At 40.2% G+C, this 72,089-nt stretch overlaps 1 protein-coding gene and 1 long non-coding RNA gene across 2 annotated transcripts; both read left to right on the top strand.

The window, feature by feature from the left end:
* The first annotated feature begins 10,007 nt into the window (after positions 1–10,007).
* On the top strand, positions 10,008–24,120 carry LOC126108245 (uncharacterized). Its single transcript, XM_049913474.1, has 2 exons — positions 10,008–10,011; positions 22,904–24,120. Exons 1-2 carry the CDS (start codon positions 10,008–10,010, stop codon positions 24,118–24,120), a joined length of 1,221 nt encoding a protein of 406 aa, XP_049769431.1.
* Positions 24,121–25,801: 1,681 nt separating this feature from the next.
* Positions 25,802–26,262, top strand: LOC126108440 (uncharacterized). Its single transcript, XR_007523521.1, has 3 exons — positions 25,802–25,859; positions 25,973–26,071; positions 26,191–26,262. It is a non-coding gene; the product is annotated as an uncharacterized LOC126108440 (long non-coding RNA).
* The last annotated feature ends 45,827 nt before the right edge of the window (positions 26,263–72,089 follow it).

The raw sequence follows: 72,089 nt of genomic DNA on the forward strand, positions 1-72,089 counted from the left end.
TAGCCAATTTTAAATTTAGTTATTTTGAGGTTCTTATCATGCCTTTCAGATCTAGCGGCCGCTTTCTCTTTCATTCTTTTCCTAACCAGTTCTTTTTTCTCATGCAAGTTAATTCCTACAACAGGTGGGAATTGCAAGATGTCATCAATAATACTTTTGCTTTTATGGTTCAACAGAATTTCTACAGGGGAAGAACCTGTGGTTACATGGTAGAGGGTGTTCCTGGTCTTTTGAAAGTCAGTCACAAATATGCCCCAAACCTTATGATTATGGTGGCAATATGTTCCACCCAACCTTCCTAATTTACGCATATACCTTTTGACAGGGTTATTTGCAGTGTGGTAGGCTGAAATATATCCAACTTGTATACCATATTGTCTCATACCTTCCTTCCACATTTTAGAAATAAACTATGGTCTGTTATCAGATAAGACAGCCTTAGGTGTACCAAAGGTGTTAAAATACTTAGTCATTTTATTAAAGACTGCTTCAGCAGTGGCTTTTCTGACAGGATATAGCTTAATAAATTTAGAGAAAACTTCTAAAGATACCACAATGTAAGACCAATTTCCTGACTTTTAGGGAGAGGACCATAGAATTTACTGATACCAATTCTAAAGTGTCTTCTGGTACTGTGTTTTGCGTATAACGCTGATTGGTTCGGTTAGCCACTTTTGCACTCTGACACACATCACAAGATTTAATTCTATCAGTAATTTTCTAGGCAGCACCTACATTAATCATAATTACATCAGTCAATTTATCAATATACTTTTAAGGACCACAGTGCCCTAAGGCAAGATGGAAATAATAACTTCAGTCTCAAATTGCATAGGCCAACACACTTTCCATTCCGCAATACTTGTAGTCTTTCTCCTGTACAAAACTCCATTAAAGATCTTATAAAATTTACTAATTTTTGGGAAGTTGGAGTTACTAAAATTAGTTTTTACTGGCTTCCAGACTTCACCGTCATTCTGATAAAACCTCATACCCTTACAAATCTGTTCTATTCTTTTCCTACATAGAACCTCGTTGATATACTTCAAATGAAACTTGCTATCTTCATTACATCCTGTCAGTAAGTTGTCCATACCTCTGGCAATAGAAATAAAGCATCAGTCACATGATTGTCACTGCCTTTAAATGTACAACGTTTCATAATGAAACTGTTATAGATACAGGGCACATCGACTCAATCTTCCGGAAATCAGGTGATAGTCTTTCAAAAAGGTTAAGGCTCAATGGTCTGTATGGATAATAGTTTTGTGCCTCCATAAATAATTCCTAAATTTCTTTAATCCCCAAATAATGGCTAAAGCTTCTTTTTCTGAAATAGTGTAATTCTTCTCAAATTTGGTCAGAGTCTTAATAGCAAAAGCTGTAGTCCCATGTTCTGCTCCCCCAGATTCTGTGTTTTCTTGAAATATTTCAATACCAATACTGTATGCACTACGGTCTCTGATCATGCGGAATGGATCACTTAAAATAGGGTGATGTAAAATATTTTCCCTCTCCAGTTTTCAAGTTCTCGAAATCTCTTTGACATTCAGGTGTCCAAATATATGCACTATATTTCTTCAACAAACTGTTCAAATGTCGTCTATTGAAAGCTTCCCCCTTTGCAAATTTGCGATAAATCCACAAATACTAAGAAATGCCTTCAACTGTTTCGTGTTCTTAGGTGGAGGGTACTTTTCAATTGCTTTTCTGGGTCCTTGCCAATCCCAGCTGTAGTTATGTGTCCTAGAAACTTAATTTCTTGATTTACAAATTCATACTTCTTCAATTTCAAAGTCTTTCCCCCTACTGGAAGAACAATGAGAGTTATATTCAACAGTTCACAATGTTCCTCCCAACTATCACTGGCAATCAACAAGTCATCTACATAAACAGTTAATGTTTAAACCGAAAGATACAACTTGATATTGATAACATTTTTGTGCAAAGAAGAATGCAGTATATTTCCTGGAATCTTTATGTAATGGGATTTGCCAATATCCTGCACTGAGGTCGAGACTGGTTAAGTACTTTCCATTATCGAATTTTTGTAATAGATCTTCCAAATTTATTTATTTATTTATTCCATGTGATCTGATGGTACACAGTGTGTGGCAGATGTCGGAAAATATCAGTTAACATTGTTAACATATATTAACATATAGTATCATAATGTATTATATTGTAAATATTGGTTAAGTTTACTTCACTCCAACTGCTCAATGTTTTCAATTTAACACAAATAGCAAGATTACTGATCTAAGTATTCATTTATAGAATAAAACAGTGACAACAAATGTGACTTCATGGCTTTGCTAAATTTTATGTTGTCTTCGATGGACTTAATACTAGTGGGAAGATTGTTGAACAGTTGGAGGCCCATGTGGAAAGCTCCCTTTTTACACAGTTGAGTGTTTGTAGGTAAAACAAGCAGATTTGTGTTTTTCCTGGTGTTGTGTTTATGTACCTCATTTTTTTGTACGACTCTGGAGTCAATTGGCACTATGTGGTTTCTGAAAAAATTTTAGAATCTCGAGAGTGTATAGGCAAGGCAGTGTAAGGATTTCCAGCATTCTGAAGATGGGTTTGCAGGAGTCTCTGGGTTTGCTCCCAGTAATAATCCTCATTGCTCTCTCCTGGATTTTGAATGTGCTGATAGCAATTGGATAATTTCCCCAGAATACCACATCATATTTTAGGTGGGCTTGTATGTAAGTGTAGAACACACTGGTTAATGTTTTCAGGCTAGCACATGATTTCAGTACACTCAATGCATAACAGACAGTACTAACTCTGGCATGTGCCTTTCCTGTGTGTGTATTCCATTCCAGGTTATCTTGAAACCACAGACCTAGGAATTTGAATACAGTGTCAGTATCGGCTGGTTATTTACAGTGACAAGTGGCTGAGAGGAATTTGCATTTTCTGTTGTGTGAAAGTTCGTGGAAGCTGTCTTTTTGGTGTTGATAGTTAATCTGTTGATTTTAGCCCAGTTGCTGAGTTGTTCAGTGGCCAAGTTCACAGCTTTTTGTACAGCCTCTGTATTTTCCCCTTTGAGGAGTACAGTTGACTCATCAGTAAATATTATTGTTTTGTGTGCATCTACTTTCAGGCTCTAGTCATTAATATACAGGAGGAAAAGTAGAGGGCCCAATATTGAGACCTGTGGCACCCCTTGCTTTACAGTTTTATTTCTTGATAGGATTTCAGTTATTGAGTTGGTTTGTCTATTAGTGTAGTTCATGCTGACTCTCTGCATCCGATTGGTTAGGAATGAAGCAATCCAACTGTTTGCAGATCCTCTGATACCATAGTGTTCTATTTTTTCCAGCAATATTTTGTGATCAACAGTGTCAAAAGCCGTTGACAGATACAGAAATATGCCTGTTTTGGGTTATTTTTAATCTAACAGATCTAATAGCGTATTTATGCAATCATATTTATATTTGGTTAGGAATGAAGCAATCCAACTGTTTGCAGATCCTTTGATACCATAGTGTTCTATTTTTTCCAGCAATATTTTGTGATCAACAGTGTCAAAGGCCTTTGACAGATACAGAAATATGCCTGTTTTGGGTTATTTTTAATCTATCAGATCTAATAGCGTATTTATGCAATCATATACTGCAGTTTCAGTAGATTTGTTGCTTCTGAACCGTTGTTGAGCTAAACTTAGTAATTTTTTTTTTTTGCAATGAAGTCCATCAGTTTTGTGTACATTATTTTTTCAAAAACTTTAGAAATGCAGGATGAGACTGAGATAGGCCTGTAGTTATTCATATCTTTATTATCACCTTTTTTGAAGACAGGAAATACTTTAGAAAGTTTCAGAGCTTCAGGGAAAGTACCTGCCTGGAAAGAACAGTCACAGAGGTGAGTTAATGGTTCAGCAATTGTGTGTACACAATTTTTGATTACAGCTGCTGCAATACCATCAATTACAGCTGAATATGAATTTTTTAACTCTCTGAGGGCTTTTGCAACGTCATTTTCAGGGACTTTGGCAATGAAAATTGACTCTGCACATGTGTGGTATTTTTGCTTTGCTAGTTGGTAGTTTGTGTTAGGATTATTTTTGAACTATTTTTTGGCTGTGTCCGTGAATAAATTGTTGAAAGAGTTCACCACAACTTCGGAATTAGATATAGATTCATTGTTGAGTTTGATTTCTATGTTCATGTCTGCAGCTTTCATTTCCCCTCTTTCCCTTTTAAGGATGTTCCACATTGACAAATCCAGCAATAAACTTAAGGCAATGTACTCATCATTTTGCATCCTTTTTGCTTGTCTTATCACTCTTCTTAGGATACATGTGTAGTTTTTATAGTATTCTGTTAGTTGGGGGGAGACACTGCTTTGTTTACATAGCATGTGGAGTATTCTTTTATGTTTGCAAGAGATTTTTATAGCTGGTGTCATCCAAGTCTTGTTTCCCTTTTTATTATTTATTCTTACTGGTTTCTGTGGAAAAGCCTCTTAAAAGTGGTGGAACATTTTGTCAAGAAATACGTTGAATTTCATGTTCACATCATTGGCTGCGTACATCTCTATCTACTTTTCTTTGCTAAGGAGGGAATTTAGCTTGTTAAAATTATCTTGAGTGAAAAACCTTCATAAAACTTTAAGTGGGACTGGATTTGAGGTATCTTTGTTAACATCAACCTTTAGAATGACAGCTTGGTGTTCGTTCGCTGAATCCTGCGTTGTATACTTCTAGAGTTGGGTTAAGTTTATTTCTATTTGCAAAAAATTGATCTAGAGCTATCTTGGATGCGTGTGTTATTCTAGTGCGTTCGTTTACAAGGCCATGCAGATTATAAGTTTTTGTAAAGTTAATCAATGTCTCCCTGTTTGTGTTGTGGGTGAGAAAGTCTATATTAAAGTCACTACATATAATTACATCTCTCCTGACGATTTTGTTCAATGTTCGTGCATCAATGACAACTCTTATGCCTCCGTCTTTCTTGTTTACTATAATAAGCAGACTATTGTACTCACTGTTGCTTCTCTCTATTACACTTCATGCTAACATTTTATCAATTTCAGCTTGTAACTGCTTCTTTCTTAGCTATTGGCACTGGATAGGGTCTTACGAAGAATGGTTCATGTTCAATGGCCTCTATATGGTATTCAAAGTTCCCTACAACACCTGGTTTATCAGAAAACACTTACCTATTATTATTCAAAACAGTAAATAAATCCCCTATTTCTTCACGCATAAGTTCTTGGATAGTGTCAACAATTTCCCTAAAACTGTAAGTTTTAGATTCATTCATTACTAAATTTTTCACATGGTAGATTTCATATAGTTGAGACAAACCATCATTTTCAGATTCTATTTCTAGCAATATAGATTCTACACTAACCCCACGCACATTGTCGTCGTCTTCTAATTTGATTTCTATTGCATTAGTCTCCCTATTAATTTTAAAAATTCCATTGCCACAATCTAAAAACGACTTTTTCCTTGTCCAGCCAATCAATATCCAAAATCATCTCAGCACTTAATTCAGGGACCACTAAAAAGTCATGTTCAAATCTTTGTCTTTGATCATTTATTTATTCATGTTCCATAGATCTGCACAAAAGAATTGCATGGATATGGAATGAGTGAGAATATAAATTAACACAGTAGCCTACTTGTATATGCTAACAAATGTAAATTGCAATTGGTGTATAAGAAACAAAGTATGTTAACAGTTACAGGCGTAAGCATTTTCTATAGTAAAACAGAGGTATAAAACCATAAAATAATAAATAACAATTTTCCTTATTACAAGTATACATTATCAGGAATTTGATAGTGCCTATTGCCTGAACTCGAATTCCCATACTGGTGTAAGATGTATTAAGTTACGAAGTGGCAATAGCAAATACTACAAGTTAAGTATTACATCTAAGTTACAATGTTACATTAAAGAATTGATTAAGAGATTGAAACGCTTTTTCCAGAAGATATTCCTTCAATCTGCCCTTAAATTTTGGCATTTCACTGGAGAGATTTTTTTATTTCAGACAGGAGTGCATAAACACTTTTATGCTTGAGTAGTATACTCTCTTTTATATCTAACTCGAGTTTTTTGTGTCAACATGAAAGTCATGTTTTGTTCTTGTGTCATAGTCATGATAATAAGTATTGATTTTGTACATGTGTAAGTTCTTAGCTGAAAAGCACATAAGATATAGGATATATTGTGAGGTCATTGTTAATATTATGTGTGTTTTATAAAGATTTCTGCATGAATGGTTTCTGTTAACTCCACTTATAATTCGAATTGCTCTTTTCTGAGTTACAAATACTTTATTTGTCACTGGTTGGTTACCTGAGAATATTAAGCCATAAGATAACAATAAATGGAAATAACCAAAATAAGCAGCCTTAACAGCATCACTATTAGCAGTTGTTGCTATAATAGTAGAGCATAAGCTGCTGAACTAAGTCTTTTTCTGAAGTCCAAAATATGACAAGACCAATTTAATTTATTGTCAATGTGGAGGCCTATAAATTTTGTTGAATAAACTTGATGTATATCTTTATCATTACAGCTTAGACTTATGTCATCCTGAGCTTTGTGAGACCCATGGAAATGTATGAACTGTTTTTTTTAGATTTAAAGTTAGGCCATTGCATCTGAACCACTTATGGAGGTCATGGGACACAAAGTTGGCAGTTGATGCAGTATCATTTTCAGGTTTTTTTTCAATTACAAGGAATGTGTAATCTGCGAAAATAGTAAATTTGGTGGTAGGCTTAGAACAGTGAGGAAGGTCATTAATAAAAATTAGAAAGAGTAGAGGGCCAAGCACCGACCCTTGCAACACGCCTTCACTGTTTCCCAGCCAGATGAAGCTATTGAGCCATCTTCATGATTAAGCAATAGCATCTGCTTTGTGTCAGTCAGATATGATCTGAGCCACATTCCCACTGTGTCAGTTAAACCATAATAGGCTGCTTTTGAAAGGAGGATTTCATGGCTCACACAGTCAAATGCTTTGGTTAAGTCGCAAAAAAACCCAACTGAAGCCAGTTTATTGTTCAGAGCTTCTAGAACATTATTAGTAAAGGATAATATGGCATCATCAGTTGATAGGCCTCATTGGACACCAAATTGGCATTGAATAAGAGCCTTGTGGAAATTCAGGTGTTCTACAAATCTGTATGCATCAGTTTCACGAGAACTTTGGAGAAGCATGTTAAAAGGGATATAGGGCGGTAGTTAGAAGCATCTGCTTTTTCCCCCTTCTTGAACAGTGGTTTCACATCCCTGATAGAAATCAGGGACAATACCATGTTAAAGGGATTCATTAAATATATGGCACAGTTTACACAAATGGCATTATGACAATGTTTAAGTACCTTAGTGGTGATATTATCAAAGCCAGATGACATTTTGGTTTTCATTTTAGTGATGATCCTTTTCACTTCACTGACTGTAACTGGGGCTATGAGAATTTGATTAATTTTGCACATACCAGATTCTTTCAGAAGGTCTGTAGCCTTGTTGACTGAACCCCTACAGCCAGTTTTCTCAGAGGTTCTTAGAAAGCGCTCATTTAAGACTATTGCAACTGCATTCGTTTCTTTAATTAAATTAGCACACTGTCTTGTTTATATGCTGTATACACTCTCCACTTTTTTCGCAACTCCCTTTTCGTGAAATCCCAGATGGTTTTTATTTTGTTGTTAGTTATCTATTTCACTCTCAATATGTAAGGTTTTGGAGCACTTTATAATTGTTTTTAGGATTTTACAATATAATTTGTAGTATTCTTTTATTGCAGGACCTTCAGAACATCTTTATCACATATATAACAATTTTTTTGTATTACATGAAATTTTTATCCCTTTTGTAATCCAGGGTTTGATTTTTCAATTCTGGGGGTTAATTTTAATAGTTTTCTTGTGAAATACTGCTTCAAAGAGGGACAATAAATCATCTGTGAATAGGTTGAATTTAATATTAACATTTCTTTCTTTGTATATTGGGCTCCAGTCAGTCTGCTGCAAGAGCTGATTGAGATTTTCTAGTGTCCACATTGATTGTTTTGAAGGACCTAAAAATTGGTTAATATTTTTTAATGCCAGAACAACTCATTAAGAGCTAGCGACTGCCCATCATGGTCTGACAGACCATTAAGAATTTGACATACAGTACTAAGACTGCTACTAAACTTATCAATAAAGATGTTGTCAATAAGGCTGGTATCTGTCACTCAGGTAGGAAATTGAACTATTGGAGTTAAATTAAAAGTTTCCAATAAATGTTTCAATTCTCTTCTACTGGTGTTGCCTGTACAGAAGCTTACATTCAAGTCACCCATAATGACTAACAGCTTAGCCTTTGAATATATTTTTACCAAAACTGATTCAAGCTGTTTTAAGAAAATGCAGGTTTCCCCTGTAGGAGCCCTATAAATTGATACCACTATAATAGACTTATTATCAGCAAAAATTTCAGATCCACATGCTTCAAAATTAAAATCTTCACAATACATACTTAAGTCGAGTGGTTTATGTCATATACCCTATTTGACATAAATTACAGATCCACCATTCTCTCTGATCTACAGTAACTATCAGCTAAAATATAACCTTCCAGATGGGGCATCAGCATGGCAGACCTTAGACGGTGTTCTCTAAAGCACAATATATGAAGTTGGTTTTCATTTAACATGAGACCCTAAAGCTCAAATGTTCCTCTAAGGCTCATGATATGTTGGTGGAATATACAGAATTTATCTTTCAATACAGATTTAAAGTTGCAGTTTATGGGTGTTAAATTAGAAACTCTCAATGCATCAGGATTGATACTTGATTTACAGACCAGTTCCTTGTTAAGGGGCTTGCTTGTGCACACATTACTTACGATTTGACTTGTGCTTTCCTCTGTTTCTTGATGCAGCACAGATCCTATAAAAAATAGTCTTTGTGAACAGCTGGTCTTCTACTTCTATGGCTTTTTCTTGGATATGTGGAAGCAGACATTTCAGTGGATAGTAGAAGCTTTGAAAAAAGTGACTCATTGTTCATCTCTTCGTTTTCTGCTCCTTCAGCTGATGCTGGAGATGGGACCTTGGAGACTGTGGCTGTGGCCTGTTGAGATGTTGATGGTGGGACACAGGAGTCTTCTATTGGTGCTGCTATTGCTTTAGTTTTTTCTTCTACTGAAGTTGTGGAGGCTGATGCTTCTGTCATTGGTGATGCTGGCGTAACAAGTGACTCTGGTAATAGTAATTGTGATGTTTGTTGGGGTGATAATAATGCTTGTTCTGTAATTGCTTTTGTTTCTAGAGAGGGTAATGTTGGTGTTGATGACATCTGAGTTTTATCAGTAGATAGTGTCGGTTCTGCTGCTACAGTTGGTAAGGTTTGATGAGCCGTTGTTTGTGGCTGGCAAGATAAACGTGGTTCTCCTACTATCAGCACATTATTAATATTACTTCTGTGAGCTGCAACCAACAATTCCATAGTTTTATAACTGAGAAGTTTGTTGCCCTTACCGTTAAGGTACAGTCCATGTCTGGTAAAGCATTTTCTCTCCAGATAGTTGAGAGGCAAGAACTGGGTGTTTTGATGCATTGTACAGAGCTTCTCAAACCGGGTGTTGGCTTCATTGATTTCTTTACTAACACACGAGTCATTTGTAAGGTCGTGTCTGGGGGGGGGGGGGGTATTCCAATGATGATGAGCTTGTTTTTTGTATTAGAACAGAACGAGACAATTCATTCTTGTAGACATCATTGGCACCTCCCATTATTACTGTAAACTCATTAGCATTTCGTGAAGTTCCAGCTTTTATATAATTTGTAACTTCGCCCATAGGTGCTCCAGGTTTAACATAGCTACAAGAATGAATATTTACATTAAAAGTTTGCTTTCCTATCATTCTTGTCACTTCTGTTGACTCACTTGTGTTTGTAGTTCATTTGCACACTTATCTTCTGCACTACGTCACTGCGAATGTTAATTGGTGTATTGGTAAGTTGAAACACTGTTTCATTTTGAAATGGGTGAGTGAACTTTTTAGACCTAAAATGATCGTCATAATAACTTACTGGTAAAGCTTGCAAAATATTTACACAGTTTGAAGATTCAAAATAAAGCAAGTTCTTTTGCAGCTTAATTATGACGTCACACAGAGTGTTGATTATTTTTTCTTTTGTAGCTGTTTCACAACGGATTTCTTCAATATTTCGCTGCAAGTGCGCACGTTTTGCAAGTTGACATGAGTTCCTTGTACTTACATGTGTTTTATCTGGTAATTCATCTTGACTTCCAGTGTTTTTTATTAAAATATGGCACGACACACCCAGATTATCATAAAGAGCATTATATTTCTCACACAGGGAACACTTAAATACGCGTTTTTTTCGTTAAAAGCGGAGCTTACAAATTGTATACCTTCAATGGCCGCAATCTTTAACAACTCAGATTCATTCAATATTTGTTTTCGAATGGGTTTACTGGATTTGCCAGTAGCTCCTATAATCTTTACTCCACTCGCACACATAATTACTACATCTGGCTTACGTGAAATATGTTCAAAAAATGATTTAGGATCCTGTATCTAAAAGTACTTTTAACTCAATATCATAAACATATATGGGAATGATGGTTTGTTTAACAACTTTAGGTTCTTTCTCCTCCTGTTATTCCCACAACGGATCCTGTTCCAGAATTATTTCTTCCCACGAGATGTTACCTACTGATTTCTGTTTTATATCAGATGGGTTTTTAGGTTTCTTGACCTCTGTCTCTAGATATCTTTAGCAGTTCCTGTTCTTTTATATTTTTCTTATGTGGTTCTACCAGTTTCTGTAATTCAAATTCTTCCATAACATTAAGTAAAGCTTACCCAGTATAGCATCAACAGGTGGTTCTTTTGGTTTTGTTTCAGTTTCGCATTTGGCTTTTGTTCTGAAAAAATGTCATTAATTCTTTTGTAGCCCCTTTCTGCAAATGTATATTTACAATCACTAGATTCGAGCAGGAATGCAAATTTTAGACAGCGGGCAATCCATCATTAGATGTTTTAGCCACTTGGTTTTTCCGATTATTTTCTGCACACTGCATATAGTTTAAACATTCGGGCATTTCTGTGGTATCACTTTGAGCAACATCAGCTTTGATTTCATACTTCATATAATCGTGATTCACTTCGATAATCTTCATTACACTTTCCTCCTCACTGTTATTTGAAAGGGACTGTGCAAAATCCCTATCTGATTTTACTGTATATGCCTCACAAAAAACCTTTTCCTCAATAATTATTTCATTTGCACTATTATAACGTCATATTTATTATTATCCTTCCTTCCATCATTTTCCTCTATTATTTTTGCACACGTAATTTGTGTGGCGTATCCTATTTTCCTTTCATTTCTACTCGTCACTATCTCCCCTACCTTTACTTCTTATTTCTTATATACATTACTGGAAGTACAAATATTTTATTTTCTGATCGTATTTTCCTGTTCCCTTGTTTCCTTCAATAATGTCTTTTCGGTCAATCCTAATATCGGATTGAATTTATTATATGACATATTAGCTTCATTCTCAGTTTCACATTCATGTATTATTGAAACCGGTCAATGGAAATGTCCGACTCCACCTCTTCCGTCTCTCTCTCTACGGTAGCCATCTTTTTCTCATGCTGGCCATTTAACCACTTCACCAAGCGCCCTGTACAGTACCGCCTTGGATACAAGCGGCAGCCACTTTAATTACTGTCAGCTTCCGATCGATACACATCACTATGTATCACTCCATGCACGTCTTCCAACACCACATTCTTAATCTTTCTGCCCCATAGATTGTATGCCTCCCACTCGTATTTCTTATCTGACATCTTTGCTTTGGGCTTAAAACAGCCCTCCGTGTGAGTCTGGCCCTTAACACACGCGGTTTTAGTTTTTCAATTCGTCTCTATTTTTTAATTCCGTGGCACGAACCCTCTGCCGCACGGCATAAAATTTCCTCTTCGTCTTCCACGATCTCTTTGTAGTATGTTTATGCGAAATCTGTCATTTTCTGTCCATTCCTTCTGGTCATTATTTTCTGGCGATCGTTTGTTATTACTGTATCAGGACAAGACACGCGATTTCCTTACCAATGGTCTTCGTCTTCGACCCTCATCCAAAAATGCTGAAAAACTCCCATGATTACTGCCGACATATCGTTTCGAATCTCCCGATAATTTATTCCAAAGTTCCCAAATGACTTGAGTTTCAGTCCGTGTAGCTTTCAGATGTATCAGTTTTCTACACAATGACTCACAAAACTCTTTCATGTTTGCCTACCTCTGATGTCATACGACCTGGCCATTATGAATTCACGTCATAAATGGTCTTGTTTTTGTTCTGAGCAGTATTCGTCGATAAATTTCCTTTTGAAATTTTCAAAAGCCATCTGGTTTCTATCCAAATTCAGTCCCCACCTTTTTGCATCACCTGCCAATGAATGCACTGATCATTATGTTAATATTTTCCTGGTCAGACAAGTATTCAGGAAAGTTTACGAAATCCAAATAGGTGCCATCTGTTATGCTCAAACTTTTCTTCCCTCTCTATCATTTTACTATAAGCTACTCTTTCAGTAAATTGGGTGGGCTTCGCCTGCATTTTTCTTTCCGAGTCCTACATTGTGCCTGGGAGTTGAGAAGTGTTATGTTCACACTTATTTTCGCAAGTAACAATTTGGTTGGCCAGTTCCCTGCCTGTTTCTGTTACAGGTTGTTTAATCTCTGAGAATTCGGTGTTGCATTCCGTTTGTATTTCGGGTTTAATACCGAATACTTTTCTGTCCACTTTAGTAATGACTAAAGGTTCTATTTGATTTGAATTGTTGTTACTTCTGTGTCAAATCTTTCGTTGATGTTATCGATTTGTCCTTGTACATTGGCAATATTACCATTAATGACATTAATTTCATTTTTGGGGTTTCTAATTTCATTACTCACAACGCCTACTTTTGCATCTACTTTCTCGATTTGTTTACTGAGTCTGGTCCCTTGCATTTCAATATCGCTACTTAGAACATTCACTTGTTGGCTTTGTGCTGTGATCTGTTGGTTTTCCTCCGCAATTTGATTATTGATATTTCGGCCTTGTTCTGAAATTTGTGCAGATTGCATTTTGAACATATCTGTCATATCTGTTTTTTTCCGTTATTGTTATTTAAACACCTTTACATAAGGTGGGCTGGCAGCAGCATACTACGCTGCTCTTCACCCACAGGTCTGACAATGAAAATAGAAAGAAGACACATAAGATACTGAACAAAGTGGCGAGCAAAAAACGGTAGACACAGAAACATATAACACTAAGCCATTCATACTAGACGAAAAAAACACTAAAAAAAACTGTCGGCACTGCGCACCAACACTGACGATGTTGACGGTACAAGTGAACAAAGGAGCGTGACGATGAAGAACACAAAACCACAAATACGATGGCACACACACGAGAAAGTGATGGCGCTTATCTTTGGCGCGTGAATGTCCACTTAACGTGTGCAAGTCCGGGGACCTGCCGAGAGGGGAAGAAGGGGGGGAGAGGGGAGAACAGAGATGCAAATGGCAGAGGAGATGGTAGGAGGAATGGAGGTATGGGGGTAGGGGAAGCCTGGGGGAGGAGTGGGGAGAAAGGGAGGAGGGAGGGAAGGGGGAGAGAAGGGAGAGAGGGTGCCCATAGGAACAAACACAGGAAGAGGGAGGGAGGATCAAAGTTGGTAGGTGGGGTAGATGGAGGGGAGGAGGGCATCACCAGGGATGGGGAGCTGGCGGAAGCCACCTTGGGAGAGGGTATTAAGAGATGGAGAGCAGGTGGGACGTGGAAATATAGGCGCGGTAGCGGACGGGGTTGCGAGAGGATGTGAGAGACAAGCGGGTGAGGGGGATCTAGTTTACAGGAAGTGTATAGGATCCGTATCCGTTTGAGGAAGAGGAGGATCTGGGGGAACGGAATAAGATCGTACAGGATCCATGTGTGGGAGGGGAGACGGATACGATAGGAGAGGCGGAGAGCATGGCATTAAAGGATTTGAAGGGATTTGTAAGAGGTAGGGGGAGGGGGCGGAGATCCAGGCAGGATGGGCGTAGCAGAGGATAGGGTGGATGAGGGATTTATAGGTGTGGAGGATGGTGGAGGAGTCTAGACCCCATGTACGGTCAGAAAGCAGCTTGAGGAGACAGAACTGGGAGCGTGCCTTGGCTTGGATTGTCCGGAGATGGGGGGTGCAGGAGAGGTGACGGTCGAGAGTGACACCAAGGTACCTGAGGGTGGAGGTGAGCGCGATAGGACGGCCATAGACGGTGAGATAGAAATCAAGGAGGCGGAAGGAAGGGGTGGTTTTGCCTACAATGGTCGCCTCGGTTTTGGAAGGATTGACCTTCAGCAACCACTGGTTGCACCAAGATATTGTATGTGCGTTATTGCGCAGGCACCTCTTGCAGCGGAAGGATTGAGGAGGGGAATGGGAGGGGTCGACTTTGTAGTGTTGGTTGAAGAGGAGGGCACCCTCCTTCAGGAGACGGTCAATGGAGGGGGCGTCCTCTGAGAAAACCCGCATGAGGCGGGTGGGGTCGGCTGAGTTAAAAATGTGGCGGACTGCCCGTACTTCCAACGAGGGATGCGCCTCCAGCTCCGCCAACACCTCCTCCTCCGTGATCGTCGGAATAAGCCGAGTGATCACGGTGGTGAGGGTCAGCGGGCGACGTGGGGGTTGGGGTTGGTGGAAGGGAGATGGGGAAGGTGCAGGGGTGAGGGAGGCATTGGGGCCAAAGTGGGTGATGGGGATACGGGAAAGGATGTCAGTGTGACAGGTAGGGCTGGGGGAGGAGATGAGGATGGAGTTGCGGCGAGGAGTGAGGAGGGAGATGGTGGCTCCGGGAAAGTGTCGAGGAGGGACGGATCAGGACGGGGGGATAGAATGACGGGTGGACGGGGGGGGGGGAGATTGGGCACACCACATGATGGTGGTGGAGGCGGCGGATGGGGATGTGTAGACTGTGGCGGTAGTGGTGGCAGTGGTAGTGGTGGTGGGAGGCGACATGACGAGAGGGAAAAAGGCACAGGACAGGACATAAATGACAGAAGAGAACAAGGGACTTGCAAGGCGGACGAAAAACAGAGGAAGGCAGACGACGACCGATGAAAAGCAAGGCAGGAACGCTGTTGGGAATGCTGGCTGGCTGGCAGGAACGCTGGCTGACTGGCAGGAACGCCACTACCGCTGCCGCTGCCGCTGCTGGCTGGCTGGCAGGCTGGCTGGCTGGCTGGCACCTGCAAAACCCTAACACTTCGATTAATGATGAATGCCACTATCGAAGGGCGGTATTCATAACGAATTATCGCCGGAGATGGTCATATCTGGAGCCTTTTCGCTTTTTTGTTCTGCTGCTTTTTCGTGTTCAAATTCTACTTCCTCTTTGACTTTGGCTGAGTCAAACATGTCTTTTGACTAATTCGCGTAACCACTGTCTTCGACAACATTGTCTGTTTTGTCAAAGCTTGAATCTGTACGTTAACATTTGAGTGAAATTCTATGAACTTCAGTACGTCCCTAGTGGCCTCTTTTGGTGCGATACTTGAACTACTGTCAGCTGCTTTTTTTTTACTGCGATTTCACTTGTCTGGATTCATTTCTAGTTTCTTATCCATTTTAGTTCCTATTAAGTTTCAATACCTTTCAGTTTTAATCTTAGCTAACTTTTTACGATTCTTTCTTGCAAATTGGTTGCAAGTTCATGCGGCTGGACGTTTCATGCTCACTTTACTTTTGCAAAACACTTAATACTTATATTTTTCCAGTCTGTAGCTGTAAACTCCGCCCTTCTGTACCTTTTGTATACGGCGGACATGCCGCTGCCGTCAGCCCCCGTCCACCTTCTCCAGTTTGCCGATGGCACCGCCTTCCTTCCCCACGCCCCCACCCTGCAGCGTTCCCAACACCTTCTCCAATCCCATCTTGACCGGTTCACTGCTTGGTGCAACCAGTGGTTGCTCAAGGTGAATCCCTCCAAAACCCAGGCGATCATTGTAGACAAAACCACCCCTTCCTTCCGCCTCCTTGGTTTCTATCTCACCATCTATAGCCGTCCTATCGCCCTCACCCCCACCCTTAAGTACCTTGGCGTCACCCTCGACCGTCGCCTCTCCTGGACCCCCCATCTCCGGACAATCCAAGCCAAGGCACGCTCCGTCTCCTCAAACTCCTTTCTGGCCGTCCGTGGTGTCTGGAACCCTCCACCATACTCCACACCTATAAATCCCTCATCCGCCCTATCCTCTGTTATGCCCATCCTGTCTGGATCAACGCGCCCCCTACCTTTTACAAATCCCTTCAGATCCTTGAACGCCAAGCTCTCTGCCTCACCTTTCGCATCCGTCTCTCCTCCCCCACGTGGATCCTGTACGACCTCATTCCGTTTCCCCGCCTCCTCCTTTTCCTTGAACAGATACGGATCCTGTACATCTCTCGAAAACTCGATCCTCTTCACTCGCTTGTCTCCCCCATCCTCTCCCACCCCCGCCTGCTGCCACGCATGTATTCCCACGTCCCACCCGGTCTCCATCTCTCCAGCCTCCTTAACCTCTCCCAAGGTGGCTTCCGCCAGCTCCCTCTCCCTGATGATGCCCTCCTCCCCTCCATCTACCCCTCCTACCAACTTTGATCCTCCCTCCCTCCCTCTTCCTGTGTTTGCTCCTTTGGGCACCCTCCCTCCCTTCTCTCACATGTCTCCCTCTTTCCTCCCTCGTACATTTCTCCCCACTCCTCCCCCGGGCTTCCCCTCCCCTGTCCCTCTACTCCTCCTCCCATCTCCTCAGCCATTGGCATCTTTGTTCTCCCCTTCCCCCCCCTCACCCTTCTTCCCCTCTTGGCAGGTCCTCGGACTCGCACACACTACGTGGACATTCGCGCGCCGGTGATCGCCATCAGTGTCTCGTGTGTGCCGTCGTGTTTAGTGTTCAGTGTTCACCGTCTCACTCCATCGTTCACCTGTGCCATCGACATCTTCAATGTTTGTGCGTCGTGTCAACAGTTTGTAGTATGGATTATCGTCGCATGTGAAAGGCTCCGTGTTTGTCTTTATGTGTCTACTGTTTTATTACCCACCGTTATGTGTTTTCTTTCTGTTGTTTATTTGTCTATTCTATGGCTGAAGAGCGGCGTGACATGCTGCTGACATCCTGTCTGTTTGTACGGGTTTAAAAATAACAATAAAGAATAAAAAAGTTGCTGTGAAATGAACAAATGTCCTGTTACGTATAACATTAAACTGCTTCCGTAGTATGTGCTATAAATTACCAAATTTGGTTTACCACGTACTACGTCAAAACTAGTGATGGGCTAAACTGCGATTTTCCGTTATCAGTTATTTCTGTGACTGTTACTTTTCAGTATCTGTTATTCTTAACTGTGATTTGTCGCAGTTAAGGAATCCAGGTCGTGTATCCCTCCGCCTTCTACCACTGGTATTTCTGCGATTTCTGCTACTTCCGCGATTTCTGCTACTTCTGAGATTTCTGTGACTCCTGCGATTTCTGCGACTTACCACCGTATGAAAAAGTTACATTTGTCCATACAGAAAATTGAATCTCAACAAAACTGTCATTAGTAAGCATGTTTTACGTTTGTTCTTCCGTTGGCTTTAATTTTGTATTAAAGAAACAATTGTGAAAATATTAGTAGTGTAATTAATATGTAAGTAGTCATACAGTACCGTAATCGTTCGTGTTTAGAAAATGAATTCTAACATATTATTATGTTCACAGGTACCCGAACTAAATTTCAGTCACTCAGTAAAGTGGTAACTCAAAATATCATTCTCAACAGATCTGGAGAAATTGACACTGCGTCTTTAGACTGTTTCGTCAGATGAGAGGTTAGTTTCTAAGTGTTTTGATGAACTTAATTACTTACATGACATCGTTCTTGCGAATGTGAAATATACCCCATTGAGTGGCTTTCATTACAGCAAATATTAGCAATCTTCTTTGTCAGTTATATTGCTTGTAATTAGTGACAGGAAAAATATTTAATAATCCTTGTGATTTTGCAGAAGCCATTCCAACACTGATTACTGGCTGCTGTATGTATCTATCCACATCAAGGCTGTTGAGAGAGACTCGTGAAGATTCAAGACAGCTCTTATTGGATTTGCAGTTTAAAAGTGCCATAATTATGAAATAAGTGTGTAGATGAGTGATTAAACTATGTTTAATTGAAGTTGTTGTGCGATTTTAAAAGAATAATAAATGTTAAATACAGTGAGTGAATAATGAAAATCTCATTTTCCACATGTTAAGCCATCGTATACCCATAAATTTTCCGCCACTTATTTGCTGGTAAACACTTCTTGGAGAGTGACATGCCGCCCCCTCCCCCCCCCCCCCCCAGCCCCCTCTATCCCGACAATTTTGGTGTGACACTGACCTGTAACATAGCCCGAGGTCTAGAATACGCATGTTGATATGATAGTGGGAAGTACAGATCTTCCAGTTAAATCAGGAATAGTTTAAGTGCATCACTTGAAAGTAACACAGGAATAGCTTACTTATGTAGGTGGTAGTAGTGTCGGCAAAAAGTTCTTGTGTGTGAAGTTGCCATGTAGAACGCCAGGTGTAAAACTTTTCTCCAGAGTCTTGAACTGTGTCGAAACAAAAGTGAGGCATTCATATGACTCAATACTACTGTTTTCATTTCATTACACTTACACAGATGTCTGAGTCTGCTGTGTTAACACTGCAAAGTCCTGTAGGCATGTGGAGTATTAACCAGAACTGTCGTATTGGAAGCAGAATCAAACACATTTGTTACGTTACTTGATATTTTCAGGAGAAAGAGGCAATGTTGCTTCTTATTAATATAATACATTCAGAGTCACAGCTGTGTTTGACCAATCATAACGGATGCTGAATGTGCATGTCGTCATATAATATGAGGGGATTATTTCAATAGTGGTACAAGTCCATTACCTTTTTTTTCTCTATTGTTATTTAACACCTTACATAAGGTGGGCTGGCAGCAGCACAGTACGCTGCTCTTCAGCCACAGGTTTTACAAAAGAAAAACAATGGAGAAACAGAATATACAGAACATAGTGATGGACTAAAAACAGTAGACATAGTAACGAAAAACACAAAGCCGTTCACACGCGAAGACAACCAAGGAAACTGTTAGCACTGAACATGGGCACTGATGATGGATACGACACGTGAACGATGGAGTGTGTGCGGCGAAAAACACTGAGGCACAAACACGACGGCACACACACTAAAACGACGGTGATGATCTCCGGTGCGCGAGTGTCCACCGAACGTGTGCGAGTCCAGGGACCTGCCAGGAGGGGAAGAAGGTGGTGGGAGAGGAAGAGGGGAGAGTAGAGATACCAATGGCAGAGGAGATGGTGGGAGGAATGAAGGTATGGGGGTAGGGGAAGCCCAGGGGAGGAGGGAGGGAAGGGAGAGGGGGTGCCCATATGAACAAACACAGGAAGTGGGAGGGGAGTATCAAAGTTGGTAGGAGGGGTAGATGGAAGGGAGGGGGAGCTGGCGGAAGCCATCTTGGGAGAGGGTAAAGAGAGTGGAGAGATGGAGAGCAGATGGGATCTGGAAATACAAGCATGTCAGCGGATGGGGGTGGGAGAGGATGTGAGAGACGAGTGAGTGAGGGGGATCTACTTTACGGGAGGTGTAGAGGATCCGTATCTGTTCGAGGAAAAGGAGGAGGTGGGGGAATGGGATGAGGTCGTACAGGATCCGCGTGGGGGAGGGGAGACAGATACGATGGGCATGGTGTTCAAGGATTTGAAGGGATTTGTGAAAGGTAGGAGGGGCGGAGATCCAGGCAGGGTAGGCGTAGGAGAGGATAGGGCGGATGAGGGATTTATAGGTGTGGAGGATGGTGGAGGGGTCCAGACCCCATGTACAGCCAGAAAGGAGCTTCAGGAGATGGAGGCGGGAGCGTGCCTTGGCTTGGACTGTCTGGACAGGGGGTCCAGGAGAGGCGACGGTCAAGGATGACACCAAGGTACTTAAGGGTGGGGGTGAGGGCGATAAGACGGCCATAGATGGTGACATAGAAGTCGAAGAGGTGGAAGGAAGGGGTTTTGGTAGGATTGACCTTAGGCAACCACTGGTTGCACCAAGCGATGAACTGGTCAAGATGTGATTGGAGAAGGTGTTGGAGAGCTGCAAGGTGGGGACAAGGGCAAGGAAGACGGTGTCATCGGTGTACTGGAGATGGTGGATGGGACGTGAAGGCAGCGGCATGTCCATCGTATACAAAAGGTACAGAAGAGGGGAGAGGACAGAACCTTGGGGCACACCGGCAGAGGGGAAAAAGGTGAAGGAATTCATAGTATGGACAGTGACGTAGGAAGGACATTGGGAAAGAAAGGACCCAATCAGATGGACGTAGTTAATAGGAAGGGCAAAGGTTTGGAGCTTGAAGAGGAGACCGGAATGCCATACACAGTCATAGGCGCGTTCGAGGTCAAGGGAGAGGAAAATAGCGAAGCGATGGGAATTGAGCTGTTCGAAGAGGAGACGAGTGAGGTGAAGGATAAGGTCATCGGTAGAGAAGGATGGCCGTAAGCCACACTGGGTAATGGGAAGGAGGCCATGCTGGTGGAGATGCTGGTGGATGATTCGGGTAAGGGCGGATTCAAGGACCTTGCTGAAGACCGAGGTAAGGCTGATGGTACAGTAGGAGGGGATGGTGGACGGTGGCTTGTCGGCTTTAAGGAACATCAGGATGTGGGAGGTTTTCTGCAGGTCGGGTTAGTAGCCGGTGGACAGGAGTACATTATAGAGCCTGGCCAGACCAGAGAGGAAGGAGGCGGGAGCTTCACGGAGGTGGCGATAAGTGACATGATCGTGACCAGGAGCAGTGTTGCATTTTGTGCGGAGTGTAGCGATGAGATCCTGAGTAGTGATGGGGGCATTGAGTTCGGTGTGTGCATTGTTGTCCAAGTACTGGAAACCAGGGGCGAGGGTAGGGACAGAGGTGTTCCATCGCGGAAATCTGGGAAGAGGGAGTAATCAAACTGGGGATCGTCGGGGATGGTAAAGACATCGAAGAGGTAGGAGGCAAGTGTTTGGCCTTACTAAGTTTGTCAGGGAAGGGGTGATTATCATGAAGGAGAGGGTAGTAGTGGGGGGGGGGTTTAGATACAGTAAGGCGGCGGAAAGCTGACAAGTACTTGGATGACTTGATAGGAAGTGTAGCATTTAGATGGGTGCATGTCTGTCGCCAGTCCCGGCGTTTCTCAGCCGCGAGCAAGTTTCTGATATGTCGTAGTTGCCGGTGGCGTCGTAGTGTGTCCAGGTCATGCGTGTGAAGGAAGGCACGGTAGAGACGGAGGGATTCATGGAGAAGGAGGCCGACCTGTGGGGGTAAGGTGGGACGGTGGGGGTGATGGCGAGAAAAGGGATGTGGGCCTCCAGGCCTCAGACTAGGTCTGCTGGAGAAAGGAGGCAGCATGGGTAATGTCATCAGGGTGGTCGTAGGTGAGGGGGTGGCTATCGACCTGGGTAGAGAGGGTATCCCATTAGGTATTCCAGTCGGCACAGGAATAATAATGAACGTACTTCGGGGGAGGGTCATTACGAGGGTCGGAACGTGGGCGACGTCCGTCTGAAACGGTGAGGAGGACAGGGAGATGGTCACTACTAATGGGGTCCAGGACATCCACTGCTATGCTGCCAAGGAGGATAGGGGAGGAGAGGATGACATTGGGGGTGGAGTTGGATTCAGGGCGGTAGTGCTGGGGAATGGGAACGAGGTCGCGTTAGAAGGAGGAGAGGAACTGATGCCACCGCCGTAACTGGGCAGTGGAACGACCATGGGTGTTGAGGTTGGCGGCGAATCCGTAGGAGGAAAAGGTACGGTCAATGTGGGAGAGGAAGTCAAAAGGAATAGGGGCGTTGGGGTGGACATAGATGGTGGTGCAGGTGACGGTGAGGCCAGGAAAGAAGAGACTAAGGATCAGGTGTTCTGTAGGGTTGGGAAGGAGGGGTTGGAGCTGAACAGGGGTCTGGCAGTTGTGACCAATGGCTACATCACCACGCGCTATCGGGAGGGGATTACCGGAGTGGTGAAGGAGGTAGGGCTAGGTGTGTACAGTGTGTTGGGGCTGAAGAAAGGTTTCATTGAGGAGGAAGGCATCTTCACAGTGGGATGCGAGGGTGTGCAGGGCCATTACCTCCACTTTTCTGTCTATAATGCTTCTGAAATTAATGATCCAAACAAACAGAAATTAAGGTTCATCTCTAGTAAGACGCCATATGCTTGAATATTTCTGGTATCTCAACTGCAGATTTTTCAGCGCTCATTTAACTTTATGACTATGTATCTCAAAATGAACAAAAATTGACTTCTACCACTATTGAAATAAGCCCTTCATATGCACACACAGCACATTGATCTCATGAGGCACAAGGCTCTCATAACGAAGTACGTACGTCGGTCAACAGATGGCACTAGGAAAAGAATGTTAACTGCGCTTTTTAGTTGCTACTTGCGGCTTCTTGTTGCGGTTTGTCACAGAAATTGCAGTTTGACTCTATAGCGAATAGCGTAGTACGAACTTTGCTCAACAGATGGCACTGTTATCTGGGCTTTTTAGTTGCTACTTGCGACTTTTAGCCAGAAACCTTTAGGGAGAGCTCGGCTCGAAACGAAAATAACCAATAGCATTTCAGGGTAGCGATATCCAATAGGATTGCTCGTTTCGAAAGAGCCGTGGCGCAGACATTTTTATATTTCGAAAGTTACACACACGTGCGGTTTTGTCAGCAGATACGTATGGAATAAGTGTATTTTGCCCTTACTGTTACTTTGTGCTGTGGAGTTGTCCGTGTAAGCAGTGAAATTTTTGTGTCCAACATGATTTTTCAGTGTCAGGAAATTTGAATAGACACCTGTTAGATGTTCATGGACTGCAAATAGAGCAGAAAAAATTGTTTGTGTGCGCCCTGTGTAATGAAAGAAGTACTTCTGAAAAGTGCCTGTTTGAACATTTACAGTCGGCACATGAAGTAGATGTGAAATGTGAAATATTACATTTTAGCACCGCTGATGAATTTCAGAAGTGGAAGGAGGAAACTGAGCAGACAATGCTATCAAAGTTCGTCAAACGTCGTGGTTCCCATGCTAAGATTGATTCAGAAGTTGTTTCTTATATTTGTCACCGGTCTGGTAAGTTTGTGTCTAGAGGAAAAAACGTGCGATGTCTTAAATTGCAAGGTAGTAGTAAGATTGATGCACTGTGCCCTGCTAAGATGAGAGTAGATATGAAAAAGAATGGAACCTGCTGTGTGAAATATGTTTCAACCCATGTTGGCAACAAATCCGAGTTATGTCATCTGCAAGTAACAAAAAGAGAAAGGGAAAGTATTGCTGGAGATATAACAAGTGGCATACCATTCTCTGTCATATTGGACAAAATTCGAGATACAGTTGTAGATTCGAACTTGGAAAGGATACATTTGATTACGAGACAGGATCTACATATTATAGGTCAGTCTTATGATTTGTCCTTCAAGTCAATAAGACACCATAATGATGCAATAAGTGTAGAAGCATGGGTAAATGAAGTAAATGGTGGAGACAGTCCTTGTGTGCTTTGCTATAAACCACAGGATGTAGTCCTTGATTCATACCCACAATTAAAGTGCTCTGATTTTGCATTGATAATTATGAACAATGCTCAAGGCGAGATATTAAAGAAATATGGGAACGACTGCGTTTGTGTTGATGGGACACATGGTCTTAATGGATATCATTTTGAACTTATAACTCTACTAGTCCTAGACGATCTGAGACAAGGGTTTCCATGCGCGTTTCTAATATCTAACAGGAATGACTCCCAGATGCTGTCCATATTTTTCCAGCACATAAAGAGGCAGGTTGGATCAATTTTGCCAAATGTTTTTATGTCGGATTTGGCCGAGTCTTTCTTTATTGCATGGAATGATGTCATGGCAGCTCCATCTATGCGACGTTATTGTACATGGCATGTTGATAGATGCTGGAGGAAGAATGTCAAATGTAAGATTCAAGGTGTAGAAAAACAAGGTGAAGTATACAAGCAAATCAGAACTTTTGATGCATGAGCAGGATGTAGATTCATTTGATGAGATGTTAAATATTGTGCTAGAGAGATTGGAATGTGATCCTGATACAGTTCAATTTGCCACATACTTCCGAGACAACTATGTTGGGAATGCAAATTGTTGGGCATATTGCCATAGATTGAATGCTGGAATCAATACCAACATGCATCTAGAAAGAATGCATCGCACTATTAAATATATATATCTAGGTAGTAAATGTGTCAAGCGTTTAGACAAAGCTATTTTTGCATTGATGTCATTTGTGAAGCACAAGCTGTTTGACAGGCTTATTGTGCTAAATAAAGGTAAACTGACGAGAAAACTTAAGGACATTCGCCTTCGGCATAAATCAGGGAAAAATATTAAGGAGGACTTCATTACTATGGAGTTTTCTGGTTGGAAAGTGCGTTCTTCTTCAAGAAGGTCAATAGATTATTTTTTATATGATAATGACTTTCAGTGCAGCTGCAGATTGATGTGCATTAAATGTAGGGCTTGCATTCATAGGTATTCTTGTACATGTATTGACTATACCATCAAATGGAATATGTTCAAGCACATACATAGTGTTTGCCAGATTCAGTTAAAGCAGAAACCTTCTGAATACCTAGAAAATAGTGAAGTTACACTTAATGAGAGTGAAGATATTTCTGTTGTAGACATGAAAACAGAAATACTAGAGGAGGTAACGAAAAAAAGTGTTAATGATTCTGTACCTTTGTCAATCCAAAGGAGGGAACTTATCGCAGAGTTTTCTGGTATTGTATCTGAACTGACCTCAAAAGACTTGGAAACTGCTAAAAAAATGTGATCGTCACTAAAGGCAACTGTAGCTGTCGGAATGTTGCAGCAAAAACAGGCACCGCTGCAAATAGAAAGGAAACAAGCACAAAAGATTTTACCTCAACGTAGACTGTACTCTACAAAGAAAAACAAAAGGAGTAATAATGCATACCTGGTGCTACCAAATTCAAAAGAATCCAGTTTGATCAAATTATCTCTACTGGCAGACAAAGAAGATGCACTTGTCGATAAAGGTATGTTACTAGTGCCCCGCTTCCCCTCGCAACAACGTACATCCCTGCAGCAAAAAATGCTTCTAATTAAGCAGTCTGGTAAAATTCTACGTATGACTCAAGTGGCATAGTGTGCTGCTGATGTTAATGATCAATCATGAAGTAAATAATTAATGCTGTTCCTGTTCTCTAGTTGTCAGGTTCTCGTATGTACCCTTGTTTGCTCAGTAATTTAATTAGCATTGTAAAGCAAACATTTAGAACAAGTATTTACAAGAAACAAAATATACAGAATAAATAAATGGTCATTGCCAGTATCACAGCACCACACCGCCTGAGCTATAAGTAAAATTTAACCAGTGCTCTATTATCTGTTAATGTCAGCAGTCTAATATAATATACTGTTTGCAGGTTCAGCTGTTCAAAAGCAACAAACAATAAAAAATACAGAGGGTGTAGCAGGTCCATTCCCCTTTATAGCATGTGCCCTACAGCACAGCCCGACGAATCGTGAGTATTATAAATCCAGGCGTTAATGTACCTTTTTGTTATAAAATATCATTCTAGTTTTATGCCATAGTTCCTCGTAAGTTACAGCAATCAGGTTTGCAATTCTGCTTGCAGGCTCAACTGCTATGATTCAGCCAATAGCAAAACAGGCTGACGTGGTATCTGGTCCGTCTCTCGCTACATCGTATGTGCTGAAACACAGCCCGAGGAATAGTAAGTACTATGAATCAAGATATTAGTGCACCTCTGTGTTATGCCATTGTTTATTTTTGTCTCAGCTCCTTATAAATTACTTACTGTAACTTAGTTTGCATTTCTGCCTGCAGGCTCAACTTCCACAATTCAACCAATACCAAAACAGGCTGTGGTGGTACCACATCCATCCATCGGTACAGTGCGTGTGTTGCTACACAGCTCAACAAATGGTGATTTTCTATGAATTCAGGCATTAGTGCACCTCTTTACTATAAAATGTTATTCCAGCTTTACGCCATAGTCCCTTGTAAGTTATTTATAGCAATTTGGTTTTAAATGCTGATTACAGGTGCTGTTCTCCCACATTTAAACCAGTGACAGGGCAGGATAAGATGGTATCAGTGCCTTCCCTTACTACAGCGCATGTGTTGCAACACGGCTATGGAATGGTATTATAAATTCAGGCAGTATTTGTGGATCCTTTCTGATCTGAAATTTTGCTTGTCAACTACAACCTTCCTTATGACATTTCATTTCTGATTTATACCAAAGACGAGTGTCCTTTTGTTTAATTGAAATTTTTTTACCACTTGTCAGACTGGTTTTTCTTCACAAAATATATTAGTACAAATATAGCTATATAATAGTGTGATACATTCTTTCTGTATTGATGATATGGCCAATATTTCACATTACAGTCATAAGCAATTGTCTTGGTTACGAATTAAACCGTATCAGGATCACATACATCCTTGTTGTGAATCATGTTGTCTGCACTGGCGATTTGTTCACGTGTCCCAGTACACCTCGCACATGATGTACACTTCACTAGGAAAATTAAAAAATGCTGTAACTTTTGAATCACTGCATACAGGACATAAACTCTTTCACCCTAATCCATAAGAAACACTACAGTTTACATCCTTAATGGACATTACATGCAAGTTACACAAAGAATTATATTTAGCAATAGTTTTTAAATGAGGCTAAATTTCACTCCATAGTCTTCCTTATAATAATGTCATACACACTTTATTTTACTCCTCACTAAACTTGAATTCAGAGAATCTTACCTTGCTCACCGAGGAGAAAGTGACAGATGCAGTAAACACCAAATGAAAAGGCTAAATAAGACAATGCAGTGTGGTAGTCAGCACACAGTATGATATAACCACAACTAGATATTGACATCTTCAGCCTTTAGTGCATAATTTCAAAAGTTTGATTAGTTGAACAATCTTTTTAGCTTGAAGTAAATGTTGTCAACATAGAAAATACCTGACATTTTTATAATTTTCATTCAAGTTATGACTCACTATAAATAGATTTTTAAAACACAGGTTGGTTGTGAGACAGCATGGATGTGATAGATGGAACTACACCATCGACCATGCCTCTGAGAAGCACAAGCAGAATGTGGAGATGGTACAGGATGAAGCATGTATCATTGATCATGACACCTAGCCAAACTGCTAGGTACAGAGTTCAGCTGTGTGGAGATGTACTTCATAGTGTTTACAATCCCAACATCAAGGTCACCTGCAGCTGCAGGGAAAGATTCTCAGAGTGAAGGTCGAAGGTGCTGCACTTCATATTGGACAGATCGTGCTTCAGTAGTGTGGTAATTTGCTGTCAGTCAGTGCGACTGCACTAGACATGTTGGTCAACTCTGGTCAAGTGCAGACTCACTTTTTTTTAGTTAGGCTATGTGCTAGGATCTTTGAATTATTGTCAACTTAGAGCAACATTGTTCCTTTTATTTGATTATTTTCTCAGAATGTGCCATACGGTATATAGGCAAGACTGTGAAATCACTTTGTATGAGTGTTTTTCTCCATAATTCCCTCCCATGCCGCTCAGATGTCTAAAAACGTGTTCTTTGTGAAGACTGTCTCTGTAAGTTGAAGCAGTGACCAGCAGCACAATATTCTGTTTACTCTTGATTCAATGCTTAACATATTCTGCAATTGACACTTATTACAAGTTAATAGCACATGCATAAGCCAACAGCGAATGTGTTAATTGCTAATATTTGAAACTTGTGAGAAGCTAAATGACATAATGCTAGTTTAATGGCTTCCTACTGCCCTCACAAATTATAAACATTAGTTTTTGAAATTATTTTCCCCTTCACACCACTTTTCAGCACCTGATATGTGCTTACAACATTTTTGCTGTTTGGAAAGGTTTTAAAAAAATTTATTTCAACACAGTTATCCAAGATATTTTTAGCCAAAATAATCAAAGTTTAATTCTGCTAGCTGCAATGGTATGCAGTGAACTCTTTAAATGCTATTAGTAGACCTTACATGAGGATTGATTGTTGGGGGATATGGTAGTTACTTTATGCATTGATTATCTCTTTGTTCTGTGTTCAGGATATACATATATATATATATATATATATATATATATATATATATATATATAATATTCACATGCAGGTTCACAACAGATAATATGGTAGTTACTTTATGCATTGATTATCTCTTTGTTCTGTGTTCAGGATATATACATAATCTTCACATGCAGGTTCGCAACAGATAATATGGTAGTTTATGCATTGATTATCTCTTTGTTCTGTGTTCAGGAGTGTAACAGGCTCGTACTGTATGTGATGAGACTAAAAGTTTTCCAATGAGAGTGTGGATGTGCAGTTCTTAACATACTAGACTTCCATTTGTTGGTGTGACAGTCAATTCCTAATCTAACAACACAGGTTCGTTTTTTCACTATTTCTGAAACTCCCTCCAGACTAATAGCCAGAATGCTTCTTTTGAGAATTTAGGGATTTTTCCTCATAACTTTGGATGCCTGTTTCGTTGTTAGCCGTTTCACCCTGTCAGTTACATATAATGGTAAAATTTTACTTGCTGTTCAGGTGGCGTGCTGTGCTGATGTCAACAGCAACCAACCATGAAATAAATAATTAATCCTGTTCCTACTCTATGGTTGACATGTTCTTGCATGTACCCGTGTCTGCTCAGTAAATTAATTATCCTAGTAAAGCGAACATTTAGAAAAAGTGCTTACAAGAAATGAAATATTAGAGAATAATTTCCAGCACTGCACTGTCGTTGCCAACATCACCGCACGAGGGTGCCTAAGCCGTAAGTAAAGTTTAACCCATATAAATGTGATATCTTCTTGTTTCCTCATTGTCATGCCACAAGGAGCATGAGTGCACCAGCTAATGCGCAGCAATAAGTTAATAAGTTTCTTGTCCTGTATTGAGTCGGAGAATTGAAGTGCCATAAGATTACACCAAGCTTCCTGGTACGACAGTGGCCACCAATAGACACTGTAGTATTCGTGAGGATGAATGTGTCAAGTTGACAGATTCTCAGTATGTCCTACAAATAATTATTTGCTAGTGTGCACACTTGATTGTATTTGGGCCTAATTTTTTGTTCTTAGTATTGGTTACGTCGAGGCTGTTGTGCATCTCAACTCTTCTGTGATTTTCAGTGCAACTGTATTACCTAAATTTCTAATCCAAAGTTCCATTAATGTGGTTGTTCTTGAATCCTGTAGTTTAGGATTATCTTTTCACACAATTTCTTATAGTATTTGCAGTACTTGAGAAGGAACTCACAAATTGTTCATTGTTTTGAACACAATTTTCCACTGCCCACTTACTGTTCCATATTGAAGCATAACTACTGTTTTGTAATAGGACTAGTTATTTTGGCTTGTAAATGTCATGTGACATTACACATTGTGCCACAATAATCTTTACTAATCGTTAATTGTGTCTAAAATTAATAAAGTCTTAGGCCAACATTCCTTACTAGTTCCAAACTGTTTGCAATTTTCACCACTGGCTTGTGAAATATACTTGATTACACTTTCGATACACATAATGTACTAGTGCTACCATTGTGTGTCTGTGCCCAGTGCATGTCAGGAGAACACCAAACTGGGCAGTGACTTTTAAGTATTTTATTTACTGCCAAAAATATGTCAATAAATGCGACCTTTAAAAACAAATAAATCACCAAAGTAAAAACTGAGATTAACCCATCTGGAACTGACAAACTTCCATTGCTCGACTGATTTCTGTGGGATGTTGACAGTTGGATAAAACTGTGTCTTTTTACTTCGCGACATATAGTGTAAAACATCATCCCATCCCCTGTGTTAGTCTCACCTGCAAAGTTAACAAACATCCAAATGTTATACTTGACAGTATTACATTTCCAAATCAGGATGATCAGTATTTAAATTCTGGTTTTCTGTACATTTGAGGTGCAATGAGTCTCATTTGCCATGCCTTGTTGATGTCTTATGCTGATTTCTCTTAGACAGGTAACTTTTTGAAACTGTGGATGGTAACATAACTTATTTATAGTTTCCATCAGATAATACTAACCTTACAAGAATTCTTGAGCTATAATTTATGGGTTGAAAGGCTGTGGTCAGTGTATAAAACTACTACTCCAAGTGCGGGAGACATCTTCAGAGGTACAATGGTAACTTCCATTCTACCTCGGAAGATGTCTCCCGCAGTGAGAGATGAAACGTCAGGAAGAAGTAATTTTATACATCAAACATGGCCTTTTAACGTGGAAATTTTGACTCAAGAAAATGCTGGCCATGAAAGTCTACATTGTATGAGTTTACAAAAATTGTCACCTGCTGTGTCCCATAGAAGTTCATTGCACTTTTAAAACTGGAGTGTCACAAACAAATTGGGAAAGACCACCATTTTCAGAGCCTTGTATTGTGTGTTTCACGATTTGCCTACGCGAAGGTGTCAATATACAGAATATATAGTGGCATAAAATGGATTGAAAATGTGGCCCAACTAGCTTTAAAATTCTCCCACATCTAAGAACCTATATTTCTCAATTGGCTTAAAATTAAACTCTTACCTGATTCAGAGTGTTTGAAAACTCTATCTTAACAGTTGGAGACAAATTCTTAGGTCAAAAATTGGATTTTTTTTTACTGACAGCACATCCTTTCAAAAATTTTTATGTGATTTTCTAACTGATGTACCTATGGCTTATTTTTTGTGTAATGAGTTGTTCACTTGTACCACATCATTAATGCAGCAAGTTGTCAGTTCAGACATTTTGCATAATCAGAAAATCCCTCATGTAGGCTGACATGAAGAGTATTAAGAATCTGATCACTGCACAATGCTTCATGTATTTTGGATTTCACTGCAAAGGTACCAAAAGAAAGTTAAGGACTTGACTGACTGACATCTTGAGGCTAAAAGAAGAAATGCATTCTTGTATTATTGGTATAATACAAAAGCTACTTGAAGGCGAACCACTGAAATGTAAACCTACACATGCCATTTCATGTTTGGACCCATCAGCAGCATTAAATCAAGAAACAGCTGTATAAAGACTGACATTATGACTTTAAATTCTCCTTCTGATGAAAATTTGTGTTTGTGTCAAACAACAATTTGTCAATATTTGTAACGATGCTCATATTTAAAAAAATGGCATTTTTCAAAATGAGTGAAACTTGGTTGGATGAACCTCATTACATTGCCACAAAAGAATGTTGTAATTTTGTAGATTTTCTTAAAATAATGTCAGTACTTTCGCATGGAAATGCTGTTGTAGAAAGAGGTTTTTCAATAAACTCTGAATGTATTTCCAGAATTGATGCTCACTCTGTAGCAGCGTGTGCGTTGATATGAAACTTCCTGTCAGATTGAGAATGTTTGACATAGCCTGACTCAAACTTGAGTAGGCGGTGACGTACTGGCAGAAATGAGGTTGGGGTTTGAGTCGTACATGGGTAGTTCAGATAACAGAGCAGAGTTCGAGTCTTGGTCTGGCACACAGTTTTAATCTGTCAGGAAGTTTCTGAGTGTATTGTTGAGAGTTAGAGTGAAAAGTATTCTTGCTCATAATGCTTGCACAGTGTTGCCAATTTTAAAATCAACAGAAGTTTAATTCTCTCTATGTGTAATGCAAGTTGCTTGTACATAGATGACAAAAGAAGCAACTAAGTGAAACTGAAAAACAACAAGAACAAAAATTATCCAGAAAAGGAATGAAATCTGAAATTAATGTGTTACAATCCCTGAAAACAAAAGAGTCAGCTGAAGCACCTAAAATTATGTCAGAAATTGATGTTTGAGAAAGTATACATTGGTAAGTGTGCTACAGAATTGTCGGTCAAAGTCAAACATGCAGGGTAGTTGATGCAGATGGGCAGGGATATGCAGGGTGTATGTTGTACCTGTTACACAAACTTGATCACTTGTCTCAACAGACTTGATGGGATGAAAAATCAGCTTTCGTGACAAACATTCGAACTGTCACATCACCAAGTAATCATTGATGAGTCACCACAGTTTATTCAAATATAGCTAATACACAGTTCTGTAACTTCATATTGCATAGTGTAGGTGTAATGACAATTTGCTGCAAAAGGATTTTTTTGTAAACAAATCAATGTAAGATTATGAATACATTAACAAAATTCAACGAGAAACTTCAAGTTTTCTTTCAAGATTAACTGTAACATTCTACCATCATTAATCCATGAGATGTGACTGTGTTCTGTGTCACTATTTTCATGTACTGGCCATTTAACCCTTCAGTTGATCCTAATATGTCTGGCTTAAACAAACAGACAGTGTTGCATAACTGCAACCATGTGACATTTTGATGTGCACTATCCTTCAGATGATCACTCCACTTGGTCAGTCATGCTGTATGTGGTGTACATCTTGACATGGTTCATATCGGACATCATATATTTTTAAAACAAGCAATTTGTTCTTTCCAGTGTATTATGTATGCCTGAACCCATACAGTAAATATAATACATGACAACATTGAATTTGAAAATTCAAATTTGGTGGCCACCCTGATGTTTGTACAAACAATAAATTACTTTTCTGCAAATAGATTCTGAAATTATGTAAAGCCCCAGTTTCATTATAATAGATAGCAACCAAAAGCAAGGCAATGTCTGGCCATAGTGAGGTTTAACGTGGCAAAAATTGGGGAAATGTGCCATTTCATTTTCAATATTTTCGTTTGCTTTTGTTATATAATTTAGAACACTTGCTCCCCACAGAATTTGAAACTGTAGAATTACTGAAGTAATCTGTAAACTAATTTGTATAGCAATTGTCCTTAATCGGGCCGTCAGTGATGCCTCGACCCTACTTATGTTAAGCTACCATGGAACATGCCATATCCCAGTCAGTTTGCAGCACTAATTGTAACACTTACAGAACAAAAGCCACTAAATATTACATGCAGTACATGTGTGTGAAGCTACAGTTAGGGAACGGGACAACTTTGCTTTACACCCTTTATGTGGAAAATCTTGACCACTTTCACTAGGCCCAAATATAATGAGAATTAAAAGATGTCTAAAGTGCGAAAATTACGGAACAAACCAGAGTCGAACACCTTAATCTCAAAGTCCATTCTCTGTTGTGTACAAAATTGTTTCTTGTGATACGTACTGACACTGCATACAACATAATGAGTTAAGTTTGTCACAGGAATAATTTTATTACCAATCTAGAGGGATATTGAAAAAGTTGCAGAAGTGGATGGCTTTGAATATATCCACAAGAAACTAAACTGAAACGTTCAAAGGAATTTTACATTGCAATGTTACAAATTATTTTTCTACCAGATTTATGTGATTTTTTCGCGGCATATACACTGCCATTTTTTTGTTATAAGATAAATGATCAGTTAACGACAAAATAAACACATAATTGTAGCAAGCAACAAAGTTCGTCAAGACAGATATTCATTAAACTAAGTGCTACAAGTTACAAAAATATCAGTGGATCTAAACAATACGTGAATGTTCCAGCACAATAAGCACACGCTTATTGACAGAAGAATGTTGAAGATTAGGTGGATAGATCACGTAACTAATGAGGAGGTATTGAACACGATTGGGGAGAAGAGAAGTTTGTGGCACAACTTGACTAGAAGAAGGGATCGGTTGGTAGGACATGTCCTGAGGCATCAAGGGATCACAAATTTAGCATTGGAGGGTAAAAATGGTAGAGGGAGACCAAGAGATGAGTACACTAAGCAGATTCAGAAGGATGTAGGTTGCAGTAGGTACTGGGAGATGAAGGAGCTTGCACAGGATAGATTAGCGTGGAGAGCTGAATCAAACCAGTCTCAGGACTGAAGACCACAACAACAACATTGACAATATGAACCACGTTATATTTACCTCCCTTTTTTCACAAAAATAACAGCAGTGACAAAATACACCATTGCATTTCTTATAAAAAAGTAACGAAACATTTCACTAGTATAGCTGAGAAATCGTCAAAAAGCTGTTGCCAAACAAGTATTTTGTCTTCCTCTCCTAAGTAATCGTACCACTAAAAGACTGTCGGTGCAAGGAAAACAGGTATTTACTGATGATGCGTAATTTTGTTGCTCGTAAAAAGAGTTGTCAACGCGTTTCACCTGGCCGCATGTAAAAACGGTAACTATCGTACTAACATAAGGAATTTCGCAGTAATTACGTTAACTGTATATCTACATGTGAAAAGGCAACATGACAAGACTATTTATTGTTAAAATTAATGCCAAATTTCAGTTATAAATGAGAAAAACAATAACTATCTCAAAAGATTGGCGTGTATGCAGTCCATGTTACTGAAGATAACATGTAAACACCAAAGATAAAGTTGTCCACGCCAGGTTCATCCAAAGCGAAGCAATTCTATAGGCTCTAGCTACCTTGAAATTCTATTGGTTGGTCTCGTTTCGAGCCGAGCTGTCCCCAACGGCAAGTCTTCGCGTGATCACAGAAATCACAGTTGGACTCGATAATGAATCGCAGGGAAGGAGTATAGTACGAACTTTGGCCAACAGATGACACTGTTAACTTGCTACTTCTAGCCGCGACTTGTCACTGAAATCGTAGAAAGTAGTACGGAATTCGGCCAACAGATGGCTCACAGCGTTGAATGCTATGCACGACTCACCATACTCTTCCGTCAATTGGCGATGGATTTCAGTCGGCGCAGTGCCCATTGATTTCAAAAACCGAATAACTGCGCGCAATTCGCACTTGGCGGTAACATCCAACGGAAGCTCCGTTCTCAACGGCTGCCGAGCCAAGACTGAGCGCCTCAGCGCGGCGTGGGCATGTTTACACACAGCGTGACCAACTGCCACACAAAAGTTCTGTAGTTATAAAAAAAATAGGGGACCTTACTTTTGGGATTACCCTCGTATGTACACTGCTAACGAAAACGTGGAAATGGATGTACGTCACATTTGCAAGCTGTACCTCAGTTGAACTACACGAAGAGGCAATAAGACGACACATATAAAATTTGTATCCCGTACTTCACTATGGGGTACAGTTTGTTTGTTTTCGCCTTAGATCCTAATAGTATCCCATTCTTTATTTGAGCTATATAGCTATGCACAGCATTTGTATCCTGCTCTCCAGTTGACATATATTGGTAAATCTCACCAATGTTACGAATGTCGTTGTTTTCGAAGGCGTAGTGTCAGTGTAAAGGCCAACTGAAGGACGGGATACAAATTTCAGTTGTGTCGGCCGTTTCGCCTTCAATATTGCTAGTACGGAGTCGAAAACATCGTACTGATACTTGTGCTGGGAAACGAAAGAAGAACGACATCTAAGAAATTTCTATTACGTACTGGAGTACATGAAAACATGCGTAATGGTGCAATACAACAATGAAATACGTCAAAATAGTCAAATGCAGTAAAAGAAGAAAATGGAGGAGGAGGAGGAGGATATTAGTGTTTAACGTCCCGTCGACAACGAGGTCATTAGAGACGGAGCGCAAGCTCGGGTGAGAGAAGGAAATCGGCCGTGCCCTTTGAGAGGAACCATCCCGGCATTTGCCTGGAGTGATTTAGGGAAATCACGGAAAACCTAAATCAGGATGGCCGGAGACGGGATTGAACCGTCGTCCTCCCGAATGCGAGTCCAGTGTGCTACCACTGAAGAAGAAAATGGAAAAGTGAACTTACCAAATGGCAACTTCCTGAAAGAACCCACATACACACCAAACACAACATTACGAAAACACTCACAGACACACACACACACACGTACACACATTCATCCCCCCATCCCATTCTAATGTGAAACTAGCTAACACATTTCGGACAGCACATTTGCCCAACATGTTTAATAAAACATTTAAGCGGGCAATATGTTTGGGGAATACTATGTCTCCAAGAATATTCGTCTAGGTGACTTTGAAGTGTGGAAATCTGGCGTTTCACTTTCCCTACAAGAGATTTCACAGCTGACCAATAACCCTCTATGGTATCTGTGCAAGCCCCTGTGGATAATGATCTGAACTCAATGTTGTGATTTACTACAAGATGCTGATAACCCCTTTCCCCTAAATCCCTATATGAAGAAAACTGTCTGAAATTCCTTCCTTCGATTGGGCACTACTTTGAACACTACATCGCCCCCCCCCCGCCTCCCCCCCCCCAAACCCATAATCCCACCAGAGGTACACACCTGTTGTACTACTTCCTTTTTCCAAAATGTGATTCTTCAATTTCGACCATAACACCCGGCCCCCATAACGGCCCTCTATATTTCATATACTTCCCACACATTTCCCTACGAAAAGAATACCAATCCACAACTGTACGCTTACTCACACGACATTCATGTACACACAGCCACACAGGATATCTCAAACACCAACAGTAAGTGGTTTTCACAATGTCTCTCAAGGCGATCTTAGATTTTTCGAACCACGTCCTTCTTGTAATGGATCGCCACAACCTATCTCTGCTGCAGCGCCATGCGAATAAGTCGTGAGTATGGCGACTAGATACACGTCTGAGGAGCATTTGGTCGCCGCACTCACGACATCGAATATACTCACCAGTCAAACCACACATTTGCAAAAAACAAATCGTGGCCAATGTGTCTTTGCCCATAGCCTCTCCTAAATCATCAAGGTTCATCAGAACAGATAAATCCATACCTACAAATGAAAATGAGATACTAATAAGATACTAGTAATCCAAATTGCCTCAATATCCCTAAGAATGAAATTAAGTACCGAATGAATTAGAAACAACTAATTAATTTAATAAATGCACACGAAGAATATTTTCAGCAATATGTAGCGATCTCTTTTAATATCACATTCACTTATTTTAATGTACAATGATAGCTCTTATATGGAACACAGAAACGTTTTATAATCAACAGCTCGAAGTGAAGACATTACTATCTATGAGTAATGTATGACGATATTGGTCAAAGCCAACGGGTTATATCCCCTGCTTCACTATACCCCGTTTTTCTGATACATTTTAGTTTCTACCTGCCCAAAACTCCCACTTTCCTGTGCTTCTCTCGTTAGATTCAATACTTAATATCAAATTAACACTATCTTGTAACAGTATGACTTCACCATGCGCTTTACTATAAAGCAAAATTTAAAGGTTCTCTGTATTTTTCTAGTCGCGTAAATTACGAGAACACTTCTTACGAGACATGAAAATTTATTCTCAACACTTGTTCTTAATTATTTTCGTTATCTTCAGTTCGTTTCGATATAATTAATGAGTATGTAAACAACTGCGTGACTATGATTGTAATTTTATTGTATGCTACATTCGTCTGTTTACGAGCATCATCCGTTGCTTTCACAAATTGCCACGTCATTGCTCAAAGATGACGAGTGGAATTGGACACAAGAATTTATCCAAAGTACGAATAGAACTGTGTAAATATCTATTAATGGAACCTGTATCCTGTGCCTCATATTCGCCACAACAAAAGCATTCAGTGTGTCGTGTATCGGGTAAGTGTCATTGTTTCATCGTCTGCATCTGTGAACCAACACAAATTTCATTCCTGATGATGTGTATATACATAAGTTTTTAAGTTGAAATTTGATTGTAACCAGAACATAATAATTTTCAGACTATGATTTTAGCGTGCAGTCTACAAATAAACGCGCAAGAAAACAACTAACGTGCTAGAACAGAAACATTTTATGCATAAGTAAACATGTGTTAAACCGTCAGAGGATCCCTTATAACGAAAGTGAGTCTCGTAACAAATCGTAAATAACAAAAATAGACTGAAGGAGGCAAAAATCGTAAGTAACAATATAAATAACGCGAGATTCGACCTGTAATCGAAAAGAAAAAGAAGCCACTTGTTTTGTGTTGCAGATGACAGGTTGTAAGAAAATGTATGGTAGTTACAAATTTACCAACAAAAATGCACTTCATCAGCATAATGTAAAGTATGTGCAGAACTGTGTAAGTATTTATTATTGAATATTCGTCACAACAAAAACGTTCAATGTGTCGTGCATCGGGCAAGTGCCATTGTGTAAATGCCTGGATCTAGAAGCCAGCGCAAATTTCATTCCTGATGATGTGTATATACGGAACATCATAACTTTCAGACTGGGAAATACAAATATCTCACTGATGAATGCACAGAAAGAGCGCCAATTTGGAAAAAGTCAAAGAAAATGCGTCTTGTATAAGGCGGAATTTTTATCCGCAAACATCGAAAGAAGAAGAGCAACACAAAAAGATGAGCTAAAATCGATATCACACAATATGCAAGAATTACGTAAGTTAGATTTCACTGTCCAAGAGCAGAAAGTGTACGAAGGAGAAATCTGTTGACGAGGGCTTAAGTTGAAGGCAACATAACGAAGTAAAAAATCTGTACTGTAAGCATATTTTTTTCCCTTAATACGTTCTTAACATCATAAAGGTTGCAATAAACAAGAGAAGAGAATTTCAAACTCACTTTCATTGAAGGTTGTCTGCAGCGTAGAAGATTTATTGGGTTTTACCGTTGAACATATTGTACATGTAAATATTACTAAACACATGTTGTTTGTGTTTCACTGTGTACCTCGTGAAAAACAGTTTACTTCATCATTTCCAGGTACTGGGATTGTCTTTTTCTGACATTTCGAGTAGAAAATTCAGAACAGGATTTTGGATGTCTCTTTCATTTTGAGTATGAGCAGCAATGGATAAGCTACAAGTTCTGTGTACAGAAGAGAGTCCAGTTGCAGACTATCTTCAGTAAAACCTCCACCTATGTTAGCAACTGCATTAATTCTTAATTAAAATATCCTTGTGGGGAAAGTCAATTAAAAATGCATGCTATTATATTAACTCTCAGATTTAGTTGTGCCAGCAGCTGAGAGGCTCCAGTGCCCTGTTCCTTACTCTTCTGGAAAATGTAATGCACACAAAGAAGATTGCTGTTGTGCATTAACTGGTTTTGTAAACATGAATGTGAAGAGAGAACATATATTTGCATCAGTACATGTTTCTTTGAGATGTTTCAATCCTTAGTGTGTCAAGCTTTTCCATCCATTTATCATTGTGAACTGAAAATTTAAAATCTCAGCAGTGGTGGTGCATTGGAATATGAAATTGTATGCATCTTAAGTGAAAACCTGGACACATGGTATTGCTATTTATGGGCAGTTTATTGCCATAACGTATGTAGTATCGTTGCTGACAGATGAGATTGACAAATACATACAAAATTATAATTAATTGTTCCCAGCCCACTCACATATACGTACATTGCTTATGGCTCGGTACTTAATTGCTCACCCGCCATTGCCTTTGTGTTAAAACACTCCTTGATAATTTCTACAATATTCATATGTGATATACTTCACAATGTTTATTTATTAGTGCACCCGTACAATTGAAATAGTCCATCCTCTTGTGCGCAGCTGTCTTTTTCACCATCGAGTCTGACAATTTATGGACTCAGCCTTTGGCAGCCACTCTTAACTTTGTGGTTTCTAATCAGTTGCAAGAATATGAGATCTTAATTAGCAATACAAAAGAAAATGTCATAAAGATAACCAGACTAGACTTATGGAACTAATTATTTCTTATAGCAATAGATTGGTTTTGTAAAACACAAGTCGCCACTTTCTTATATCATAACTTCACGTGCAACAAAACTTCTCTGGCTTCTAATAGTCACCATTTATTTTAAGTTAACGAAAGTTTCAATTTTGAATATTTTCCTTAAAATCCAAAATGTGGGAAATCTAAGAACTTCACAATGTTCAATAAATTTGTGAAATTTAGTTTTATTAGAACAGAAACATTACAGGATATAAAAATGGTTGTTGTTTTGAAATTGTATTTTAATTAAATGGGATACTGACTTTTGAAGTATGGAAATTGAGGAATATATTTTCAAACCTCGATAAATGCAACAGATACAGTTGTTCATAAAATGAGATTTTCCGTTTACACCAAGATAGATGCGTTTGAATTTTTACACAACTACTAGATCCCACTGACATTAATGGAGCATTGTAATGAAAAATATGAAAATTTAATTTTTATAGCGGTATATGATAGTGTAATTTTTCCGGAAGTTGATAAATAGTTATTGCTGGTATCAGTTACAATGCCTTCTTTTAATTCTTGGTATTTTTTTGTACAGCTAACTTTTCAACTGCTGTGTGTTTATTATATGCCTGCATTGTTGTCAAATGCGTATTTTTGCATATATTATTATCTATAGCATGTTTAATTACACATGAAGAGGAACAAATAGCATTAAGAGAAAATGATACATTGGTGACAGATGTGTATAGTGTTGCAGAACTTTTTAACAAACATTTTATAACTGTTACTGAAAAGATGCAGTTGTCAGGTTCGGTAGATGCTGCTATGGATTACCTTAGACCAGACATTTCAAGTAACTTCCATAATATGAATTTGACCCTCACTACCCCAACAGAAATAATGTCCACCATAAAATCTTTAAAATCAGAAACATCTAGTGGGTATGATGAAATATCAACAAAGTTAATTAAACAATGTTATTCTGAGCTAAGTAACATATTAAGCTATCTGTGTAACCAGTCGTATATTAGTGGAATATTTCCTGAATGGCTGAAATATGCTGAAGTTCAGCCACTGTTTAAGAAGGGAGATAAATAAATAGCATCAAATTTCCGTCCAATTTCACTGTTGCCAGCATTCTCAAAAATTTTCGAAAAAGTAATGTACAGTCGTCTTTATAACCACCTTATCTCAAATAACATACTGTCAAAGTCACAGTTTGGATTTCTAAAAGGTTCTGATATTGAGAAGGCTATCTACACTTACAGTGAAAATGTGCTTAATTCATTAGACAAAAAATTGCAGGCAACTGGTATATTTTGTGATCCGTCAAAGGCATTTGACTGTGTAAATCACAATATCCTTTTAAGTAAACTAGAATATTATAGTATAACAGGAAATGCTGCAAAATGGTTCAAATCTTATATCTCTGGCAGGAAACAAAGGGTGTTATTAGGAAAGAGACATGTATCAAGCTATCAGGCATCATCCAACCGGGAACTAATTACATGTGTGGTCCCACAAGGTTCCATTTTGGGGCCCTTACTTTTTCTTGTGTATATCAATGACCTTCCATCAGTAACATTACCAGATGCCAAGTTTGTTTTGTTTGCTGATGATACAAACATTGCGATAAATAGCAAATCAAGTGTAGTCTTAGAAAGATCAGCCAATAAAATATTTATGGACATTAATCACTGGTTCCTAGCCAATTCTTTGTCACTGAACTTTGAAAAACACACTACATGCAGTTCAGAACTTGTAAGGGGTGTCCCAAGAGTATATGTCTAACATACAATGACAAAAAGATAGAAGAAGTTGACAGTGTTAAATTCTTGGGATTACAGCTTGATAATAAATTCAACTGGGAGGAGCACACCACACAACTGCTGAAGCGTCTTAACAAATCTCTGTTTGCAATGCGAATTTTGTCGGACATAGGGGATATAAAACTGAAAAAGCTGGCATACTATGCTTACTTTCATTCCATAATGTCATATGGGATTATTTTTTGGGGTAATTCATCAAGCCAAGCTAAAGTTTTCCGGGCACAAAAACGTGCAGTGAGAGTTATATGTGGTGTGAACTCAAGAACATCCTGCAGAAGCCTGTTTAGGGAACTAGGGATACTAACTACTGCTTCCCAATATATTTATTCCTTAATGAAATTTGTCACTAAAAATATATCACTTTTTCAAACCAACAGCTCAATTCATGGAATCAATACTAGAAATAAGAATAATCTTCACAAGGATTTAAAGTCACTTATCCTTGTACAAAAAGGTGTGCATTATTCAGGAACACACATTTTCAATAACTTGCCAGCAGCCATAAAAAGCTTAACAACCAATGAAATTCAATTTAAGAGAAGCCTAAAGGATTTATTGGTGGCCAACTCCTTCTACTCCATTGATGAATTTCTTAGTAAAACCAACTGATTTGTATATAAGTACAACATAACTTCTGCACAATTTCAGTGCAGTAATGTGTTCATTGAAAATTTGTGTGTGTGTGTGTGTGTGTGTGTGTGTGTGTGTGTGTGTGTGTGTGTGTGTGTGTGTGAATTAGTATAATCTAACTTCTGCACCATTTCAGTGCAGTAATGTGTTCATTGTAAATAAGTATTACAGTAGTTGTATTACCTTATAAATAAATAAAAAACTTTTTTATTTTAAATTCAGTGCATTAGTATTTGTAAAATGACTCTCAGTGTTCATTAAAAAATGACAATCATTCCACTTGGGACTTGTGGAATGGTAGATTAGCTTATTTGTTTTAGTTGTAAATATTTGTCATGTATTGTTGTTTTTCTGACATGTTCCACATCCTGGAGGACCTCCGCACTACGTATCAATTGGAATGAAAGTAAATCTAATCTAATCTAATTACAGTTTCTTACTTTATCGAGAATACAAACAATACTAATAGATGACAGCGCAAAATAATAATAGCAATGGTAGCCATATTAACGTAATTGTCTCAATTATGTCATTGTTATCAGCACTAAATGAACTATGAAATGAATAACACAATAGGTATTTACGTTTTTATTGTCAAGTTAATACTGACAGCCTTATTTTTAAGCAGTTTGAATGGTACTAATCGTTCACTGTACTAAGATTTGGCCTCATTGTGGGTCCAACTCCTTTGTAGCAAGTACAGCAAGAGTTGAAAGTGTTTTCTGTATAAATTTAAATGTTGCATAACACTTCTAGTTGAGATTATTTCAAGTAACTTCCCAATACTTACCTCATGTAATAAGGGATTCAACATTATACCCAGGTCAAGACTCTCTCTCACACAAGCAAAATGACTAATTTCCTTCTCACAAACATAGTCACCCAATCTCAGGTAGTACTCATACTTGGGATATCAAATTATGTAGTACGTTTTGATGAACGTATGAAGTGTTTCAAAAGTGGAAATATCCAAAAAAATAAAACATTTAAATTTATTATGTATCATAGGAACCGGATAAATTTATAGAAATAGCCCATTGAAATTAACAGTCTTGATTAGGTACATAGGTGAGACTTGAACACAAGTTTCTATGCATGCACCAACACTGCACCAAATGGTTTGAAGGAAACCAGTAGTTAAATCAAAACAAAACTTAGAAGCCTAAGCCAACGTCAACAGAGCAACAGACAATGGAGTTAGATAAATATTTTGTAAACTTGGCACACAATGACAGTAAGATAAAAGCATTACTTAGAAGAAGCGACATACTCAGAGAATATGCTCACAATTTATATTGTCAAACGCTGAAGATGAGGTTCTTCCAGTCAGGGTATCTCTGTACCACTTACTACTAGTGTTTCAAGTGGTTGTTTCACACATTTGCTTGTTTTGTACTAAAAGTGACAGTTTTATTAACTCTGTGATCTCTATTACTATTTCAGCTGTCTTTCCAACCTCATACAACCACTTGGGCTTGTGATTATTATTTCATGGCATATGCTGTGAATAGAGCATCTGACGGCTGCAGTTTAAGATGAACAATGCCAGGTTGATACAACTGTCTTGATATTTCAAAATAAACCTTGAGTACTGAATTCACACTACTCGTTTTTACTTCTTTTTAACCCGTGATTTCCTTCTGCTGTGATTGAAATTTACCCAGAGCATTAGATTTTGGAGCCATTGTTTCTTTTTTAAACTGAACTAAATTTATTGGAAAGACAGTGTAAATTTACAGTATATCAGGATTAAAATAGAAATTTTATTCTAATAGGACATAGTTGAGATATATTTTCACTTTTCCAAGGACTCAGTAGCTATGGACATAAAATGTTAAAATGTCTGTAACAATGTGTAATTTATTTTGTGTCCAGTACTTTCAATAAATGTTAAAAAGTGGCACAAATTTACCCGGACTGACTGTAGCAGTATTACCAACAAAATTTCAGAAACAGAAAGTGTCCTGATTTCCTTTATCTCACCTCAACACTAATGTCAGTTTTGCAGCAATCTTAATTCTTGCTTCAGGATTACAGATTTCCTTTATCTCACCTCAACACTAATGTCAGTTTTGCAGAAATCTTAATTCTTGCTTCAAGATTACAGATAACCTGTAACACAATACAAATGCATGGATACTGGATGATTAAGTAACATGTTTATACAAGTACAGTTCCGAAACTGATACTCTCCTTTGTATCCAAGTATGATATCCTTACTGAATAGAAAACCTGGGCAGTGCTTATGCATATGACTGCAACTGTGGCTGAGCACTCTCTTGTTGGCATTATCTACATTCTGTCCTTGGACTGACATTGGTTGGCTTTAACTATAGAGCACAACAGTCAATTGGTATTTAAAAATAATTTTCCTGGATGTTGACACATAGCATGTTTAAACCAAACTATCAGACATTATATCCATTCTCATTATCTTATTATCATAACTATAGAACTGTGATTGCACCTAAGCATACATACATGTACTTACCAACTTTTCCATTTGGTTATGGATTTCACATTTGTATAATTAAAGATATAGTTTCTCCAACCCTGAATTCCCGAAACCCCCCTCCCCCCTGCACCCCTCCCAACGCTCGATACATTCAAAAAATTTCTAAATTGAATTAGATATGATAATGGCATAATGTTGGCCTCATACACCAACCCATGAACCAAGTTTTAGCGAAAGCCAACTACTGATGTCTGTATGAACACTCCAAATTAACAGATTTTAGCAAAACTCGATATATGCATTCATACAGTTACAGCAGCAATTCAAGAAATGCACTGTAATCAATATAATCATTCTCTCGCACCTCAGCTCTTAATGCAGCAAGTGGATAACAACAATGGAGTATAGTAGTTGCCTTAAGTGATATTACTCATTTTTTTAACAATATTTACTGGTGGGTATCGTGTTGAACCAATGCAGGTACAGAGAAACCTCAAGGAAGGGGTGCTAAAGGTATGTAGCTCACTACGAATACTATAAGGGCGTGTTTCTAATGATGACATACATGATAATTTATGTTTGTGGAACTTTTATTGTCGATTCTGTTCTTTTCTTGTGCGTTCGATGGAGGGCCCATATAGTAACAATGCATATTTAGGAATGTTCTCGAAAGTCACTATTAACAGAGATAGGATATTAGTAAAAATATTGTTATGAGTCTCATAACATAGCTGTGAACTTCAGAACGAACCATATGTGCACCTGGTTTGCTATTATATTTAAATAAAATTAAATACACACTATTTCTTGCATAGCTGATTCATGTGTGCAAATAATGCTGATACTCATTTTGTACTCCCTACTGGCTGTCACATGCTACAAGGTTTATCGCATGTCTGGTGAAATCTGGGGAACCATACAATACCGAAATTTGGATGACTGGACCAAGAATCGTAACTGAGCCTCCCAACTGGTACCTGAGCATGCTAGACACTACACCACCTAACCGTTAGGAGAGGAATGGGACAGGGTAAGAAAGGAGGGCAGCTCCAGGAGTGTGTGTCGACGACACAGAAAGGTTTGTGAGTAAGCAGAAAAGAGCTAGGGAAAAGATATTTCTGATGATGAAAGTAGCAATAATATTAAGAACTAGTGGCTGATAAGAACCTCACTCGAATTCACTTACACATTTACTAATTGGTAGGACAATTCAATAAGTCAGAGATATCACGTATAAAAATAGCCAATTTTAGTGTATTCGTACAGATGACAATACATCATTAACTCTAAGGGGAAATGTTTTGTTGTCAGGACGCCAACAAAATTTGTGTAGCTGTCTGACAATTTTTATCTCAAGACTTTCATCCCAGAAGGTTTAAAATTCCACTACTTATTTTGTTACACATGAACAAATGTAGACTGAGTGTTCTCAGGAGCCACACTACCATTTGACAATAATTAATTATGGCACAATGAAGCAAAAGGTGGGAAATGAAGAATCTGTATGAGAGGTAGGATGGAAAGATAATTGTAACAGGAAAAGTTTTTGATAAAGCAAGGCGGATGGGGTGAGAGGGGAGAGGCCAAAATTGACAATTATTTAGGTCATGATCGAGGGGCAGTTGGCACTGTGTAGGCAAGAAAAACTGGTGTTAGGTGGAAAAAGCACAGGTCGCAAATCAGATATTAAAATCAAAATTGAAACGACTATCATGTTCAGTAACTTGTTTGTTATCATATTTAAATAAAATTAAATACATACTGTTTTGTGCACAACTGTTTCATGTGGGTGAATTGTACAGATACTCACTTTGTAGTCCCTACTGGCCACCACATGCATACAAGGATTATCAGTTGAGCACCATTAACTGCAAGTCAAGAGTTTTGTTACATCGATGCTATATAGTTAAACTGCATTAATTCTATGTAGTTAAACTGCATTAATTTTATGAGATGTATGCACAGTGTGACTGATTCGTACTTGCATATTCTTGTAGTTGCGTATGCTTTAGCACACATGTGGGGTACCTCAAATGCCACCTATACAAGCAAAGCATGTTTCATCTCGTATTCCTTCCTCTGCCCATTTTCTTGAAGTGCCCCGATGTGTAAACCGGTGTGATTTTTAAAGAGCACATAGTCTGAGAGTGAGAAGTGTATTGTTTTGTGAGTATTAAAAGATACAAGAAATACGTAGCCCCAGAAAACGTGAAAATTTACTTTACTGCAAAGATTATGATATATATTTATTTACACTGATTTTCAACCCAGCCAAAGGGAATAACAACTACCGCTATCTAATTGTATAATGTTAAATTTCTATTATTAAAAAATTAGGAAGCAATTCACTTACGTTTCGTAACATCTTTGGGTTGCTGGTGGTAGCTACCAATGCGTGCATATGTCGAGCACGTCTGATTCTGAACTAGAGTATGGCCAGAAGGCGTCCTTTATGAATCACTGTATGTAACAGGCTGCTATTTCAACATGCAGCATATGAGGAGATATGCATGCATCCAACAATTTTGCTAGTAAACTGATACACCCAAACAAATTGCTCAGGTTTCCAGGTCACTTTACAATGTTAGAACATTGTCGGTTTTTCCATTTTTTCCTTTTTTTCTTTATTGTATTTCAACTCCCCATCCGGGGCAGGCCAGAAACATCATAGGCACTGCTCTTCAGCCGATAGAGGGTACAAGTATGTAACAGGAAGACATTTAAAGCAACATAAAGGAGAAAACATGGCAAAACATAGATATAAAAAGGGGGAACATAATGAAGCAGAGCATGCAAAAGGGTGTGACTAAAAATGGAGATAAAATTTTAAAAAGTATTTTACACAGAAAACCATGCACTGTTAGAATTAAAAGACATGAGGCAAAGTACAGCCTGAGTATTAAAAGTTGCACAATGATAAAAGAGCCAAGTGATGGGCGGCATAACACAGAACAATCACATACAGCAAAACTATATGCAAGTCAAGCACAGGATTAAAACCATATCACTTGATGTCACCATAGAAAGCCACTGAACACATCACTGACGTAGCACACAGATGACAAAGAACAAACTGGGAGGATCTTCCAGGGTTATGGATATGAGGGAGAAGGGAAGAATGGGGGCAAAGGGGCAGTGGTAGACAGGGGAGAAAAGGGGGAACATGTGGGGGGTGCGCTGAAGGGGGGCTGTGAAGGGAGGGATGGAAGAGGAAAACAGCCAAGGAGGAGTGCACAGACTCGGGGGGGGGGGGAGAGGAAAAATCACTCTGGGGAAGGACGAGAGAGGAAAGGGGAGCCCTGGGAGGTGGAGGAACAAGGCCAGGTTACAGCTGGTAGGTAGGGTAATGTCATGGCGAAGTTCATCATCTGGGAGGGAGAGATGCTGGAAACCACCCAGATGAAGGATACTTAGGGTGTGGATGTGGTGGATGTGGAGAGAGGGAGCAATACAGCGATAGACGTGTGGCAGTGGGAGGGTGGTAGAGAGGAAGGACGAGACTAGGGGTAGGGGAAGATCAATCCTGCGGACAGTGTACGTGATGTGGATATGTTGGAGGAAAAGGAGGAGGTGGGGGAAGGGGATGAGGGCGTACAGACACCGTGTGGGGAATGGAAGGCATATATGGAAGGTAAGGTAGAGCATGTGGCGTTCAAGGATTACGATGGACTTATAAAAGCAGGGAAGGGGGGCGGAGATCCAGGCAATGCTGGCATAACAGAGGATAGAACAGATGATTTGTAATTGTGGAGAATGGTGGAAGGATGCAATCCCCATGCCTGGCCAGGCAAGAGTTTGAGGAGGTGGAGGCGAGTATGGGCTTTCTGGTGGACAGTCAGGAGATGAGGGGGCCAGGTGAGGTGACGGTCAAGGGTGAGGCCAAGGTATCTCATGATATGGGTGAGCTGGATGGGATGAGCATAAATGGTGAGGTAGATATCATGGAGATGTAAGGAGCAGGTGGTGCAGCCTACGATGATTGCCTGGGCCTTGGATGAGTTAATATGAAGGAATCACTGGTTGCACCAGGTGATGAACTCGTCAAGGTGGGTTTGGTAGGAGCATTGGGACTATTCAAGGGTAGGATAGAGAGCCCGGAAGGTGGTGTCATCAGCAAATTGGAGGAGGTGTACAGATGGTGGTGGCCTGGGCAAATCATTGGTGTACAGGAGATAGAGGACAGGGGAGAGGATGGAGCCGGGGGGGATGCCGGTGGTGGGTTAAAACATACGGGGGTTGGTGTCATGGAGGGTGATATAGGAAAGACAGCGTAAGGGGAAGGAAGCGACCAGACAGACAAGATAGGTAGGGATACCATACATGGTCATAAGCATTTTGGAGATCAAGGGAAACAAAAATGGTGGAGCAACAGAAGTTAAGTTGGAGGGAGACAAGATTAAGGAGTAGGTCTTCAGCGGAGGAAGAGGGTTGGAATCCACACTCGGTAAGAGGAAGGGGGTGGTGTTGATTATGGTGGTGATGGATACAATGGGAGAGGACTGATTCAAAGACCTTACTGAAGATGGAGGTAAGGCAGATGGACGATAGGAAGTGGTGGCAGAAGGGGGTTTGTTGGGACACAGGAAGACTTCCACAGGTTGGCGTAGAAGCCGGTAGAGAGTATAACATTTTTACAAATTGGCAAGGACAGTCTGGAAGGAGAAGGGGCATTCTCTGAGATAGCAGCAGGTGACACAGTCATGACCAGGGGCCATGTTGTATTTTGACTGGAGGACAAGTTTAAAGTCTCGTTCTGTGATTGGAGTGTTTATGTCAGAGGGGGTAACTGCCCCCAGTACTGGAGACTGGGAGCAAGTGGAGTGACCGAGGTACGGCGAATTCCATGATGGTGGGGAAAAGGGAATAAACAAAGTGGGAATCATCAGGGATGTAGAAGACCAAAGAAAGGTGAAAAGCGAAGTGGTTGGCCTTACTGAGGTTGTCGGGAAGAGAGTGGTCGTTATGGAGAAGAGGATAATGGGGTGTGGAATGGGAAGCAGTAAGGCAATGGAAGGCTGACCATTACTTCAAAGAGTTTATAGGGAAGGTGTCATAGAGTCACGTACAGGTCTGGCGCCAATCCCGGCGTTTCTTTGCTCTAATAATGTTCTGAATGTGCCGCTGGAGTTGCCGGCGGTGGTGGAGTGTATCTCTGTCACAAGGATTGATGACCTCAGATGTTAAGTCCCATAGTGCTCAGAGCCATTTGAACCTGTCACGAGTCCGCAGGAAGAAGCAATAGAGGCAATGGGATTCGCAGAGGAAGAGGACAGCTCATGGAGGGAGAGTGGGACAGTGCGGATGGATGGTTTTAGTAGGAACATGGGCCTCCCTGGCGTCAGTAATGGCCTTCCAAAGGAAGGACGAGGCATCAGTGATGTTGGGGTGGTGATAGGTAAGAGTGTTTCTTTCGAAGGACAGCAGGATAGCGACAGGACAGTGGTTGTCTGCGTTGATGTCTGCGGCAATCACATATGTGGAGAAAGTGCAGTCAATATTGGGAGATGAAGTCGTAGGGAATAGGAGCAGTGGAGCAGATACATATGGTGCAACAGGTCAGGTGAAGGTAGGGGGGAGGACGAATGTTGGGGCTGGACAAAGGTACTATTCAGGACGAAGGGGTCGACCTGGTGTTGGGACAGGGTGTTCATGAGGAGGTATTTCTTGGTGGGGAAGGAGACAGTGTTATTATGTTTTTTTTTTTCTTTTATTGATTTTCGATTCCCCCCGAAGGGGGCAGGCTGGCAGCAGCTTAATATGCTGCTCTTCAGCCTACAGAATTTGTAAAACATAAGAAGAAGATAATAAACAACGAAAGCAGGCGATAAAACGGTGACTTAAATTGTAAAACGGCGGAAAATTGTGGAAAGTTGAAACATAAAACAGAGGGTTGGCGATGCTAATAAAATACACAGGACGCAGACAGCTAAAATAGTAGACAGACAATAAAAAAACACAGCGACCGTCTGGTTTCCATTTGCAAGGGATATAAAAATCACACCCAGTGACAGTATGATTTCCGTTCGCAACACTTCGGAAAAGATACACAACACTTAACACTCTCTGTAAACACTGCACTAAAAATCAGCATGAAGAGGACACATCACAGCCAAGTGGCAGATGGGGGCAGGGGGGGGGGCGACTGCGACAGATGAGGGGGAAAGAAGAGGGAAGGAGTGGAAAAACGAAGTGGGGTGGGGACTAACAGATGGAAAGAACTCAAAAGGGGGGCAGGGCGGACACGAAAGGGAATGGGGAAAGGCAGAGGAGGGGGGGTGCAAAAGGACTCAGGGGAGAAAAGGGAGACAGAAAGAGGGTAGACTGGGAAAAAACAGGATGGAAGGGGGCGAGAGGGAGCCCGGGAAAAGGACAGAGGAAGGGAGGGGGAGGTGAGGATAAGAGTTGATAGGAGGGATAAATGGAGGGAGGGGGTATCATCCAGGAGGGGTAGTAGACGGAAGCCACCTTGGGAAAGGAGATGAAGGGTGTAGAGATGGACGGTAGGGGGACAAAATAGTGAAGGCACGGCAGCGGGTGGGGGTTGGAGGGGAGAGGTGCAACCAGGGGATGAGAGGGATCAAGGTGGTGGGAGTTGTAGAGTTTGTGGATATGTTCGGGGAAATAGAGCAGATGGGGGAAAGGAATCAGATTGTAGAGGATCTGTGTGGGGGATGGGAGGCGTATACGGAAGGCGAGGCAGGGTGCATTGTGCTCAAGAATCTGGAGGGACTTACAGAATTTGGGGGGGGGGGGGGCAATATCCAGGTGGGACTAGCATAACAGAGGATGGGATGGATTTTGTAGGTGTGGAGGATGGCAGAGGGGTTCAACCCCCATGCCCAGCCTGAGAGGAGTTTGAGGAGATGGAGATGGTTGTGGTCTTTGTATTGGATAGATTGGATATGAGGGACCCAGGTTAGGTGACGGTCAAGGTTGAGGCCCAGGTAGGTGAGGGTTGGGGAGAGACGGACAGGATGGGCGCAGATGGTAAGGGAGAAATCAAAGAGCTGGAAGGAGCGAATGATACAGCCTACAATGATTGTGTGGGTCTTGGAAGGATTGATTTTCAGGAGCCACTGGTTACACCATGTGGCAAAAAGGTCATGGTGATTCAGGAGAATGCGTTGGGACCGTTGAAGGGTAGGAGCGAGGACAAAGAAGGTGGTGTCATCGGCATATTGCAGGAGGTGAACTGGAGAGGGGGTGGGGCATATCTGCAGTGTATAGAAGGTAGAGGAGAAGGGAGAGGACAGAGCCCTGGGGCACACCCGCAGAGGGGTAGAAAGTACGGGAATCAGAATTATGGATGGTAACATAGGAGGGGCGGCGGGAGAGGAAGAAGGCATTCAGATGGATATAGTTGACAGGACAGGTTTGGCGTTTAAACACGAGACCGGAATGCCAGAGATGGTTTTAGGCCTTTTCAAGGTCGGAGCGACAGGAGTTACACTGGAGGAGAGGAGATGAGTGAGGCATAGGAGTTGGTCATCGGCAGAGAAGGAAGGTAGAAATCCACATTGGGTGTTGGGGAGTAGGTGGTGTTAGTGGAGGTGGTGATGGATGCGCCAGGTAAGGATGGATTCCAGGAGCTTCCTGAACACTGAGGTCAGACATATAGGGTGATAGGAAGAGGCATGAGATGGAGACTTGTTGGGTTTGGAGAACATCTGGATGTGGGAGGTTTTCCACAGAAGCCAGTGGCAAGGATTACGTTGTAAAGGTTGGCAAGGACTGCAAGAAATGAGGGAGGGCAGTGTTTGAGGTGGCGGTAGGTAACGCAGTTGTGGCCGGGAGCAGTGTTGTGTTTAGTGTGGAGTGTGAGGCTGATGTCCTGTGTAGTGATGGGAGAGTCAAGTTCAGATGGTGGTGTGTGGCCCAAGGACTGGAAGCTATGAGCAAGGGGAGGAACAGAGGTATCCGTACAGTCGATGACGTCAGGAAAGAGGGAATAAACTGGGGATCATCTGGGATGGAAAAAACATCAGGCAGGATCCACAAAGGAGAAGGATGGCCTTTGGGGGCAGGGCTGGGCAGTGAAGGTGGATGGCTTTTGTAGCGATATGGGTGGCGATGGCGTCAGACACAGTTTGGTGCAGGAAGGCAGCAGTGAAGGAGATATCATCAGGAGATTGGAGGGTAAGGTCGTGGTCTTCGACCTGGTTGTGAATGGAGTCCCGGTAGGCATCCCAGTTGGCACTGGAGTAATCATGGACGAGTTTAGGAGGGATGTCAGGGCGAGGAGCTGGGTGGGGAAGGAGACCATTAGAGATAGTGAGGAGAACGGAAGCATGGTCACTGCCAATGAGATCAAGGACATCTTCAGTGATGTGCCTCAGGAGGTCAGTAGTGGTGTTGGATTCGGGTCGGGTGTACTGGGGAGGGGAACCAGGTCTCCCTGGAGGGTGGTGATAAACCAATGCCACTGCTGGAGGTCGGCAGGAGCACGGCTGTGGATATTGTGGTCAGCGGCAATCAAGTAGGTGGAGAAGATACGATAAATGTGGGCCAGAAAATCGTAAGGGGTGAGGGTTCGTGGGCGGACATAAATGGTGGCACAGGTGACGGTAAGGATGGGAAAGAAGTGGCTGAGAGTGAGATGCTTGGCAGGATTGTTGAGGAGAGGTTGGGGCCAAACAGGGAGGTGCTTGAGGTGGCCTATAGCAACACTGCCACGCACCAGAGGGTATGGGTTATTGGTGCAGTGAAGGCTATAAGGAGCTGTGGAGATGCAGATATGGGGTTGAAGGAAGTTTTCATTTCAGATTAAGGCATCCACGCAGTGCTGATGGAGGGTGTGGAGGAAGAGGAGTTTGTGGGTGGGCAGGGAGCGGATATTATGGTACAGGATACTGTAGTGGTGTTGCGCCATGCAAGGGGAGAGTTAGACAAGGGTGGTGAGTGGGGTGAAGGTGAAGTGGGCCTGGTTGTGGGAGTAGGTGGCATAGGTGGTAAGATGGAATGGGCAGAGGGGGCGATTTGGCAAAGCATGTGGGAGCAGGTAGATGTTTTGAAGCACAATGGTGATGAAATGGATGATGTCCTCTGCAGTAGGGGGAGAGCGGAGGTAGTTGCTGGGGTGGATGGGGTCATCAATGGGATGGTGAGCTCAGGGGTGACAGGAGGAGATTCCGCTTTACACTTCGAGGAGTAGTTAGGATGGGGTTCATTACAGGTGTTGCAGGAGGGGGGGAGAGATGAGGTTGGGGCAGTTCTTTAAGAAATGTGAAGCTTTGCAGTGGGGACAGGTAGGGGGGTTGTTGCAGGCGGAGGTAACATGGTCATTGTAGTTGAGGCAGTGGTAGGATTGGACTGGGAGGGGTCCACTTTGTGATGGCGATTTTAAATGAGGGCTCCCTCTGTAAGGAAGTGGTCAACAGAGGATGAGGATTCAGTGAATATCTGCATTAGATAAGTTGGCCAGGCATCGTTAAAGATGCGACGGGCCGAGCGGATATGGATGTTGGGCTGGAAGTTGAGTTCCTCCAACACGTCAGCCTTTGTCACCACAGGGCTAAGCTTCGTGATCATGGCGGTGAAGGTTGGCGGGCGTCGGGGGTTTGAGGCTGTCAGGGAGAGGACGGTGTGTGGTAGGGGGTGAGTGTGGCTTTTAGCCAAATTGGATATGTGGGATTTGGGGATTTAATGAGATCCGAGTCCTTGCGAGGAATGAGAAGGGAGATGGGGGCATTGGGGAAGTATTTAAGTATGGCCAGGGTGAGGGTGTGGGCATCGACGAATTGAGGGTCAGGATTGGAGAGGACAAAGGTGAGGGTGGCAGGTGTGGTAGGTGTGGCATAGGTGGGAGTCGTGGTTGCGTCCATGGGGCATGGTGGGTCACGGGGATCAGGGGTTTTCTTTGTGGAGATTGCAGGGGAAGGGTCAACATTAGGGCGTTTGGAAGGTTTCATGGACAGGACAGGGTGGAGAGGAGGCTGGTGGATGGGTTGCAGGGGGAGATGGGCGGGGGGCAGGTCTCCCTGAGGGGCAGATGACGCAGAGGGTGGGGGTGTAGGTGGCACAGAGACCGTGGAGCAGTGAGCCGAAAACCTTGCTGGATTGGAGCCTGTTGAAGGTGGTGCAGGGAGAGGTGGTAAGTCTGCAGATGGTGATGGGGCGACAGTGACAGGGGAGGGAGAGTTGGGGGTAGTTACAGCCGAAAACGCCGCAAGAGTGGGGTGGACTGGGAGGGAAGGAAGGATGGAGATGGGGGTGGCAGATGAGTTCCATGTGACGGTGGTTGGAACAGCTGAGGGGGAGGTGAAAATGATAGACGTGGTAGGGTGGGACATGTTGGCAGCATATGAGAGGGGGTGAAGACGGCAGTGGAGATGACAGTGATGGTGGTGATGGCGGTGGTGGCAGGAAATGAGAAACGATGGCAGCGGTGAAGGAGCCATCAGTGTGAGGAGGCGACAGCCCCTCTGGCAGGTGATGAAAGCGGTCCGGTGAATCCCTCTGGGCAGCAGTGGCAGGACGACGACGGCCAAAATGGCGTGGCCCAGAATCCTCGGGCGGTGGCGGCGAGCAGACAGGTGGACGGCGGATGGACGGATGGCTACAGCAGCAGCGAGCACAGGGTGGCGGCCCTGGAGGGCGGACGTCTAGGGCCAGCAGGCACACAGACAGACAGCAACACCAACAGCAACAACAGATTCGAAAACAGAGATTTGTCTCTGAGGGTAGCCCAGGCTCTGCAATCTGTCATCTTCGAATGAGGGGATCCAACCGTCTAAATGTGTTATTATGTGAGAACATTATAACTTATAGTTTTGTTTAAACTGTGTAACAATCTGTCACAACTGTGAGTTTGTTTGACAAGTATATACAGAAGTACAGTATGGAAACTCATGTGGACGTCAGGCGGCATTTAAGTTAAACTCTAATCTATTCTTCTACGTCGCTGGCAGATGGCAGTGCGTACACTACTTGCATAATGTCCAGCGGCTTTCAGTGTTTTCCATTGAGAGCTGTGGTGGGTAAATTATCACACTAAATACACACAAATAATTTAGTGTACATCGACCAAGTCACTCGAAACTCCATAATGGACCACAAAGAGAGAACTGTCTGTACATCATGTTGTACCTTAGGGTTTAACTAAAAATATGTGACATTAACTAACGAAGTATATAGAAATTACAACAGTTGTTCATATAAAGAAATGAATAGAACATGTCATAAATAAAGCTTTCAGCCATTAAGGCCTTCATCAGCAATAGACACACACACACACACACACACACACACACACACACACACACAAACAGCAGTCTCTGGCAACTGAAGCCACACTGCGATCAGCAACACCAGTGCACGATGGGAGAGGCGACTGGGTGGGGGTAAGGAGGAGGCTGGAGTGGGGTGGGGGAGGGACAGTATGGTAGTAGGGGTGGCAGACAGTGAAGTGCTGCAGGTTAGATGGTGATCTGGGCAGGAAGGGTGGGAAGTACCAGAAAATGAGAGAAGTAAAAAGAATGACTGTGATGGTGGGACGATGGCTGTGTAGTGCTGGGGTCAAACAGGCAAGAGGCTGGATGTGCGAGGACAGTGACTAATGAAGGTCGAGACCAAGAGAGTTACAGGAACATAGGATATATTGTAGGGAGAGTTTCCAACTATGTCATTCAGAAAACCTGGTGTTGGTGGGAAGGATCCAGATGACACAGGCTATGAAGCAGTCATTGAAAAGAAGGATATCATGTTTGGCAGTGTGTTCAGCAACAGGGTTGTTCACTTCTTTCTTGGACACACATTGTCAGTGGCCATTCATGTGAACAGACTAATTGTTGGTTGTCATGCCCACATAGAATGCAGCACAGTGGTTGCAGCTTAGCTTGTAGATCACATGCCTAGTTTTCCCTTGCTTTATTTGTGAGTGGAACAGGAAACGAAATGAATAAAATCATCTTGGTTTTCAAGATATCAATTTAAAAACTCTGGGGAAATAAAATGACTAGTAGTTGTACAAGATACCCTGTGCCAGACACCATATGGTGACTTGCAAGATATGTGTGTAAATGTAAAACTATGTAGAGTTTTCCTCGGCAATTTTTCTGCCTCAAGTACATGTTTCCATGCATTGCTGTAGTTATACTACTGCATTTGAAATTGTGTTAAAATATTGTGTTTCACATTCATATACAGTATATTAACTTACCTGTGACCTTTGATCTGTTGTTATATGTAGCTACAACTAAAAACAATAGCAAATAAATAAATAAATTGCTAAATGTGTTACCAGTGTCTTTTGTAGTTGTGACCATACAGTCCAATTTCTATTCCTTCCCTAATCACTGACACTCACCAGTTAGAATTGTGGGCCTGAATCCCTGTCTGTAGAACTGATGTTTTTAATGTTTGTATACTTAAGATGGCAATGTTCAACACAGCAATTAGCAACTGCCCTGCATAATTGCAATGAATATTACAAATCCCTGGTACTCTGAGGCTGAGTATATTTTTGGCAGATGTTGTTGTTGTTGTAGTCTTCAGTCCAGAGACTGGTTTGATGCAGCTCTCCATCCTACTCTATCCTGTGCAAGCTTCTTCATCTCCCAGTACCTACGGCAACCTACATCCTTCTGAATCTGTTTAGTGTATTCATCTCTTGGTCTCCCTCTGCGATTTTTACCCTCCACACTGCCGTCCAATACTAAATCGGTGATCCCTTGATGCCTCAGAATATACCCTACTAACCGATCCCTTCTTCTAGTCAAGTTGTACCACAAACTTCTCCCCAGTCCCATTCAATACCTCCTCATTAGTTATGTGATCTACCCATCTAATCTTCAGCATTCTTCTGTAGCACCACATTTCGAAAGCTTCTCTTCTCTTCTTGTCTAAACTATTTATCGTCCATGTTTCACTTCCATACATGGCTACACTCCATACAAATACTTTCAGAAAAGATTTCCTGACACTTAGATCTATACTCGATGTTAACATATCTCTCTTCTTCAGAAGTGCTTTCCTTGCCATTGACAATCTACATTTTATATCCTCTCTACTTCTACCGTCATCAGATGGCGGCGCGCGTTGATGTAGTAATAAATCGCTAGGCAAACTATGAGTATTTAGTGTCTACAAAGTGCATATCGTGTGATAAAATAGTAAAAAGCGGTATTAGAACTTGCCCAGTGATGCATACGTGGTATCATCCACACTGCTTTGCGAAAGTAAATCTCGAAAACATATCGTGTGCTTGTGGAACAAAGTGCAACGGTTATCTAGACGCGACTGGAATGTATCGTAAAAATTGCGAAACCAATGTATTAGAGACATTGCAGAAAGAACTTCAAGCCACAAGACAACATGCTCTGCTACTGGAAAGCATGATCAAAAACCTTTCTGAACCGCCACATAAGGAAAAAGTTCGAAATCTGTATAGTGATGACGTTTTAAATATTTGTACTAACAAAAGAAATGACGCTCCATTGAAGAAGAGTGAACATGAAAAATGTGAAACAGTAAACAAAGGTAAGAGTGAACATGAAGAATGTGAAACAGTAAATAAAGGTAACCTACAAAGTGCTTCTTAACACTTCTCGTGTAATTTAAAAATGGTTAAGAAAAATGACTGCAGTAAGTTGAAAACAAACATGAACATGAGTCAGCTTACAAATAACAAAACACAGGTACTGTTACTTTCAGACAGTCACGGTAGGAACTGTGCAAAAGTATTGAACGAAATTTCAACAACCAGCTATAAATTTACATCTTTGATAAAGCCAAATGTTATATTCAAAGAAACAACATGCAATATACAAAACAAAACGTCTAGTCTAGGACAAAATGATTATGTTGTCGTCTTAGCTGGTGCAGACGATATTAATGGATCAAAATGTGATTTTATGACATCACTAGATGAAACGATTGCAAAAATTAGGCACACACAACTAATTCTATGCACAATACCATATAGATATGACATGCCAAATGAAAACTGCAAAATCTACCAAATGAACAGTTACTTGATGCAGAAGGCATCTTACAGTGAACACATCAGAGTTTTAGATGTAAATACCTTCCTCCAACGGAAAGACTTCACCAGGTATGGGCTTCACTTACATAAAAATGGGAAAAAGAAACTGTGTGTTAATCTGCTGAATGCCATCAAAAGTCCACTGGTAACATGAAGTGACATAAAACGTGTTACACCAGGACATCAAACATATTTGTGGTCCCATGAAGCTAATTTGGTGGACAATCTCAGAAGAATGAGCAATACTGCAGCTGAACCAACAGCAACACCAGGAGCTGAAGAGCCATCACTAACAACAACAAAAGTGAATATGTAGTCAGGGCCATCAAGGAAAACACCAGAAACAGTTTTAGAAAAGAAGAAGGTATCCACAGTCAGCACTAAGTCACCACCAACATCCTATGCAAATATCTCGTCAAGTGCCACAAATCAGTCAGCCCACGACATCCAAGTGGAAACAGCAAAAAATGTGCAGCCACACTCCAAATCAGTACCACTGGAAACTGTGACAAGATCTTCAACACGAAAACGCAGACCTCCAGCCTACAGCCAGGATTTTTTATGGGCAAGAACACCAGTAGCTCCCTGCTAGCACCAAACCAAAGGAAAACAGGTGCAGAGCAAATTTCCATGAACCAAAACTACAAGAAAACCCGGTGAGTGGTGTCAAAAATCATTCCATTGGAAAACAGTCACCATTATCCTTTAAAATATTACATCATAATGTGCAGTCAATGTTTAATAAGTTACTGGAAATAGATCTCATCCTAATAACAAAGCCACACTTACATGTTCTCTGTATTACTGAACACTGGTTAACAGAAGACAAAATTAAAAGAACCCCACTTGGCGAATTTACTCTAGCTGGTTATTCTTGTTGGAACAAAAGTAAGGGAGGTGGTACAGCAATCTATGTCAAAAAATATTTAAGATACGAAAGCCTCACAAAGTACGATAATATGCAAATAGAAACAGACTTTGAATTCTCCTTATCTATCTTAACAGACTATAACCTATTGATACTGAATGTATATAGAGCACCTGATGGGAACATCCAAACCGTCAAACACTCCCTCAAAGCACTACTCACAAAAATTCACTCACTAAACAAAAAACTGTTAATAAGTGGAGACTTTAATATTGACTTCCTCGCACCTGGAAAAAACAAAGATGAATTGTTGAATATTACAAATTCATTCAACCTACCCCCAACTGTAAACACACATCACAAAAAATTCAAAAACAGTTCTAAATCAGATTTTCATAAACGCAGACAAACTACACCACTCAATCGAAGTCATCAGCACAGGTTACAGTGACCATGAAGCCCAAATACTAACAGCGAATTTAAATTACATAGGACAATATCCCACAATAACTAAAATGCAAAGGCAATTTAATGATGATAATATAAGGCTTTTTAACTATCTGTTAAGGGCTGAAAACTGGGCAGAGGTCTATAAAGAAAACGATGTAAACTACATATTTAATTCCTTCCATGGAACATTTCTCCACCACTTCAATACTGCATTTCCACTGAAATCCAGGAAAATCGGAAACAAACACACAAACTCATGGGTATCAAAAGGGATGAGGATTTCCAGCCAAAAAAAGCGTGACTTAAAAAATCACATGAAACACCATGACGTCGATGATCAGTTTAGGTCATATTGTTAGACCCATTTTGCAATCTACAGGAAAGTTATCCAACAAGCAAAAAAATTATACAATGATAAATTTATAAAGGAGTCTAACAATAAAATGAAAGGTTTGTGGACAGTTGTAAAAAATGAAACAAACAGTAAGCAGCATGTTATAAACAAAACATTAAAACTAAACCTAAATGATGAAGTCACATCAGCTCCCCAAAAAATAGTAAATGGTTTTAATGACTATTTTAGCAAAATAGCAGAAAACCTGATAAAGAACAACTGCCGCAGACCAAATACTCAACACCAAACACTAATAGAAACCATACCAGTACAGGCATCAATGTTCCTTCACAAAGTCTCCAATACTGAAGTACTTAAAGCTATAAAAGGACTAGAGAATAAGTACTCCAGTGGTAGTGACAATATTCCTGATTTAATTGTAAAGAAATGTGGATAATCCATTGTAGAACCCCTAACCCACATAATAAAGGCATCCTTTACAAATGGAGTTTTCCCTGACCTACTAAACACTTCTAAAATCACCCCACTTCACAAAAAGAGCTCTAAAAATGATGTAGTCAATTACAGGCCCATAGCAATACTCAGCTCATTCTCAAAAATATTTGAAAAAATATTTTACACCAGATTGGAAGACTTTACTAATAAACTATCCTTATTGACAAAACACCAGCATGGCTTTAGAAAGCAAAAGACAACTACCACAGCTATTTATGCGTATCTCAACAGAACCTTAAAAGCACTGGATAATAAGGAAATCACTACTGGTATCTTTATAGATTTATCCAAAGCCTTTGATGTAATTGACCATACCATACTCCTTAAGAAGTTAGCAAATAAAGGTATAAGAGGAATTACAAACAAATGGTTAGAATCTTACCTGTCAAACAGATTTCAAAAAGTTGAAATTAATTTTGAAAAAAAGAATACAACCACCCATCAATCTACTGTCCACTCCTCTGACACAATGCCTATTAGATATGGTGTGCCACAAGGCTCAATCCTGGGACCCACACTGTTTCTGCTATACATTGATGATATAAGCACAAAGCTTGCTACAGGACATACCACACTATTTGCCGATGACACAAGTATACTAATAACGGGTACTGATCAGAGGATCACAAATCACAACCAAGAAACTAAACCACTTATGTCGTCACAAATGGTTCAACGAGAACAAACTGATTATAAACATACAGAAAACAACGTACATCAACTTCAGACGCTCATCCCAAAAACAAGAAATGCCTGATGTGATTCTAAATAACCAAGAGCTTATGTGTGTGGACTCTGTCAAGTTTCTTGGCATATGGCTTGCAGAAAATCTTAAGTGGGAGACTCACACAAATTATATCTCAAAAAAGCTCTCAACTGTGTGTTACATTTTAAGGATACTCAAAAAATCAGTCACAAAATCTGTTCTTATGCATGTATATTATGCTTACTTCCATTCTACATTACAGTATGGAATCATATTTTGGGGAACTCACCTGGAGGTAGATATATTTTCAAAATGCAAAAAAAGGCAATATGCATTATATGTAATCCAAGACAACAGTTCAAAACAAATGGCATTATGCCACTGCCCTCTGCTTACATTTATAATATCGTCTCATTTGCCAAGTCATACCTGTTAAACAATGACTGCACACTAAAATTCAATGGAGATATTCATAACTATGCAACAAGGCAGCAATCTGACCTACATATGATTCAGTCCAGAACTACCTGCTACCAAAAAAGTGTTTTAAATGTTGGGATACAAATGTATAATATTTTACCCAATGAAATCAAAGCAACAAAGAACCCAAGAGCCTTCACACGTAAGTTAAAAAAATATCTCTTGGACCACTGCTTTTATGCAGTTGATCATTTTTTTGAAAGGGATTAAAAATGTAAAAAAATATGATAAATGTTCAATTAGGTCTGAAAATTATATACTGTGCATGTCTATGAAATACACTGGACTACTTTACTATTACGTTTGTATTGGCTTTTTGTATTCTACCACACAACATTTGTATTTACTGTTTTGTTAAAGATAGCTAACTTCATCATTGCAAAATAATGTAAAATCAATTTATTAAATATTACCTGCAAATATGTTCCCTTGACCTATCCAATATCGTATGTACAACCTTACATTTCTATGATTTTTATTAACTGTTTTGTTTAAGATAGATAATTTCCTTGCTACAAAATAATGTAAAAATCAATTTGTAAAAATTACTTGTAAATAGCTCTCTTGACCTATCCAATATCATATGTACGGCTGTACAATACTATGATTGCCTGGATCAATAAAAATACAATACAATTTATTTTGATCCCCAAATAGCAATACTCATTTACTACTTTAAGCGTCTCATTTCCTAATCTAATTCCCGCAGCATCACTCAATTTAAATCGACTTTATTACATTATTCTCGTTTTGCTTTTTTTGATGTTCATCTTATATCCTCCTTTCAAGACCATGTCCATTCTGTTCAGCTGCTCTCCCACATCCTTTGCTGTCTCTGACAGAATTACAATGTCATTGGCGAACTTCAAAGTTTTTATTTCTTCTCCATGGATTTAAATTCCTACTCCGAATTTTTCTTTTGTTTCCTTTATTGCTTGCTCAATATACAGATTGAATAACATTGGGGATAGGCTACAACCCTGTCTCACACACTTCTCAACCACTGCTTCCCTTTCATGCCCCTCAACCCTTATAACTGCCATCTGGTTTCTGTACAAATTGTCAATAGCCTCTCGCTCCCTGTATTTTACCCCTGCCACCTTCAGAATTTGAAGGAAAGTATTCCAGTCAACATTGTCAAAAGCTTTCTCTAAGTCTACAAATGCTAGAAATGTGCGGTTGCCTTTCCTTAATCTATCTTATAAGATAAGTCCTAGGGTCAGTATTGCCTCACGTGTTCCAATATTTCTAAGGAATCCAAACTGATCTTCCCCAAGGTCGGCTTCTACCGGTTTTTCCATTCGTCTGTAATGAATTCATGTTAGTATTTTGCAGCCGTGGCTTATTAAACTGGTAGTTCGGTGATTTTCACATCTGTCAACACCTGCTTTCTTTGGGATTGGAGTTAGGTTAAATGATTCCATCAGGTGCTCTTGTTCTCTTCAGTTGTTATTTGTAGTTAAGAAGTACCACTCATGATAATTAAATCCTTGCGTTTTGAATATATCTGGTACAAAATTTGTTCCATATGGTTTAAAAAGATACATATTTTCCTTGCAGAAGCCCTGTAAACTGACAAAATTGTAACTGACTTATTATTTATAGTAATTTCGCTTTCACAGGCTGTGGGTGAGAATCTACACTGTAAGAACTTATGTCTAGGGATTTATATTTCAGACTAGTTTTAACATAGACTGCAGTCCATCCTTTCTCCTTTATGGATCTGCAATAGCTTTCTGCCGGTGAGTATCCACCAGTTTGTGGTATTTCAGCTCCATTTGTCATATGACTTTCTGTGAGACATGTTACTTGTGCATGGTTTAGAGATTCAGCGTCAATAATGTCGAGATTTAGAAGCTCCAGTTTGTTTCTGAGACCACTGATGTTTTGGTGGAACACACAGAGTTTACTGCTACTGGTATTTCTTGGTTCGTAGCTACACTTCGATAGCTTAGCACCCCCCTATAAACTCGGACTCTTTATTACACCTTGGATTATCACCAGTCTTAACATTTAGCCTACAGAACCTTAGAAACAGATTGCTGATGTTCGTCTAACGATATTGACTGCGTGATTACCTCTTGAGGTTTATTTCCTATTTCACTCAGCTACAAGTCGTTTTCCCAGGTCATATAGATGCAGTTCATGAGCCGTGTGAAATCGGTGGTCAATATTGTTTATATTCATTACAGCAACGTTTTTGAAGTACCTGTATATACCAATTGATTCATATTGATCATTAGCAGCAGGTATTTCATGATTCAAGCATGACCATTGTGGCAGATCATGACGATGCGGGATCTTGAGAACAACAACGTTAGTATGAGTTAAGTGATTCAAACATTCCTTTTGTTCTTGACAGGCATTTGATGTTTCGCTTTTAAAGATATCGTTCGAGCCTCCAATTACCACATCATAATCAATTGTGGATAACTTTCCGACTTCTCCAGAGTTTGCATGTTTCCTCAAATCAGTTAAACTTGCACGTGGTTTGAAGAATCCTGTAGCAGCAGTAGTTGTAGACGCTTCGTATAGTATCTGAGAGGCGATTCCGCGCCCATGGCTGTCGGTAATAAGCATCAGTTTTCTTCTTGATTTTTCTTCCTTGGAGCTTTGAGATTGTGGGTGATGGTGTTGGGCAGCAGCTGCATGTTGATCGGAATGATTATCTTCAGCTCTGTTATTCACCTTTAGCACCACTTATTTGAGTGTATGCCGTACGTCCACTAAGTGTGCCTTCACCAATAAATTGTGATGAAAGGGTTTCGTCGCTGTAAACTCTATAATCCTTAGAGCTGTTTTCACTTGTATGACTGGCGAGCACTTATTTGCGATGTTTATATCAGAACAAGGCCCCTGGGAGTAGACAACATTCCATTAGAACTACTGACGGCCTTGGGAGAGCCAGTCTTGACAAAACTCTACCAACTGGTGAGCAAGATGTATGAGACAGGTGTAATATCCTCAGACTTCAAGAAGAATATAATAATTCCAATCCCAAAGAAAGCAGGTGTTGATAGATGTGAAAATTACCGAACTATCAGTTTAATAAGTCACAGCTGCAAAATACTAACGCGAATTCTTTACAGACGAATGGAAAAACTGGTAGAAGCGGACCTCGGGGAAGATCAGTTTGGATTCCGTAGAAATGTTGCAACACGTGAGGCAATACTAACCTTACGACTTATCTTAGAAGAAAGATTAAGAAAAGGCAAACCTACGTTTCTAGCATTTGTAGACTTAGAGAAAGCTTTTGACAATATTGACTGGAATACTCTCTTTCAAATTCTAAAGGTGGCAGGGGTAAAATACAGGGAGCGAAAGGCTATTTACAATTTGTACAGAAACCAGATGGCAGTTATAAGTGTCGAGGGGCATGAAAGGAAGCAGTGGTTGGGAAAGGAGTGAGACAGGGTTGTAGCCTCTCCCCGTTGTTATTCAATCTGTTTATTGATCAAGCAGCAAAGGAAACAAAAGAAAAATTCGGAGTAGGTATTAAAATTCATGGAGAAGAAGTAAAAACTTTGAAGTTCGCCGATGACATTGTAATTCTGTCAGAGACAGCAAAGGACTTGGAAGAGCAGTTGAACGGAATGGACAGTGTCTTGAAAGGAGGATATAAGATGAACATCAACAAAAGCAAAACAAGGATAATGGAATGTAGTCAAATTAAATTGGGCGATGCTGAGGGAATTAGATTAGGAAATGAGACACTTCAAAGGAGTTTTGCTATTTGGGGAGTAAAATAACTGATGATGGTCGAAGTAGAGAGGATATAAAATGTAGACTGGCAATGGCAAGGAAATCGTTTCTGAAGAAGAGAAATTTGTTAACATCGAGTATAGATTTAAGTGTCAGAAAGTCGTTTCTGAAAGTATTTGTATGGAGTGTAGCCGTGTATGGAAGTGAAACATGGACGATAACTAGTATGGACAAGAAGAGAATAGAAGCTTTCGAAATGTGGTGCTACAGAAGAATGCTGAAGATAAGGTGGGTAGATCACATACCGTAACTAATGAGGAGGTATTGAATAGGATTGGGGAGAAGTTTGTGGCACAACTTGACTAGAAGAAGGGATCGGTTGGTAGGACATGTTTTGAGGCACCAAATTTAGCATTGGAGGGCAGCGTGGAGGGTAAAAATCGTAGAGGGAGACCAAGAGATGAATACACTGAGCCGATTCAGAACGATGTAGGTTGCAGTAGGTACTGGGAGATGAAGAAGCTTGCACAGGATAGAGTAGCATGGAGAGCTGCATCAATCCAGTCTCAGGACTGAAGACCACAACAACAACAACAATATCAGAAGTCTCTGAGAGATGTGGACTGCTGTTCTTATTGAGTCTGCATAATTAACACTTCCACACTTTTACCTTATTCTTTAGTGAGGGGTCTAGTTTGCTACGTCCATAATGAAATTTGCATTTGTAGCACACACATACGCCACCATTCTTCGTCTTGTTGGAACACTTTTTGCAAAGATTTGCACAAACACTTTCGTTTCCATTCTATTTTACTTTGGGTTTTACCATTATTGAGTTCTTCTGATGCACCAAATGCTTCATGCTGCATTACTTTTTGTTTTAAGTGCAATATTTCCTGAAGTAGCACTGAAGTAATTTCGGTGGTGGATCTGTATTCAATGAGCTTTAGGCCCAATTCTCTACTTTCACATTTCGATCAGAACCAGTTCTCATAAACAATATTCACTTCCTCCCTTTTGCTTCATTATACTATAGTCAGTTATTGTCGAGTAGTACTGTGGCTCCTGGGGATCCAACATCAATTGATTACAAAAGAAGTTTTTTTGTTCACGTCTTCTCGACAAGTCAGAGCCTTACTTACTAGGGTTTCATATTATTGGCTGGCACTTTTATCTACACAACTTTTTCTAAATTTAGTTGAGAGAACAGAGTTACATATATGAACTATACATAAAAAATTTGTTACTGCCATACTTAGATTAAGGAATCTACAGTTTGTGACACAGTATTCATATCTGACATTCAAATATTTATAGTTTGTGACACAGTCTAAGATCTGAGATTACATGTATTTTAGATAGATGGTCTTCCGTGTACTAAATCTAGAAACTCATCTATTGAATATACAGGATTGTTTAGGGGGCATAATTTTAATTTCGTTTTTAGTTTTGTAATGGGCAATTTAAAGATATTAGGATGGAAGCAATTCAGTAGTTTTATATCTGCATAGTGAGGGCTTTTCTCATAAAGCGTTGTTCCATGAGGGATGATGTGGGTCTCTCTCTAGCTCTAGTGTTGTGATTTTGTATTTCTTTATTAACTGTTATATTACTGTTTACTGCCATAATGATTATCTTCAGCACATACAGGTTATGAACAGTTAGTATTTTAAATTCTTTAAACAAATTTCTGCAGGACTACCTGGTACATTTCTCTCCCATAATTCTAAGTGCCTTCTTTTGTAAGATAAGCACACTTTTCGTATTACCTTTAATGCTGGATCCCCATACCTCTATCCCATAGCTTTGATTGGATTCAAATAGTGCAAAATATATTTGCCTCAAAGTGGTGATGTTACAAAAAGGTGTCAGTTTTCTTAGGACATATATGGTAGTACATAGCTTTTTGCAAATATCATTCACATGATCGGACCAATTAACTCTGCATCAAGTGCCAGGCCAAGAAATTTGGTCGAGTATTATTTTTTAATGTATTTGTCACCCATTAAGATTTGGTTATCATGAGTTTTTGGCCTCCCAAGACCAAATTCAATATGGACAGATTTATTTGTGTTCAATTTTAGTTTGTTTTCATTAAAATATTGCAGAATTAAGCCTGCTGCAGTATTGGATTCCACTTCGAGCTGCAAATAGCTTGGATTGCAGCATATTAACATGGTATCATCTGCCTATAAGATAGGTGTTGCATGGTTTGTTATGGACTGAATATCATTAACATAAATAATAAAAAGAAGTGGTCCTAATATTGACCCCTGCCAAACAATAAAATTTATGTCAGTGGTGTTTGATTTGTATGCTCCCTCTGTAGTGCTAATAGACACAAACTGCATCCTATTTGTCAAGTAGGACCTCATCAGATTATGGGCTGTGCCTCGAATGCAATAGTTCCACAGTTTGTCCAGCAATATGATCGTATCAACACAGTCAAATGCTTTTTCTAAGTCCAGAAAGAAGCCACATACATGTTCTTTATTATCTATTGCTTGAGCGACACCTTCGATTATGTTGAATGCTGCTGTAATTGTGGACGACACTTTGACAAACCCATACTGCCCCTTAGAAATCACTTTTTTTGCATACCAGGAAGTTCCAGATTCTTATGTACGTATATTACTTTGTCAAAGATTTTGGATATTAATGTAAGAACAGAAATGAGTCGAAAGTTTTCTACTAGATTCCTGTTTCCTTTTTTAAAAATAGGCACAACTCGCGCAATTTTCAACTCATCTGGAAATAGGCCATCTTCCATATGAGAGTTGATAACTCTTGATAAAGATGATGCAGTTTTGTGTGTACATTTCTTAAGAGTGTCCAGACTAGGACCATCATATCCTGCTGCATGGGAATTCTTTAAGCTACTCAGTGTTTTAATTATTTCTTCTTTACTAGTTGGCATCAAAAATATATGTCCTGACACTGGTGTTCCTCTGAATTTGTATTTATGATTTTTAAGCTGATTGTTTATGCTGGACCCAACAAAAGCAAAGTAATTGTTAAATAGATCTGGTATCTTATTCTGATCAGTTTCTATTGTGCCGTTTATCAGCAAGTGATTTTCAGTTGTATGTTTCCCAGATTTACCTATTTCTCTATATACTAGTGACCACAATGTTTTGGAGATATTATTTGAGTTCTGAATGACCCTTTCAAAATATTTCTGTTTTTCCGAAATTAGGAGGTCTAAATAATATTTCTGATACTTTTTGAACTCTTCTTTTAATTTTTTATTGCTCAAGTCATTTAACATAGCATACTTATACCATCTTAGTTTTTCTCTAGCCTCAGTGACTGAACTTGATATCCAGTTTCAGGTTACAGCATGTGACTGAATTCTCTTTTTTATTAATGGGCAGTCTTGGTTAAGAATGTAGAATAGTTCACTTGAGAATTTGCCATAACTATGAAGTGTCGTTAGAACACTGTTCCAATCCACATTCATTAGCATATTATTCAAATGAGTTATCTTTTGGTCTGTATTCATTCTAATATATCTATAGCAACTGTGTGTAGGAACCTTTTTTATGTTCACACTTAGCTCTACTGCATGGTGGTCTGACAAAGCACTTATAATAACAGAAGATGTAAGATCATAAAGACGAATACCAGTGATTATGTTATCTGTTGCGGACTGGCATGATCAGTCTCCCTGGTTGCAGTGTTTATTAGGTATCTTACACTATATTCAAGCAGAGTATTCTTGAATAGTCTAGTGTGTAACTTATCTGCAAACACATTTATCTTGAAAGCTCCTATAATTACTAACTTGTTCAGGGGTGATATAAAAACATTCTCTATCATGTCACAAACCTTTGTTAAGAAAACTTCGAAGTTTCCACCTGGCGGTCTGTACAAACATATAACATAAATTTCATCATTTGGTATCTTTATATGTGCTGCACATAATTCAATTGTTACTTCTAATGAATATTTACTTACATTTACAGAATTAAAATCAAATGTGCATTTTACATACATTGACACACTTGCACCTCTGATAGTAGATCTGCAAAACTTATTAGCTAGTACCATGTTTAGAGGTTTAAAAAGTTCTAATTTGGCATCAGATAGCCAGTGTTCACTAATACCAAGCACATCAGACATCGTTCCATTTACAAACATGTCTAATTGTTCATATTTCTTGCTCAATCCCTGTACATTCTGGTGGATTATTTTAAAATTGTAAATACCTTGTTGTAGATTTCTCTGCTTTACCGACTTAAATAAGGTCATATCTCTGTTTCTCTTGTGGGCTTCCTCCTCTGTCTGGTTTCCACTAAAAAACCATTTAGATAGGATGGAGGCACCGGCTTCCATCTGCTGTCTGAAGTTTTTTAGTTGACAGTACTGGTTCTGCTAGTGTTGGAGTTGATTCTGCTGCTATTGTGGATGGTTCTGCTGTTGCTAATGATGGTTCTTTTGCTTTTGCTGTTGATTTTCCTGTTCGTTTTAGGGCTGTCTCTGCAGTTGATGGTTCTTTTACTGCATTTGTTGTTGTTAGTGTAACTGTTCTTGATGTTTCTCCTACTTTTGGTGGAGTTGGTCCAGCTACCATTGATTCTGTTGCCGCTGCTGGTAGCAGTGGTTGCTCTGCTGTCGATGTAGCTGCTGTTGCTGCTTTTGTTGCTGTTGTTGCTGCTGTGATTGTTTCTGATGCTTTTAGCATTTTCTGTGGAAATACTTCTGCTGATGCTTGCTATAAAACTCGTTTGCTTGTTTGTAGCCACCACAAAGAGCACTATGAGACATAACTTCTAAGGTCATCAGTCACCTGGAACTTAGAACTACTTAAACCTAAGGACATCACACACATCCATGCCCGAGGTAGAATTCTAACCTGCGACCGCAGCGGCCTCGTGGTTCCAGACTGTAGCGCCTAGATCCGTTCGGCCACCCCGGCCGGCCCAAAGAGCGCAATTTTGGGTCTAATGGGATGAAAGTTTTGAGATACCACTCGTCACACACATCTCACAACAAGAGCTTTTCCCCCTAGGATAGCTGATGTCCCATTGTGTATACAACCTGAATAGAAATTGGACTTATTGACAGTTCCATTGGTTTTTGGTACTATATTTTGTACATTATGAATGAAAAAACACACAAAGAATTACTTCTTATAATCATAGTTGTTTCACGTCCCTACTTAATCTCTCTAGTATATCTTATGTGCTCGAAAACAAGTTTATTTTGTTCAGCCTCACCTTTGGAATATGTCAGCTAAGTTTACTGTTCAACTTCTTTTCGCTATATGAACAACTGTTGTAATTTGTATATACTTCATTAGTTATTGTTACATGTTTTGTTTTAGTTAAAGCCGAAGGTGCAATATGATTTAATACGTTTTGTAGGAACTGGAACTCAGTACCTTGGTTTATCTCTCTTGATGACTGGTAAGCAGCTTTGATACGCCCACCGTTGAAGTAAAGCTAAGTGTTTACCATTCTTTCACGAACGGGGTGGTGAAGGGGGGAGGTAAGGCAGGGGATTTGGATATTATTCAGTTTCCTGATAGATTTAGCAATAGCGAAGCATTGTCTCGTTCGCTACTTCGATGTAAACACGAAACGCACTCTGTACCTTCACCGAATCTAGAATTGTGTCCCTCCACAACAGTACGTTCCTTCTGGTCTATAATGCAGTTTACAGTGACTTGGTCGATATGTACTAAAATATTTGTGTGTTCTGAAGGCGATAAATTACCCACCACAGCTCTCATTGGAAAACATTGAAAGCCGCCGACTTCCTGCAAGGCGTGTACGCGCTGCCATCTATCGGCTACATGGAAAAATAGATTAGAGGTTAACTTAAATGCCGCCAGACGTACGCATGAGCTAGTATAATTTACTTTCGTATATAATTGTCAATCAGACTCACATGTATGACAGATCGTCACACGATTCAAACAAAATTACAACTTTGTATAAAATACAACCTTTGAAGGTTAAAAATGGGTTATTTCGTTAAAGAATTTAGAAAATGTGTGACCGTTCTCACAATGTATACTGTCAATAGCGTTGTTAAGTACAACATCTCTCTGCACTTCTGCGTGGGCGTCCCGGTTCGCAGACATGATTCTAACCCGTACGATTTGTTTGGGCGAATTTTTGTCTATAACCAATTTTTGAAGGGAGGTGTGTTGGTACATCTTCTCTATAATATCATTCACTAAACGCTATGTGGAAAACCATTTTAACCCGAACAGCTTGTTTGGGCGAGTGTGTCCATAACCAATTGTGCTTTGGTACATCTTTTCTATAATATTACTCATTAAACGCTATGTGGGAGACAAGTACGGGTGGTGGAGGCCATGGACGTGCTTGCAACCTGTTGAATGTGCAGTGCTTCCGTAGCCTCCACCACCAGTCACCCAATAATATTATGTTCTTGAGAGTATTTGCTCGTAATTCTTTACGCTAATTACTTACC

The sequence above is a fragment of the Schistocerca cancellata genome, chromosome 11 (genome assembly GCF_023864275.1).
Source record: "Schistocerca cancellata isolate TAMUIC-IGC-003103 chromosome 11, iqSchCanc2.1, whole genome shotgun sequence".
NCBI lineage: Eukaryota > Metazoa > Arthropoda > Insecta > Orthoptera > Acrididae > Schistocerca > Schistocerca cancellata.